Here is a 72089-nt window from a genome sequence, read left to right as displayed (position 1 = left end):
CTCTTGTTGACCTCCATCAAAGCTGGTTCAACACTGTCTTTCACATAATCTTCCAGAGCATGCTTCTCTTCTTCGACTGTCTGCTTCACTTACAAAAGTCCTCTGCCTCCTGCTTTTCTGGGCAAATATAGCCTGTCAACATCACTACGCGGGTGCAACGCATAGTGTATGGTCATCAGTTTTCTTGTTTTCCTATCCAGGCTGTCCAGCTCTGCCTGTGTCCAGTCACGATCCCAGCAGTATATCTGATGACGGGTATGGCCCAAGTATTTATAGCCTTGATGGTGTTACCGCCATTCAGTTTGCTTTTTATAAGTTTCCTGACCCTTTGAGTGTATTCTTTGCTGACCACATTTTTCACTTGCTCATGCTTGATGTTGTCCAGCTGCAGTATGCCCAGGTATTTGTAGGCTTCGGGTTGCTGGCACTTGATGGTTGTTGTTGTTACTGTTGTTATTGTTGTTATTATTATTATTATCTTTATTCATTAAACATGAAATTCAGTCAACTGAACATTCAAAAATGCATCACAAATACCATTGACTGGTGCTAATGGTTGATACTGGTTGCTGCCAGCCCGTATTATTATTATTATTATTATTATTATTATTATTATTATTATTATTATTATTATTATTGGATTACATTTGATTACAGATTAAATTGTATAGAATGACCAGAAGTGAAGATTATATTGTATATATTATTAGAATAATGGCTATAATTAAGGTGTACAACGGTGTGTGTATTTAAAAGAGATTTAATACAGACAGCACACTGTCGTTGCAGAAATGGAAATGTGATATATAACAAAAGAAAATGTATAATAAAAAATAATACCAAAAAAAACCAACTATGGCCATATTCTGGGTGTAACAGTCTTTGTTCCCGGAGGGCGGGGGGGGGGGGAACGGGGACGAAACCACTGAAGATCATCTTAGATTTTAAGACTGAGGGATTGCCCTATTGTAAATTTGTGACCAGAAACCTGCAGACTAGGAATTCTATTTAGAGTACTTGGGAATTTCCAGTAAGTATTGCATACCAGAAAATTTGGGAAACTAACACATGGCTACAGGACTGGAAACGCTCAGTGTTCATTCCACTGCTGAAAAAGGCTGACTCTAAAAATCACTCCAATTATCACATAATTCTCCCATACTTCACATCAGCGAGATTCTGCTTAAAATTATACCACAACGTCTAGCACCAACCATAGAAAAGGAATTACAAGATGTCCTTCTGCAGGGTCATAGCACCAGGGACCATATTGCAAATCTGTGCTAGATTGCAGAAAAATCACTTGAATATCAAAGATCATTTACATATGCTTCATCGACTACAAGAAAGCCTTCGATTGTGCTGATCATGAGAAGCTATGGAGTACCTTACAAGACCTGGGGTTACCAACATATCTGGTCAAGATGGTGAAATCACTGTACACAAATCAGGAGACCACTGTGCGAACACCATATGGAGACATCGAATGTTTAAAATGAACGCAAAGTTGCATTCTTTTTTCTTTCTTATTCAACCTGTATGCCAAAATGATCATGAGGAAGCTAGATCTTGAAGAATCAGTGTAAAGTTTGGAGGAAGAAACATCAACAATCTTCGATATGCTGATGATACTACTCATCTCTCAGAAACCAAAGAAGTCCTGGAACATCTGATCATGAAAATCAAAGAAGAAAGTGAAATTTTTGGTCTGTTTCTGAACATCAAAAAGACCAAGTTCATTAGAACAGCAAAGAATGGAAACATCAGAATAGAAATTGACGATGAAGAGATAGAATGCATAGAAAAATTCACTTTTCTAGGTTCACAGATTACTCAAAGTGGTGAATGCAGCACAGAAATAAAACATCGGATTGCACTGGGTCGCACAGCAAAAAGGAACATGAATCTAATATGAAAAAGCAAAGATCATCAGCCTGGCAACCAAATGTCATTTAGTCCGCTGTATTGTATTCCCGTAGTTACCTATGATTGTGAAAATTGGACCTTAAATAAGCAAGACAGGAAGAAAATCGACTCATTTGATTTGTGGTGCTGGAGAAGGATCCTGTGTGTTCCTTGGACAACAAAGGTGACTAACAATGAAGTACTGGAGTGCACAACACCAAATATGTCACTAGGAGGAAAAGTCACAAAACTGCATCTCATTTACTTTGGTCATATTGAATGGGAGAATTCACTGGAGAAAGCAATTATATTTGGAAGCGTTAGTGGTAAAAGGAAACCAGGCCACCAAAGAACACGAAAGCTGGATACTATCAAAGCTAACACCAGCCAGAGTAGCAGTGCAAGATTGGAATATGTGGAGAGACCTGGCCCATAAAATCATCAAGAGTCAGACTCGACTGAATGGACAACATCATCATCAAGTAGAAAGATTGGGATCAAATTTAAATAATAAATTAAAATAATCTCCTTCAGCCACAAAAAACTAATTTCAAAATTTAATTTTTAACAAAAAACATAAACTGATTTTCTCTACTATGGCCCTTTACACTGCATATCCAATATGTAAACCATGCCTATTAATTTACTGCTCGACAGATAAATCTCTGTATTTATTGATTCAAATTCATGTAGGATTAAAAAATCATTATCTCTTTCACTATCCCTGACAGGTGAAAAATCAGCATGCATCAAATATGGAAAAAATTGTGGACAAGCATAGAGAGAGAAATCTGCTTTCATTCCACAAAATAAATGTTCTTCAGCTACATCTAATTCATCACAAAAGATCTGTTAGATATGAATCAATGAGTGTGTGTTTGTATGTATACGAGTGTGTATATATACATAACACACATACAAACATACTAGGATATGTAAATGAATGCTGCAAAGAATATAACATTACCATACAGGAGGAACATTATGGAAACACACTACATGAGCAAATGAATGAAAACAAGGCAAAAAAGGGGCCTGGTGGCTCAGCAGACTAAAAGCATTGTGATTAACACCAGCTGTCTGCAATTACTGTAAGTTTGAATCTCACCAGGCTCAAGGTTGACTCAGCCTTCCATCCTTTCTAAGGTAGGTAAAATGAGGACCCAGTTTGTGGGGGCAATAAGCTGACTTTGTATAAATATACAAAAGTATGAAGGCTATTGCTTAACGCATTGTAAGCCGCCCTGAGTCTCCGGAGAAGGGCGGCATATAAATCAATTTTTTTTAAAAAAATTGAGATTTGTATATGTATTTCTAATTAACAATAGCAATAGCAATAGCACTTAGACTTATATACCGCTTAACAGGGCTTTTCAGACCTCTCTAAGTGGTTTACAGAGTCAACATATTGACCTCAACAAGCTGGGTCTTCATTTTATTGACCTTGGAAGGATGGAAGGCTGAGTCAACCTTGAGCTGCTCAGAATTGAATTCCTGGAGTGAGCAGTGAGTTAGCCCTGCAGTATTGCATTGTAACCACTGTGCCACCACAGCTCTATGACCTGCTTAGTTTAAATAATTATTTATTCTTTATATGACAGTTAATTTTACAATTTCTCTAGCAATAAAAAAATTGAACTTTGAATTTTCATGTGCCCAGTGGATTATAAATCAATACTATCCCACCCAGTACTCTGAATTTATTCAACTTCTAAATATGTTTTAGTCTACCCCTTTTCATGTTTACCTACTAAAATAAGTGTATGTTCATACACAACTGAGCATTCGTAATTTCTTTTAAACCTGTGAGAGAGCTTATAAAAGAAGGCCTACATTCAGCCTTTGGATTCCGCAAATCAGGCTGGAAAAATTCCTTTATGAACCAATGGAGATCCATTGAAGTTGGATGTTCCTATTGGAATAAGCTGCAATGTTAGTTGTTCAATTTTGATTTACTGTTATTTCTAAATTTACTCAGTTATGGCTTCTTCCAACTATGATTCATCAAATAATGGTTTAGTATAATATGTGAACCCATTCATAATTTAAGACAGTTAAGTGAGTTTTTAGCTTGCTAGTTCTTTTTTATTGTTCCTTACATCAGAAACAGGACTTTTTTTGGTTATGTTTTATCACTACAGACCATGAGAGAGAAAGCCTACATCATGATATACTTAAGGGCATTTCATCACTCTTCCTTATTCTTCCTGGGGACATTTATGTTTATTGTCCAGACTGTAATTAAAGTTGTGCACAATGTGTTGGTTTGGATGTCATGACAAGCAAATGTTGAGCAAAAGTGAAAGCAAATACTTCTGAATCTCTGGCTGATATACCCTAGAGAAGAAAATAGAAAGATATAAGCAATCTGCTCACCACATTGATTAATTTAATCTGTGGAGTTTGCATAGAAAGAGATAACTCAAGACCCTGTTGTTCCGCCAGGCTGGGCTATCAACATAACAATTTTAAATTGGCTTTTAAATTTCTGAGGTTTTAAAATTTAGCCAAATTCATTTAGTAATTTTAAACTATTTTAACTGATGTTGTTTTGTGTTTTTAATAGGCTGTACACCGCCCTGAGTCCTTCGGGAGAAGGGCGGTATAGAAATAAAATTATTATTATTATTATTATTATTATTATTATTATTATTATTATTATTATTATTATTATTATTATTAGAACCAAATTTTCATCACAGCACTATGAGATTTGAATTATTTTTTAATATGAAACACTAAGGGAAAAAGTAGGGTCAAGACATGAAAATCTCTCTTTTCTGTTCCTTTCTTATATATCTTCCTCCATGTCGGAAGTATCTCAGACAAATTCCTTCAAGAAAATGAGAAACAGGGTTTGGTTCCCTATTTGTAACATCTACACTCTTTCTATAAATAAGTGCAGATTTGAGCTCTTCTTCCAAGAAACATAACAAACATTCTTAAATAAACTGGGTAGAATTTTTTTTCACCAAGCTCTTCTTTATCAATACAACACTGAAAATATTTGCAGCTGAATTCTGCTAAATACTTCACAGGTGTTTAGGTGCAGAGAGTAACATATCATTCTCAGACTGGATATAATTCTCCAAAATGACCCACAGTTATCAATTATCAATTATGTGTTTCCTTAGGGTTGCCATTGGATTAACTTTTCCCCCTCAATAATAGTTCTAATCAAAGCAGAAAACTACAAACTAGCAAGAATTTAAAACAGAAAGCCATGCTTCCTTTCCATCTCCAGCAACGGTTGTTCCATGCCTCTTAGCTTAGAATGCACATCTTTTCTATTAGGCTAGTGTTGCTCCCCATAGGTCCATAGTTTTTCTGAGATTCTGTCATTCAAAGGGAACTTGTTATATCCCTGCAGCCTGTAAGGTGCTCTTGCTCAAGGCTGTCCTCAGTTTCTCCACAGGACTAATTCACTAAGCTCCACTCTTACTAAATTCAGTGTTCTTGAAGTTGCTCAAATGAAATGTTTGAGACCCACTCTTGCCATCTCAAAATGTGTTAAGAATGTCATTTCAATGTTTTGAGATTGGTTTAGTTTTTGTGGAAGCTACAGCTTGGTTTTTACTTATGAATTTTTGGTTAAAATAAATTTTCCATCCCATAGGTCTGGTCTCTAAAGTGGTTCTTAGCGACCACTTTAAATCACCATGGCCTAAGAAAGCTATTGATGAAATCCATTTATTATATTTTTCAATGGGGAGCCTGTGCTCCTTAGGCTTTGAAAATGTCAGATGCACTCTCAGGCAATGGATCTAAGACAGGGATGTCAAACTCAAGGCCAGGGGCCGGATCCAGCACACGGGGTGCTTAAATATGGCCCATGGGGCTGCCCTGGAAACAGCAAAGGACCAGCCCGTGGTGTCTCTGCCAGCAAAAATGGAGCTCAGGTGGGCCATGTGCACTTGTTAATGTCAGGATTCCAAGTAATAGATCCATTGCAAGCAAAACTCCGAGGCAGGTGAATTCCTCAAAGAATAACTTTATTGGAAATATCAAATTGGCACATATCTGTGTTGTGGCCCGCCAGCTGCCAGTGAAGCTGGTGGCAGACTCAGACGATGAGGAGGTTGGGGAGGAACTTGGGCCAGTTCTGGAGTCTGGGGAAGGCTCTGATGGATGCTCTGTGTCAGACACAGCAATAGAGCCAGGGCCATCTGACATTTCCCAGCCACCAGAGAGGCAGCTGCCTTTGGAGGCTGAGATGAGTGAGGAGGAAGAACAGCTGGGGCCTGTTTCAGATGAACCAGGGGTGAAATGCTCCCAGTTCAGACCGGATTGCCCGATCTGGTAGCAATAGCGGTAGGTGGTTCAGAGAACCGATAGCAAAATCCCTTCCCTCCCCCATGCCCACCTGAGTCGCGCAATTATCAGAGGCTTTTTTTTATTATTTTTAAAAGCATTTTTTCTACAACCTCTTCGGCCAAAAAAATTTTAAAAGAAAAAAAAGCCTCTGATGATCAGGCAATTCAACTGGGATCATCAGAGGCTTTTAAAAGAAAAAAAGTCTCTGACAATCGGGCAACTCAGCTGGGATTGTCAGAGGCTTTTAAAAGCATTTTTTTTACAACCTCTTCAGTCAAAGAGGTTGTAGAAAAAATGTTTTTAAAAGGTTCTGACGATCCCACCTGAGTTGCATGATCATCAGAATCTTTTAAAAGCATTTTTTACAACCTCTTTGGCAGAAGAGGTTGTAGAAAAAATGGTTTTAAAAGTAAAAAAAAAAAAGTTGGCCATGCCCACTCAGTCACATTACCCCCCACCAAGCCACGCCCACAGAACCAGTAGTAACAAATTTTACATTTGACCACTGAGATGCACGTATGTGCAGAGCAGTTAGCAGAGGTGAACAATGGAGGACAAGGAGTCAACTCGGGAAACAAAGCACCCGTGGACACTGAATTGCCTCTCCCTGGCTGGAGAATAAATAGAAGGAAAGGGGAGTAGTTGTTGTAGGAGACAACAGTTCGTATTTCTGAAGATTTTGCTCATTGTGTTTCGTACATCAAAGACTACTTGTCAGAACTTAATTTGAAGCCTTTCAGCTGGGAGCTCACAACCTTGCAATTATCACAAGGAATTGATACAGTGGTGGGTTCCTCCTGGTTCGGTCCGGTTCGGCTGAGCCAGTAGCAGTGACGATATGATATCACCGAACCAGTTCTCCCCCCCCGCCCTCCCACCCCCCCACACCTCCACCCACGTTATTCTTACCTTTTATTTGGTCCCACCCCCAATCTATTGCTGCCTCCTGAGTCCCAGCTGATGCCTAGAGGGAAAAAAAACTGTTTAAACTCTTGCCGCGGGGCTTCAAAGGGCCGTCCTACAGCTGATCAGTGTTAAAAGCAAACAAATGAGTCAGGTCGTAAGTGCGAGGACTTGGTCGTAAGTGCGGGGACCTTCCAGAAATGACTCTGACCAGCTAGCCACGCCCACCTAGTCACATGACCTCCAAGCCACACCCACAAAATAAGTCACGCCCACAGAACCGGTAGTAAAAAAATTTAGAACCCACCCCTGAATTGATATGATCTGTTGCTGCATTTAACTCCTTGCAGGACTCTTGCTTGGACTTTTCGGTGGGTGAATGCCATTAATTTACAAGAGGTAAATAAAGAGGGGGTTTTCATGACAAGGAATCTGTTTCTTGCTTCTGCTAAGGCTGCCAGTCACAGACCAATCTGGTGAAAACCAACTCTGAAGGGCCCTTTGGTTTTTACCTAATTAAAAGTAAAAGTTTTTCCCTCAATCCCAAACAATCAGTCACATGGCCCAATTAATGCAGCATCTGATGGTCTGGTGACACCACTCCTCCTTCCTCTGGCAGGTGTGAGAACGTCCTTGGTTCCCAAGAGAAAGTATTTTATTTTGACTACACATCTCCAGCTATCTCTAATCCCCCCCTCACTATTACTCGGTCCAGTGTGGCAACACTGAAGCTTCAAGACGGCTTCAGCCAAGGGTTGACAATTAAATTAGTAACACAGTTGTTAAATGAATCTGGATTTCCCTTTGACTTTGCTTGTGAGGTTGCAAAAGGTGATCACAGGACCCTGGGACACTGCGACTGTCAAAAATATGAACCAGTTGCCAAGCTTATGAATTTTGATCTCATGACCATTGGAATGATCACAGGTGTGAAAAATGGTAATAAGTCACTTTTTTTCAATGAGGTTGTAACTTCGAACGGTCACTAAATGAACTGTTGTAAGTCGAGGACTACCTGCATTTGTGGTGGAAGATTCTGATTAATTTCCTTGCTTGTATTTTATTTTATTCTACTACTTTTGTACTTTTATCTCTCTATTGTTATATTCTATTTTTCATTCTTATTCCTTGTAATATTTATACATTTATACCAGGGGTGGGTTCTACTTACCTTTATTACCGGTTTGTAATGGGGCCGCGCTTGCATGCTCGCTTCGCTCACGCAAAAGCTTCTGCACATGCGCAGAAACATTCTGATGACATCGGGCTCAGTGGGTGGAGCCTCCCTCCGGTTTTACTACCGGTTCTATAGAACCATTCTGAACCAGGGACAACCCACCACTGATTTATACATAGATTCAACTGATATATATTTATATTTATATTCACTTTCTTTTTAGATTTTAGATCATTTTTCCTGGCTATTTGATTTCTGTAAGAAGAGTTTTGTTAATTTGTTAAGGGGGGGGAACCTGTTGTAACTTAAAGATTATCCAATTTATTATGGTCTTCATGTATTTTTATTTCATTCATAAAGAAAACAAGAAAAAGTGTCCACAACTTTTATTTCCTAAGCTTTTAGTAAAGAGAGAAAAAGATTTAGTTTCCACTCATAAAATGAGAATATGTTTACTGTTATATGCTTAGTGATGCCTGCAAAAACATAAAAGCAGAAAATTGCATTTTGTATTGTCTTAACCTTGATAGGAAAGTAGGACTAGTTCATTCTTTCCTCTCTGTGTGAACATTTGTGGCCCGTATTGACTTTCAATATGCCTATGATCAAAATGTGAAGCGAACTGTATACAGATCCAGCCAGCAATAGTATCTATTACAACATCACTTTTTCCAGACTACTATAAACATGAAAGGTTATTTTTATCCTTGAGGAAGATTCCGCTTTTATTGGAAGAAAGACTTGCTTCCAATCAAGCCAAATTGACATACAAGCTGGAGGTTTCATGTCTACCCCTTTAAATATCATAATCATCCTAATATATTACATTAATCCCGTTCCTTTTGCAAAAACCAATTTCATTAGAAGACATTACTGTATTGTCGTGCCTAGCTAATAAACGCTTCAGGATTAGCCATTTTTATATGTCAGGGAAGAAAGATTTCTCTTCCCCAATTCTACAGTCTCAGCCAAGCTTTTCCTCGGCATTTATTCTAAGTAATTCTCAAAAAGCAAAACAACGCAAAGGTACCCGCCATCATATCTTATGTCCTTTTTTCTTTGGTCCTTAGAAAGATTTTTCAAGTATTTTACAATCTAAAAATAAAGTCTTACTTGACAAGTTTTAACATTCCCTTTCTCTCCATTTCTGTCCTATGGGAATTATAGCTTCTTCCAATTTGTCATCTCATCATTCTAATTCTGTACTATAGAAAGGGCAACTGTTAGTAGTTGAGCTACAACAGGGAAGTGTGCCAGCACACGCACTAGACTCGAGGCATTTTCAGGATGTCAATTCAGCTGCCTGGAGTGCTATTAGCCTTCATTAGCCAAAGATGGAAATATTGCAAATGCATGCAGTAAAATGTTTCAGAGTGGCTACCACAGGAGCCAGTCAAAAGTCAGAAGTATGTAAAATTAAAGGTAATCTGATTCTGTCTAGTAATAAAGAATGCAAATATATTTTCTTCTCTCTTGAACCTGAAAAAAATATTCCGAAATCAAGGTCAGGAAAGGTTAGCATTATACAAGCATCATTTCTTCTGAATGAACAGAAGATGTCAGATGTTCCTTAAGCAAAATATTGTGTTACCATGCTTACCCAATGACTTAAGTAACAAGATTAAAGAAGAAAGACATTACTAATGGAAAATTTCTTTCCAAATGAGGAATGGCCACGCAGATGTAAATTTCAATATAAGAAATAATTTCTTATGAGGATTAATAGATAACCTGCCAAACAGAAGTCATAGAATCACCCTTAGCCTTGCTTCTAAATCTTATCTTTGAAGGTGAGCTTCTGAGGATAATCTAGAGCCGTGATGGCAAACCTATGGCATGCGTGCCACAGGTGGCATGTGGAGCCCTCTCTGCAGGCACGTGAGCCATTGCCCAGCTCAGCTCCATTCCGCATGTGCTTGTGCCTCCCATTGGCCAGCTGATTTTCACGTCTCTGCCGTGCATGCACGGGGGTGGGGCGCATGTGGGAGACATGCATGCATGCCCAGGAAGTCTGCTATGCCCAAAATGGGATGGGGGGATCACGCGGGCATGCATGGGGGTTGGAAGAGTGGGGGGGGTCACATGGGCTTGTGTGAGGAGCAGGAGGAGTGGGAGGGTCGTGCGCGCATGCCACACTTTCAACATGTGACAACAAAAAGGTTAGCCATCACTGATCTAGAGATTCCAATTTCCAAAGAATCAGTTTGGTTAATGCTTCAAATTGTTACTAGATACCAAACTGTACATTTATCCTTTTTATATACTGAGCAAATCATATGCAAAGACAATACAGTATATTAATTAAAAAGTTGCTCATGTTTTTTATATGTACATCCCAGCTATACTCTAAGGTTCTTACTTACATAGGCTAAAGGATGGGAATTCCCCATATATGAGAAATCAGGATGGTTCTGATAGCACTTTTTCCAACACACATTTTATAAAGAGGCATAAGCTTTTGTGACCTGCATTATACTTCATCAGATCATCAATGAAGTTTGTAAGTGAGTTACAGTTCACGAGAGTTTATGCCTCTTTATAAAATGTTCTAGTTAGAAAGGTGATACCAAACTTCTGATTTTTTTGACTGAGGCACTATGAATCAATACAGGTCTACTTCAACAATAAGTTCTCAGAAGGAGTTATGGGATAGAAATGCCAATAATTAATAATTGCTGCAACATTCCTTTCCCAGTCATTTTGATAACATTTATTGTTATTGTTATCAAAAGTCTACTCCTTTCAACTCATTCAACACTGTATTCTTCTTATATGAAAAACTTGGGGTAATACTACATTTCACAAACCCATATCTAGTTTTTGTTCTTCTCTGATATTTGGAATTATCAAGTTTTAGAGAATCCTTGAAAAAAGCATTTGATTTAGACAGAGTTCAAATTTCCTCATGAATCTGATCATCTGATAATTAATTGCTAAATTTCCAATGCCAAAAGCCATATTTTAGTGCACATTCTTATACTGAACCGAGTTTCAAAAAATGCTAGAAAGAAAGTAGAATTGAATTTGTTAAATAGAATTGAATGTGTTAAATCTTACATTAGTAATAAATAATTATTCAAGGATTTAGAATTATTCATATTTGAAGCCTTTTGTTTTAGCTTTATATCAGGCATATAAATTTGTTTTTATATGCAAAAGATAACAAAAACACTATTTTTGAAATAGCAATTTTAATTTCCCAATCTGAATAAAATTATGGAATAAGATAGGAAGATATACAGTATATCTAATCTGTGAAGCTAAATTTCATAGATACAGCTATGAAGTTATTTTTGGCAACTGTGAAGGTTCCCTCCTATTTTCCAATATGTTTTCAGCTTCACAGGCTAACTCTTGGAATTTCCTAGTGTTCTCCCATTCAAACACCAACCAAATCTGAATCTGTTTAGCTTTTAAAGATCAGCAAAGGTTAGATAGATGCTGTCAGAGACAATCACCAATAAAAGAGACTTCTGTTTTCCATTATAAATTAATATTTTAAACTTCTTTTAGTATTTCTTTGGAATGTACATTATTGTCAGAAGTGGCAGATTAAGATATTTCTCATAAAATGTACTGTTTTCATTTCATATTTTTTTTAAACTTTCAAAGCTTTCAAGATTATCTCCATCCCTAGTAGACAGCTAAAAAGTATATTTCTTCCTTTCAAAATTTCACCAAAATTATTTTCCTATTTGAAAGAATCAAAAGCAAATTCTATTTCATCTAACTGAATGAGAAAAGCATGTAGAAGATGAAAGGTTATGCAGGACTCATTAGGAACAGTTTGATTTGATTAAGCTTGTTAAAAGTTTAATAATTATTATTATAAAAGCCCCTGGTTTATGTCTTCCATTAAAATCTATGACCCTTCACTGAAGCCTTATTGGCTAACAGTTTCTGAAAGTTAAACCGCTCTGATTGTATTTATTTTGCTCTTTATTTTTATTTCTATGCTACTGTATGTTATTTAAGACGGATCCGAAAAAATGTTAAATTCACCTGTTTCTTGGTCTTTGCTGCTGTCATTGTCTCTGCTTTTATGGAAATATTGGTTCACCATACTTATCCTGAAAATTTCCTGTTTCCAGTTTTATAGAAAAGAACCCTAATCCAGACATTACATTCATCAACTAATTAGGTTTTTTTTAAAAAAAAAAAAATAATAATAATTTCTGGCTCATCAGGTGTGTGTATAGGCATGAAGTTCCTTTTTCCCTACTTAAGTCCATAGAAATGATTTTCCGTTTCAGGCCATATGCAACCTGCATATGTGTATAGGTGGAGGGAAGTTACAAATGACAAGCTAAGTGAATGATTTGGAAAAGGACGCTTTATTCAATATCAAAAGAAAGTGGCTGAAGTTTTAAAATTTAAAAGGGAAATACAAATGATAAAAAATTCTAGTAATTGAAAGTGGCACAAGATTCTTAATTTCTTCTTCAGAAGTCCAACACAGGTTCCCATTTGGATACAGCTACAATGAAAGAAAAAAGAATTGTTCTGAAATAATTTAGGACTGGGTCGTTTTATTGAATCCCTTTCAAATATTAAATACATATTGTTGTTGTTAGTTGCGAACTTGTGTCCGACCCATTGCAACCCCATGGACAACTTTCCTGTCCCCAGAGACCATTTAAGTTCATGCCGACTGCTTCAGTGACTCCATCCAGCCACCTCATTCTCTGCCAGCCCCTTTTTCTTTTGCCCTCAATCGTTCCCAGCATTAGGCTCTTCTCCAGTGAGTCCTTCCTTCTCATTAAGTGGCCAGAGTATTTGAGTTTCATCTTCAGGATCTGGCCTTCTAAAGAGCAGTCAGGATTGATCTCCTCTAGGACTGACTGGTTTGATCACCTTGCAGTCCAAGGGACTCGCAGGAGTCTTCTCCAGCACCATAGTTCAAAGGCCTCAATTCTTTGACACTCATCCTTCCTTATGGTCCAACTTTCACAGCGCTTTTGTTGGCAGGATGATGTCTCTGCTTTTTAGTATGCTGTCTAACTTTGCCATAGCTTTCCTCCCCAGGAGCAAACGTCTTTTAATTTCTTGGCTGTAAATACATACTAGGACATTTCATAAAAGAGTAAACAGTAATAACATTTCCTGTATAACTTTTTCTCTATCAGGAGTGATTGTTGAAGCAGTGGGGGATTGAGAGTATGAAAAATAAAATATCCCTAAAATTTGAAGTACGATATTCATTTAACACACATCCTCTAAAGATAGTTGTAGGAACATAGCGCTTCTCCCTCTCTGACTATTAGTCTATGATGGAAAAGCAGCCATTCAATACATCTATAAATTCATAACTTAGTTATATATTAATTCTTGCTGAGCACTGGGACACAATCTTGCCATATTTGTTAACAAAGAGCCTTTACCATTTCAACTTCTTTTTCCCTACAATCTTAAAATCTTCAATAGTATTCTATCTATTAGAGCAGTGGTCCCCAACCCCCGGTCCGTGGACCGGTGCCGGGCCATGGAGTACCTGGCACCGGGCTGCGCAGCGGCCAGGGGACATGAACGCTGCAGCGCAAAGGCTCCTGGGCCGTGCGCAATGGGCCGTGCGCAAAAGCTCCTGGGCCGTGCCCCCACCCCTGTGCGCGCTCAGCGAGCCGCGGCGATAAAAAGGTTGGGGACCACTGTATTAGAGCAGTGGTGGTGCAGTGGTTAGAATGCAGTACTGCAGGCTACTTCTGCTGATTGCCAGCTGCCATCAGTTCAGCAGTTCAATTCTCACTGGCTCAAAGTTGACTCAGCCTTCCATACTTTCGAGATCAGTAAAATGAGGATTCAGATTGTTAGTAAAATGATGGTGAAATGTCAGTAAAATGACCCAAATTATATGCTGACTCTGTAAACCGCTTAGAGAGGGCTATAAAGCAGAATATAAATCAGTGCTATTGCTATCTTTGCTTGGTTCTTTCAAATATGGTCTATTGAGGATTGTATTTCACTTTTTAATGGAGTCAGTTCCTGAATATATTTTCTTTCTACAAATATTTCTAATATTATATAATTCCATTTATAAAGAAAACATAGTAGTGTAGTGTAGTGTAGTGTAGTGTAGTGTAGTGTAGTGTAGTGTAGTGTAGTGTAGTGTAGTATAGTATAGTATTTTTAACAATTTTCTCTCCTCTGTGATTGTTATATATTCCTACAATTTTTTTGTGATTTCTCTGAACATCTTAGAAATCAAAAGAGATCATCCTTTTCCTTTTATAATGTATTCATATATTTTTAATTGAGATAGATATCATAACTTTTTGCTGGACATTAAAATATGCATTCATTCATAGTATATCTTTCTATTGCTCTATCTTTGGCTATCATGAAAGCTACTTGAATATTTTTCTCCTTGAAATATTGGCAATATTTTTATGCTTTTATACATCATGTCATCTATCTCTTCTCAGAGGCTGTCAGATTCACTTTGACATAAATTAAGCATACTAAATCTGTTGCTTGCATTGATCTTATATTCTGACTGTATGTTCTCCAAATTATATTTTATTGGCATACCTACACTCTTAACTACATATTTTACACCTATAATTCATACAAACATCTACACTGTAAGATGATACTGTTTGTAAATGATATGGAGTCAATGATATAACCATGTTTGTGCCTGACACCAATGACCTAGCTTACCACAAACTCAAACATGCTGTGCACAGAAGGTATTTTTTAAAAATCATAACTATTAAATGAATGCAAGATGTATTAAGATTAACTGGGATTTATCAGATACTCCTATTTCATTCAATGTCAGACTTTTGTTAACACAGCAACGCACACCCAATCATATGTATATATAATTTCCAAATTTAAAGAAGTATTTGTGAAATTGTAGCCATTTTTACTAGCTAATGTCAGAAGCAAGTTTCTAAAGAGACTCTTAGCTTGTTCCAGCAGGACTTTTCTAATATGCATAATCCAACTCCTGTGAAGATGAAACTGATTCAGCCGAACATCTAATTTATGTGTTTGGCAATAGGAGCTCATTTACCTCCTCCTGTGGTGTTTTCCCGACAAACCTGGCATGCAACAGGTACTCCAACCTAAAAACAATTTCAGGCAGCATAAAATGGGGGGGGGGAGGCAGAGAAGCTACTATCATCAGTAAGGAACAAAGCAAGAAAGTGAAGTAAACAAATCTCAAGTTTCCCATAGAGACATAAAATCTGGGCAGAGAACAAAGGAAAGCAGAGGTAATTAACTTTCTGAAAAGTAGATCAAGATAGTAGAGTATGATCTGGACACTAAAAACAACCATTTTTGCTGGTGTTTTTTTGAGTAGAAGCATTCCTTTTTACAAGAATCGTAATGCTGGACCTAAATTGTACTATACTAGCATTTTTCTGATGTCTCAGTTACCTCATATATGCTCTATATTAATTTTTATAATATCTCCTGAAAGTATACCCTGTTTCCCCCAAAATAAGACATCCCCTGATAATAAGCCCAATCGGGCTTTTGAGCGCATGGCAATAAGGCCAAGCGCTTATTTCAGGGTTCAAAAAAATATAAGACAGGTCTTATTTTCGGGGAAACAAAATAAGTAGTACATTCATCTATAACTATCATACTATCCCCATTTAAGGTAAGGAGACATTAACAAGTTGGAAAATTAGATAATTATATTATTTTAAAAAAAGAAACAACCAAATCCAATTTACACCAATAACATTCACTCTATTAGTCCATCACTTTATAGTTTTGCAAGCCATTGTTTATTTTACAATGTCCATTCACTGCATCATGATTGCCTTTTCTTCTTTAAACTTCTCATTTCTCCTTTTCTGAAGAACTTATCAACTCACTTCAACCACACCTTTCTTGTTTCTCTTCCTTTTTGTTCTTGCTTTATAGTTTTGTATCCTTAATTAGCATTTGTTATGTTGGGTGCAAAACTCTTAATATACTAACAAACTATCTTTAAAGAGCTTTCACCCTGTTGCCATCTTGAATCATCCCCAATTCTTTTCCTTCCATTTCTCCACCTTTTTCTTAACTCACTCATTCATCCATCATCATGTATTTGTTTCATTGTTTAATCCCTTCATTCTAAATTCCCAAATCATCTTGACATACTTCTTCCATACTAATTTGTATTCACATTCATTCACTATTCAGTCATTTTTACCCTATCTCTCTACCTGTATACCCACATCTGTTGGCACAGAATTCAACTCATTTTGATGTTTCTCTTGCCATACTTAATTCTTGCTTCCATGGGCAGAAACCTGTTGTCATATACCATGATTTTTACTTCTTTGACAAATATTCATTCCTTTCAATAGATACTTTCTACCAGAAATTGCATATTTTAAACCTGACATATTGCATTTGAGGAGTTTTGGAAGATAACCCAATGCCAAAAGCAAGAACTTTTTTTTCTTTTTATATCGAGGTGTATTTTTCCAATTTATTGATCTTCCCATGTGTATCTTATGAGCCATGGTGGCACAGTGGTTAGAATTATGTACTGCAGGCTACTTCTGTTGATTGCCAGCAGTTCAATTCTCACCGGCTCAAGGTTGACTCAGCCTTCCATCCTTCCGAGGCCGGTAAAATGAGGAGCCAGATTGTTAGGGGCAATATGCTGATTCTGTAAACCACTTAGAGAGGGCTGCAATGCACCATGAAGATCTAAAGTCTAAGTGCTATTACTATTGCTATTATGTTTTCTTCAAAGAGCTCATCGCTTAGCTTTCCAAATAAAAATCTTACTATATATTAGACTTATTAGGTTATTTTATTTCATTTTTTCAAATGTCAGGTTTCTGGAAGCAGACTGGATTTAAAACATTTAATCATTAAAGCAACAGTCTCTAAATCCCCGTTTGTAAAATGAATTTAAACAATGATTAAAATACCAATGCAAGAATTCTGGTGAGCAGTCTACGTTCAAATGAAAGACCTATAGATTATAGGCAGACAAAATAGTGAGGAGGTTTTGCTTCTTTCTTGCATGCTTTCTATGTAAAGGGGGAAAAGTGCGACTCTTGTGAAAGGGGGCAACTTCGCATGCTCCTTGTTTTAATAACAGCTATTCAAATTTGTATGAATCTGAGAACCGGATTTTTTAAAACAACGTCATGCTGCCGTTAGCTGTACTACTTTCTAGATGACTCATAAAACCATTAAAACAGCAAGATCAAGCATCACATTTGCAGCACGACAGATCAAACAATAACACTGCCTGGCAGATAAAAGTAAATCCGACTGATTTTCTTAAGAAGTGAAAAAATAAAAACAATCCTGTTTAGTGTGAAAAAGCCCCTGACAATCACACCAGGTAAGCCTCCCTATAGACAAGCATTCTGAATTCATGCTGCGCTGGAAACAGCTTTGCTGGAAGCAGCTAGGAGGAACGTCAGAAGATCATCTTTGCAGGTAACCCAAGTTCACATGGGAGAAGGCACACTTCAAGTACTCTATCCAAAGCTGTTTAAGAATTTAAAGCACTTTAATTTGATTCATGAACAGTCGGCGAAGCTATTTTAAACCAAAAGTTTTTCAAACCGTGTCAGCAATCCAGCTGCATTTTGTATTGACAAAGTGCATACCTGACGACTGCACTGACTGCATTTTTTATTAGTTGTCAAAGACAATCCATTGCGCAATACCTGGCTTCCCACATCGCACTAAGCTATAATGTGATTTATGCGGTTTTTGCTTGATGCACTGTGTAAACGCGTCCGCTCTGTTTCTAAACTACAATTTATGGCTTAGAAAGTTCTAGAAGCTCAGCCAATTGTGGTTTATTTGCTAAGTTGTGGTTAAGTAAGCAGGTCATAGCACAATGCAAAAAGTCAATTTTCATGTATGCTGTCAGATTTGCTGTAATATGGGGTGCTTGCACATATTTGAAAAGATTATGGAATATATATAAGCTTCAGGATTGTTTGTGAAATGCCATACAGTGCCTCGGAGTTAAATTCCAAATTATGATTTGGCATTCATTCAGCTGTGCCCTTTCTTCTTTTCTTTCCATAATTTTATTCCTTCTCTTTCACAACAAACCAAAGCTTGCAGTTTTATTTAAATTGCAAACCATAATGACAGAATTCTGGAACAAAGAATCACAAAAACACTTCAAAAGAAGGATATGTAGGTGGATACAAAGAAAGGAACAAGCTTGAGACTGCTTAGTATAAATAATCCTAAATCTTGCATAAATTTGACTGTTTATCTGTCCTGGCAGAATAAAATCCTGCCCACCCCCACCCCCAAAAAAAGAACTTTACAAAAACAGAACTGAAAAAACAGTGTTTTGTTTTGTTTTTTCAATCAAAAAGATCTTGGAATTTATGTTTTTAAAAATATAGAGGTTACTTTCCAGTAAGTTTATATAGATCTACAGACAACTATAAGGTTGATTTGTGATGATATAGGATTTATATACTGTTATGTTGGCTGCAACTTCAATATCTATGTGCAAGAAGGAAGAGAGAAAATATCTCATCTGAAGCGCCATGGGCATATTCCCCATGCAGTAGCTGATGTACAATAACACTGATTAACCCTTTATTATGCCAACATTATTTGTTCACTTCAGTAATGATTTTGTTCAAAGCCTAGCCTGTGGGCTTTATTAAGGCTGAAGCTAATGAAAACTGATGTTGCTAAATTGGACCTACATAAACCAGAATTTGTTCATCAGTTTAATATATTACTGTACTTAGATTATTTGGAGGAGGGGATAAAAAGCAAAACCAAACATCTATTCAAATTCCACGTATCCTGTAATTTGTGTCAGTCTTACATTTATTTATTTCATCAGTTTTAGCCTTAGTTGCCAAAGCAAGAAAAGAAGGATTGAAAACACAAATATAATTATATAAGAAACAGATAGAGCAGCCCATTTTACAAAACAGTTTCTGAGCGGCCTACAAATCACTCTGTCCCAGAACCTGTCAAAGGACTCAGATCTTCATGGCCTTATGTTGAAACTTTTAGTGTGAATTAACCTTATTGCATCAACCATTGCTCTTGATCTGAAAGACCAATGGAAATGAATCCAAGAACCTGGCAGTCTAGCTAGAGAAAATGCTATTTTTCACTAAAGCTCCCAAAGTTCTGGAGGTCTTATGTGTATAAAAGGCCAGTTCTGAATTGTAGGAAGTTAGCACCCACCCCTTTCCTGGAAGCATGACATATTTTAGGAAATATTAAAAAGGCAGAATATTATATTTCCCTGGATGAGAAATGGAGAAACATGTTTTAAAGACAAAGCAGCTTCCTGCCTCCTCCCCCCCACACCTTTGTTGATGGGCCAGAGGCAGAAACTCAATCTTTTGTCAAAGGACCATAATCTGCAAAACAATAGGACCCATCTAGGACAGAAACTCACCACAAGGCACCTGGGAAGATTACATCAGCCAGCAAGGCTAGCTAAGACCCCACCCCCTGGGAGTCTGACAACCAATCAGGATACTCTTTCGGGGCCCCAGGAAGTTCAAAGCCAGAGAGAGCATAAAACCCAGGGACTCGCTGTATCTCGCCCTTTTCTGTTCTGGAACTCAAACCATGTGATCCTGTCCACTATTAAACCATCTTTCCAAGCAGTCTCCATGTTTCCAGTGTCTTTTTCCCCACTTGGAGCTGAACCCAGAAGGATATTTCTTCCTACAGAATCAAATCAAAAAGAGAAACAGATAATTCCATATCCAGGAAGATATCCAAGATATCTCCCAGTTGTAGCTGCTTTGACACTTTTAGATGGCAACCATATAGACTTGGAGACAAGCCTCAGACTTATCAATGGGGCTGTTTTGAACAGGCAAAGGTAGGATTGCCCTAATTTGAATTTATTTCTGCCACAACAGGGTCAGTACAATCATATATATTTTTCCGCTGCTTCTTTTGTATCCTTGGTCTCACTCCTCAATGAATGCCCTGAGTGTACTCAAAGAAGCAACCAGGAATTCTGAGGTACAAAATGCACATTTTTATTCATTGAATACAATCAAGAATAGCTTTACTCACATTGCAATCAAGATTCCCTCCATTACATGGACAACAAATTAAGGCTGAGATATTTATAAATACTAATGATTATTTAACTAACAAATTGCTGATTAATTAGTTAAATGTGTGTGCTGTGCTTTGAAACTGTGAAGTGCTATGGAGGTGCTAAATATTTATACTGTATATAAGGGAATGTGTGATTAAACTGTGAAAGCTGAAACTGAAGGAGGAAGGGACTTGTGGCAGAACAAATGGATAAGATCTTCTCATCGGCTAGCCAGCTCTTTCAATTGCTCACTTGCAATTGTATTTATATTGCATGATTGGTTATGCAATAACAAGTTTTAAGAAAACCAGTTGTTCTTAGCCTGGTATAACAGGTGTAAAAAAGGAGATGCAGTCCTTAGTCAGTAACTGTCATTTTTCTGGATAGGACTAAACTGGATGGACTCACATTTTAAATGGGAATTGTTTAAGTGACTTTGCCAAAGGCTCTCTAAATTACATAGATTGCACTCTGGTTGGAATCTGTGGGTTAAATCTTCAGCTGCTGCAGGGCATTAAACTAACTTTTAGTCTCTAGGGTGTTAGTGGAATGGTTTGGGCTTAGTGTAACTTACAACCCAAAGGCTGTTCTATATTTTACCTTTCTTCACTAGCTTTACTGTGTGGTGTTCCACATCCAGAATGACTATGTAGTTCATGGTGGACCATTATGTTTCTTCCCCACACCAATTCTATATATAGAATAACTGGGTATTGAATTTTCAGCTATGCAGGAGATTTCACCAGGGCATGTTTGTGGTTTGTGTTCTTTTTTTCAAAACAATAAATCACAGAATTTCAAGAAAGGAGATATAGTAAACCATACTATATGTCAGGCCTTTGGTATAATGAAATTGATCACAGAGGGCCACAAACTGCCTTATCCTGTCTTGTCCCTGCTTTATCCCAATATCCCATAAAATAGGCATAGGGAGAATATGGTGGTGGAAGAGACATAGCAGATATATTAGTGGTAACATAAGGGTTATACTTTAAGATAGTCAAGTCCAGAACAAGAACATGATTGATCAAAACAAAAATGACATTTAAAGTTACATAAATACAATTAAATTTTACATTCATTAAATGCAATTAATATTCTTTCCCATATGTTTAGTAACTTCTTCTATCTATTGTATTAAATATGATAATAAGGTAGCTTATTAAAGAGTTCTGCACCCTGCATCTAAGGTCTAACCCTCTTCATGGTCGGAAGTTGAGTTGCTTGATGGCCCCAATTCCCAAATCACTTGTCTATTTTATTAAATCCACTTTGTTTATTCTACATCGTATCTCCATGTAAGGCCATGTTAAACTACAGCAGGTAGAGCAATACAATTCATAGCAGAAATATAACTCAGATTATATCCCGTGTTTCCCCGAAAATAAGCCCTCCCCTGAAATTAAGCCCTCCCCTGAAAATAAACCCTCCCCCAAAAATAAGCCCTCCCCAAAAATATGTAACCGCATGTGCAGCTGGTCCCCGCCATTTCTTCTGATTAGGGTTAGGGAGACAGAGCTGGAAATCAGGTAAGACAGCAAGAGGAGCCCCATCTTGCTCCATGTGCCCCAAAATAATAAGACCTCCCCGATAATAAGGCCAAGCGCTTGTTTCAGGGTTCAAAAAAATATAAGACAGGGTCTTATTTTCAGGGAAACACGGTAATTGTGCATAAAAAGCTCCTATGAGTGCATGTCCAGAAACATCCCTCTATTTATTCCAAGATTCTTTAATCTTTTGTGTATATTTGTTGTTTTTAACAGTCGCTTGGTTGATCGTCGTTGTGAGCCACCCTGAGTCCTTGGAGATAGAGCGGCATACAAATTTTATAAATAAATAAATAAATAAATTTAGTTTATAAACAATTTGGAACTTTTTGCAGAAAGGGCAATGAGAAAGAATATCCTAGTATATTTTGGTATTTGAAGTGGTTAGAAGAATTTATATTCTTCATTCAAGAGATAGTAAAACTAATACATTTAAATTAAATCCAGTCTTTTCATCATTTCGGTATCTTCCTCAGAATCCCACTTACTTCAATGGAAAAAAGAATTACATGGATAATTATTTCAATTTAATAATGTTCTGCTACCAAACCTCTGAAGAATCTTTAGAAGGCTGTCCTAGTTCATTTAGGACAGTGATGGCTAACCTTTTCCAGACCGAGTGCCCAAAGCGTGAGCGTGAACCCCCAAAATGCAAGGGGCCTTCGGCCCCTTCGCATGTCCCCCACACATGCGTGCAGCCCTGCCATATGTGCCCTGCCCCCACAGGCCCCCATCCCCTGCATGCGCCCCATCCCTGCATGCGCCCCACTACCCCACACATGCACATGCGGCCCTGCACATGCACCCCACCCCCCATGCATGTGCGACAGAGACCCAAAGACCAGATGGCCAGCGGGAGGCGCATGTGCGGCGAAACCAAGTTGGGGTGACAGCTCTTGTGCCCACAGAGAGGGCTCTGCATGCCACCTCTGGCACACGTGCCATAGGTTCGCCACCACGGATTTAGGAGATACAAATTCAGTGCTGTCACATGCTATCTTCTCACCAGCATTACTTTGATGGTTTTCTGCAGGAATTTTTATTTTGGCCATTCGTGTGTCTGTACAAGGAAAACCAACATATGATTCTCAGGTATCTGTACGTACGCAAAACACATGTATTTCACTCTCCACCAGTCAGAATGTAGGTTGGGTGCTAGGCTTTGCCTATCTCCATAATGTATTTCCTACAAATAAGTTTATAACACAAAACATTCTTCATTAAACTGTGCTAAAGCTAGATTTTTACTCTCACAAATGCTACACATACAGAATGCTTCAGCACAAATCAGCTCCTTCAGTAGCACTGCAACCTCATTCGGAGTCTTACAATGATTGTTCCTGAATGCATATTGATAAAGACTAACTCAAACTTGAAAGCATTCTATACAAACTTATTTTACCCCATTCAGAATCTGACAGTCTTCAGACACTGCTTCAGGCTTTCCACAATAGCTCTAGCTCAAGAAGGGGGTGGGGATAGTTGAGATCATCAGTGTACTTACAACATTTCACCCATAACAAGTGGATGACCACTCCCAGAGGCTGCACACAGATGTTTAATTGGATGTGAATTGCATTTCCCCCCATATGTTACAATGGATTTAATCTTCCATATCTGGTAAATACCTGAGGCAGCCTTCCTTAGCTTTTATGTGTAATATTTCAAATTCTTTCTCATTCAGCAGGTTCCCAAGGTTTATGGAATTCAGATTCAATACAACTGGACAACACAAATGGGGAAACTGGTGCAGAGAGAGAGCTTGTTGTAATCTTATTTATCCTATCTGATGCGTTTTAAATTCTGAAGAAAAACGTTAAGACATTCACTTCTTGATGTATGTTCCTATATTATCTTGAAATTGTCATTCCATCTATGCAAGGAGGGGACAGCATTCAATAATATGTTCTAAATGTGTATTTTTGGATATTTCAATTGAATGTAGCCTAGGAACTAAGGATACCATCTATTAGAGTTTTTGAAATGACTGAAATATACAAACATGTTACTTGTTGTCTTTCAGAAGTAATGTTTAAAATCTTTTTACCAAGTTATTTTTCCATTAAGTTTTTCTATAATAATAATATGAAACATTAACTTGGGGGCAATTAAAGAAGATATCTACCAGTTCTCATCCCATGCCATTAATGATGGTTGGGATTATTTGATATAAAAGGTCTTGCAATATTCTGAGCTTTTATAGTACCCTTTAGAGAGATTTTCTTCTCTCAATTTATTAACAGATTAAATATAATTAATAGAATAGGGAGAGATGAAGATGAATTTGTGCAAACTCCAGGAGACAGGGGAGGACAGGGGATCCTGACATGTGTGGTCCATGGGATTACAAAGAGTTGGATGTGATTTAGCGACTGAACAACAAATTCTTGCCTTGCTCATTGAATAAGGATTTGAGTTTAGAAGCATGTGTAACGTTGGTTTTGATGTTTATTATTGAAAATATGGGCAATTAACATTCTTTAGATGACAACATTTTAATGTGTAGAAAATTTGTTTGGCCAAAAAAATTAAAGAGGCATTAAAAAGCTTTAATTTTTTCCTTAACATTGCACAGATGCTTACCTCAAATTATTGCTGTTGCTGCTTTTATTTATTTTTCAAAAGAAATATGTATATAATTTAAGATCTTGCCTTCATTCTAAGATATTAATGGAGGCACAGATGGCTCAGTAGGGAGAAGGGCTTAAGACTAGCTGGCACATCAGTCACACAGAAGACGATAGCTGTGGCGGCGCAGTGGTTAGAATGCACTATTGGAAACTACTTCTGCTGCCTGCAATTTGGCAGTTCAGTTCTCACCGGCTCAAGGTTGACTCAGACTTCCATCCTTCTGAAGTGGGTAAAATGAGGACCCAGATTGTTGGGAGCAATATGCTGACTCTGTAAACCGCTTAGAGAAGGCTGTAAAGCACTGTGAAGAGTATATAAGTGCTATTGCTATTGCTATTGCTATAGTCAAGGGTGGGCTTCAAAAATTTTAGCAAGGGGTTCTCTGCCCAGTTGCTGGGTGGGGGTGGCCATGGTGGGTGTAGCCTAGTTGGCCTCCTGCACTATAGCAGGGAGGCGTTTTTGCCGTCCCCAGGCTCTGGAGGCTTCTCTCGAGACTCCGGCAGGGCAAAAACAGCCTCCCCAGGCTCTGGAGGCTCTCCGGAGGCCAGAAATGGGCCGGTTTCCAGCCTTCCTGAACTTCCGGTAGGCCAGCTTTTCACCCTCTCCAGCCTCCGCATGTGCCCTGCACTTACCTGCATCCAAAACGGGCCACGTGGGGACTTCTGGGAGGGGTGGGGTGGGGTGAGCAGGGCCAGCCAGGGGTGGGATTTGGGGGTTCTCCAAACTGCACAGAATCTTAGCTAGAGGTTCTCCCAAACCCCTGCAAACCCCCAGCAGCCCACCCCTGGCTATAGTCTAGCTTTAGTTATAATACTTAGCATTACCAGATATCTGAATAGGCAATGGAAAACATGGATAATTGGAAAGGAAGACAAATAGGGAGAAAAGGAGAATACACTAATGGTTTAACTTTATTGACATATGTGATAAAAATCACAGTGAAAAACTACTCCCACCCTCAATATATGGCTAATATGTATATGTAATTATTTTTCCAGCATAAAAAAACTGTTTTTCAATGACAGGAATATGTTAGAGCCCATTAGAAGGCAAAGATCTTGTCAATTTCAAGCAGCAGGACAAGGGGGCTGGAGGGTAATACTGTAATAAACTAAGGTCGCAAACTGAAGCTTGTTAACATTTGTTAGTACTTACTAGGGAAGCACTATACTGCACTGCAGAGAAAAGCTTGTCATATACTCAAAAAGCAGACAATATTTGATTTTACAGATATGGCTGCCAGATGGAGGATCTGTTCTCCTTTTGCCAGACACCTGGTAACTGTAGCCACACTGTCATCTCCATAATGAATTATTCAATATACATTGTAGAACAGAATTCTGACACTGAAGAAGGAAATTCCTGTCAAATTCTTCTTCCTACTTCCCTATTAGTTTTAATGATTCCCTCCTTTTGATCTTAAAAACCTCAAAACCTGTTGTGGTTGGCCTAAAAGGTTGAAATTATGGACCTAAAAATTTCAGAGTCTTTTACCATATTCCCAACTGGGTAAAAAGTTAAAAAGATGTAAATTATTTTGTTTGCAACGAAGATAACATTTTTAAAGAGGAAAACAAAGGAAGAAGGAATAGACCAAGAATACTATATTTCCTCATCTGTAAATAACACACACCCAAACTTCTTAGTATGATTACTCAGCTACATAAATATTGTTTTTCACATTACTTTTTAAAGTATTTGATAAATCTAATCTCATGTTAATATCTCTGTGGGCAAAGAGTATACTTTCCTTCCTTTGTAATTTTGCTGTATTTTTTTTTAAATCACCGTATACAAATAGACACACTTTTTTCCCTCCTAAAAGAGGCTGAAAATTTGGGTGTGTCTTATACTCCAGAATGTAGCTTTTTCGAAGCTTTTTTCCCAGCCCTAATGAGGCACTAGCGATCTTCTGGGCTTTGTCTGCTCCCTCCGATTCTCAGCTGTTCTTTAGAAGCTTTTTTTCAGTGAAGCTTTTGCCTGCTCCCTCCAACTCTCAGCTGTGAAGTTTTTTTTCAGCCCTAATGAGGGCTAGCAAGTGAAGCAATCTCCGTGGTTTGCCTGCATTTCCCATTGCTTTTCTCTCCAAAGATCAGTTGTGCTTTAGAAGCTGTTTTTTATCCCCAACGTTCAAAACCAGCGAACTAATGTGCTGAAGCTGACCAACTAAGGCTGCTAGCCAGATGAATACCTGTAGGCAGATTTTTTTTCTCCTATTTTCCTCCCCAAAAACTAAGCTGCATTTTATACTCCAAAAAATACGGTGATTTCAGATTTTTTAATCTGATATCTTAGTATACACATCATCATCATCATTTTAGCCATTGTCTATCCATTGCAGGATGAAAGCGTCTTCCGCATGTTTCCAATCTATACGGGTCCTGAGCTTTCTTTTGCCAATTGGGCAAGCAATACTTGCTGAATTATTCATATATAATATGTATACACATATAATAAATTATATATAATTTTACAAATGACATAACTAACATGAAGAAGGAAGGAAGGAAGGAAGGAAGGAAGGAAGGAAGGAAGGAAGGAAGGAAGGAAGGAGGGAGGGAGGGAGGGAGGGAGGGAGGGAGGGAGGGAGGGAGAGAGGGAGGGAGGGTGGGAGGGAAGGAAGGAAGGAAGGAAGGAAGGAAGGAAGGAAGGAAGGAAGGAAGGAAGGAAGGAAGGGAGGAAGATAGAAGAAGTTGATGATTTCCCTTGCAGAAAATATAATTCCAGTTTCAAAATTGTTTCTTACCCTATATTTACAAAAGAAAGGCCCCTTTTTTCTAGTCTATTTGTTTTCCAGTCATCAAAACTACAAATCATAAGTACATTTTTTCCATTTTATAGAAAACATCTATAAGGGCTTCCCAGCTAAAAGCTAATCAAAATGATTAATTTAGTCATTTCTGCAAATTCCATCATCTTCACCAACAATTCCTCCACTGGATTAATGTCAAACTTTTCCATTTTTGAGCATACAGTCTTTTGCAAGGGCTTATTATTTCTTCATATAGTTTAATTTAACCATCATTGTCTCAAATCATCTTCATAATACAGGCATCAAATTCATACAGACGTATGTCAGTTTTGCTATGTTAATATTAATATTTTCTCTGATAGTGTTTACTAGGGATTCAGTTGAAAAACAAATAATGGGGAATGGATCCCCTCTACATAAACTAAAGTTTATTCTTACAAGTGTTTTTACTGTTTAATCCACGTATTATTTGTAAATATTTGTAAATATTATTTCTAAACATTTACTTCTAAATTCTTATTGTCAACATTGATTGAATTAAGAAGTCATACAAAAAAGGCTGTTGTGACTCATCAAATGCTTTACATTAATGCCGTTAAGCCCCCTGGAACATCCTGCGCCCAAAAGGTGAAATCCATAACCACTCTTTTGGCCTTCTGAAAAGCCTTGAAGACCCAGCTGTGCCAACCAGCCTGAGGCCTCATTGAGGATGTGGTACTTTGAAGATGGCTAATAATGGAATATATAACACCTTACCTTTTCCCTGTGCACCACCTTGCTCCCTTCCTCTCCATCCTGGTTAGTTTTATTTTGACTGAATCTTAAATTTATGATTATTTATTGTTTTAATGATTCATAGTGTATTACTACTTCTGCCTGCAGTTCGCAGTTCGATTCTCACTGGCTCAAGATCAACCTTCCATCCTTCCAAGGTCAGTAAAATGAGGACCCTCAGACATCCATCCTTCCAAGGTTGGTAAAATAAGGACTCTCAGACTTCCATCCTTCCGAGATTGGTAAAATGAGGACCCTGATTGTTGGGGGCAATATGCTGACTCCGTAAACTGCTTAGAGAGGGCTGTAAAGCACTGTGAAGCGGTATATAAGTCTAAGTATTATTGCTATTTTAATTGTCTGTAAGCTGGCTAGAGTTACCTCTGGTGAGATGGGTGGATACACAGTAAGTAAGTAAGTAAGTAAGTAAGTAAGTAAGTAAGTACGTACGTACGTACGTACGTACGTACATACATACATACATACATACATAGAAAACTGTGTGTAGGAAGGCTATGTGTAGCAGGATAGGCAGTCCTGCATGACAACAGTATGGAATGCCAAATGAGAAAAATCCAATGATATCTTTACATTAGAGTTCCTCCTAAAAAAGGATGAAACTAATAGGCATGTTTTATCATTTGTACTATTCTTCCAGAACATTTTAATATAAAACCATTTTCATTGCAATTATGAATAGCATATATTATAAACCAGTTTGAGACAAAGTTAGGACAGCAACGAAACTATGAATTCAAGGGACTTAAAGCTTCTCCCTCAAGTCTACTGCTCAATTTTTTAAAACCTTTATTTGATTGTAGGACCATTGCCATTTTTAGGTCTTACTAAAATTACTGGTATTGATTTGTATCAGACTTAATCATCATAATTCAAAGTTATTGTTGTTTTATTCCTGTGCTATTTTGAAAGTTAAGCTGCTGTGATGATTTGCAAAGGTGAGATATTTTATTTGTTTGGTATTTTAGATGCAGCCAATGAAAATGCTAGTGGAGCATTGCTGACAAATCATGGCATGTACTACACAGGAAGATAAGCATCAACTGTTTATCCGGGTGCTGTGGATATACTAATTAAAATCAAGAATAGGTAAAAGGCAATACTTTTACAGGATTATAGCAACCCAAGATATAACAAAGCAAGGTTAATCAAACCTTTAGCTTCCTTTCACCTGGGCAGACCTTTTCTGCTTCCTTCTTAATGAGTAACACTTCCCCAGAAAGATCTCCATAGTGGATGACTGACATTTGTCTTGTCAAGGTAATCAAGGGTTAGGATCATGACGAATATTACATTGCTTTACTTTAAGGAAGTAATATTGTTTTCATGTACCATAATTACGGGAAATGTTATCGAAAATAATACATATTATGGATATTTATTTAAATGGTTCTCAAACATTTACATCAACATCTTACTAATGTCTGTTGGTTTTGGTGCATTTTTATGTGAATAGTGCAACATAATTTGATGGGTAATATACTTTTATTAGATTTTTGAGGACCAATTGAGCTTGAACATTTTATGAACAGTGATATTACTTGGATTAAATGGAAACAAAAATAGCAGCAAGCAAGTGCTCAATAAATAATAGGCTTTTGGTTTTCACTACTCATTAACTCTGTTCTACTTTCCAAGAGTGGGGTTGTAAGAAATGTGACAACTCTCATTAAAACGGGTACTTATTTTTCTCTTACTATACATGTTTAGATGAACATTGAAGATATCTTATATATTTTTTGTTTGAGACTGTTTTCTTTTCATTGTGGGTTCCAAATATATAAATATTTAAATCTGTACCAAGGCCAGTAGTGAAATATAGTATAATCTTATTTCTTATAACAGAGTTGGAAAGAATCTTAATCTTCTAGTCCAACCTCCTGCTCAGGCAGGAAAGCCTATACCATTTCAGACAAATAGTTGTCCTTAAAAACTTCCAGTATTGGAGCATCCACAACTTCTGCAGGCAAGTTGTTCCACTGATTAATTGTTCCAACTGTGGGGAAATTTCTCCTTAGTTCTAGGTTGCTTCTCTCCTTGATTAGTTTCCACTGCTTTTGATCCTGCCTTCAGGTGCTTTGGAGAATAGGTTGACTCCCTCTTCTTTGGGGCAACCCCTTACGTATTGGAACACTGCTATCATGTAAATCTTTTGTAATTGAAGATGTTAATCCAGGTGAAATGATGTCATTCACAAACTTAATTACTATAAATGAGTGACTAGTTTGGTTTGCCAGTTCTAGTCATCTGGAAAACTGAATATGCGTTTTAGAATTCATATGAATGTTTTGATGAAGGAAACAGTCATTTATTCAGTCATTCACTGAATCAATTCAGGTTGAATTAACATCCATTTCAAGAGACTAGAAAGTAATTGGACGTTTGAGTAATTAGAAATGTTCAACTGTCAATTTGGTTCCAGACTTAATTCATTTCAAAAGCAGTCCCAATATCATGGGTGTGTAATCTGAGGCCCCAAGCCATGTGACTCATCACAACCTTAGATCTGGCTCCAAGAGCTCTTCAAAAATTATCATTGAAAGGTAATAATTAATGTGAGATAAGTAAATGGGATATTTAGTAAATAAAAGAACAATGACACTACCTGTATATATACTATCTGTTATGGACAGATATTTACATAAATAAGGAAGAATGTTATTAAATGCTCTCATTTCCTTTCCACTTAGGCAAATTTCTGCTTATTGGGTAACATACATTTACTATTTTTAAAGACTTGATATTTGTCTAAACCAGGTACTGCTACACACCTGTTAAAATGTTGGTTGTAAATGTAATCTTGTAATATTCAACCCAGTTTTCTCATTTAATACCCCTCTCTACCAGTGGTGGTATTCAAAAATTTTTACTATGGGTTCTGTGGGCGTGGCTTGGTGGGCATGGCATGGCTTGGTGGGTGTGGCAGGGGAAGGATACTGTAAAATCTCCATTTCCTCCCAATCAGCTGGGACTCAGGAGGCAGAGAATAGATGGGGCGGGGCCAGTCAGAGGTGGTATTTACTGGTTCTCTGAACTACTCAAAATTTCTGCTACCGGTTTTCCAGAACTGGTCAGAACCTGCTGAATACCACCTCTGCTCTCTACCCTACTCTTTCCTTTTATGTAATTGTGTAGGCTTTTTAACTAAAATGAGAAGTGACTGTCCCAAAGCCAAATTTGTCTCTTAAAAATTTAATAGGAATTCCAGTATATTCCTTACTTTATCACAGATACTTCAAGCTTTCTGGATATTTTCTAGGTAATCCTCAGGATGAATATCTGTATTTTGAATGTCATGTGTACAGGTCTTCATGATGCTATAAGGATCAAGTAAGCATGTTAATCATCATACATGCCTGCAGAACATAAGTTACCTCTTACACATTTCACGAAATTTAAATGGAAACTCTCATATTCTTCATATTGTGTACTTGAATCCTGTTCAAGGATTCCTGTAGAATCCTTGTCTATTTTTTATAATAATTCTCCTGTAGTATTGGAAGTTACTTGCTATTCTTAGAACAGACTAGCATCTTTTATTATGCAAAACTGTAATGATAATCCTGCTACAAATACATATCTTTGTTTAACCCCATTTTAACAATCTGGCAAATTAAGAGTTTTAATAATAGCAGCTGGTATCACAAAATTTTAAGTCAGGTATTTAATAATTCTGTAGATATCACAAGCACTGAAAATAGATAGTTATAATTATATGTTCACATATAATTCGTAAGACTACATTATAATCAATAGCATCAATATAAATATTTTATATTTATATTACAATATTTTACCATTGTAAAACATTAACCAAAATGTCTAATTTGATAATTCTTTAGAAGGAACAGTTAGTGACATCAGGAAAGCTGGGCTTTTACCTCCTTATCTTTTTAAATTCTTTAAGATAGTTAACGTTACAGCTCTAGAACACTGGAATTTTGACACATGCTCACACGTTTCTTAATAGAAATAATGTAACTGAATCAATTGTGACTTAATTGAAGAAATGAAAAAAGAATAAACACTTTGTAAAATACAATAAACATTTGAAAGCCATTTTCCCCAAAGTTTTCCCCTTATTATTATTCACGAGATATAAAGCAATACAAAGATGGTATTTTCTGAAAAGTACACCTGTAGTGTAATTCTCTACAAATGATTTAAAACTGCCCAATTAAAACATGATTTTACTCCACAAGAGTGAGGAATCTAAAGCCTCTAGAATCTACATTCTATCGAATAACAACTGCCAGCAGTTCCAATAATGTAGCCTGAAGGGAGGGATGCTTGGAATTGTAGTTCAGCAATTTTGGAAGGGTCATAATTTCCCCACCCATCATACACAGAATATTGAACCATCTGCCCAATATATTATGATCACTTAATACCATAGATTCAACATGTATTTTTAGAGCCCCACTTGAAGGTGCCAAGAACTGAACCTACAATTTTTCAGGCTAAGCATAAAGCAAAATTGATTCCATGTAGAACTTTTTAAAGATAAGCTTTATGATTTGTTTTTACTCCATTCTCTATATAACATTCTGTTTTATACTGTTATAACATTCGGTTTCAGAGTTATTGGTATTGTATTACCATGATCAATTTGAAAAGTAAGTTGAAGCTTTTCGTTTTATACCATAAGGATGCTCTATTAAACCATATGTATTTGTGAACAAATCCAATTGAAGTGAACATGATTGCTTCTGTATGTATGCATATATTTATTTATTTGTTTGTTTATTTGTTTTAATTTGTATACCGCCCTTTTCCAGCAGGACTCAGGGCGGTGAACAGCCAGAATAAAACAGAATATACAAAATTTAAAAACAGTTTTAAAATAATTAAATATTTTTGGCCACAATTTAAAACAAGAGCCTGAAGATGACAGGGTTGTGAGCCTGTCAAAACGTTGCTATTAGAAAAAACTTTTAAGGTACTGGTAGGATTTTAGCTAAGGTTTTAAAGGACCTTGCAGAGTGCTCTGCAAGGATTTTTAGAAGATTTTAAGCTAGGATTTTAACCAGAATTTTAAACATTTTAACTTATTTATTTAACATGACGCGGGAAAACACCCGAGATTTTAATTTTTTGCATATACACACCTGCGAAAACTTAACACACACACACACACACACATATATATAATTTCGGCCTTATAAGGCCGAAATAGATCTATCTTAGTCTCCCAATGGGCAGCAAAGGGTCTGCTGGCTGCCAGAAGAAAAAAAAAGCCAGAAACTAGTGAATTGTGATTTCACTGAACTAGGGCTGCATAATATCTTGGTTTACGTAGGTAGAACCTGGCTAAAGAGAAATATATACATACATACATACATACATATATACATATATATATATATATATATATATATATATATATATGTTCATTCATATTCAGAAGCAATATATTCATATATATATTCAATTACATATCGCTGTTTTACATTCATTGCCCAACATGCTGCTAAATTCATGAACACAATAAAAAAGAAAAACAAATGGAACAATATATTCCTCTTTACTGTAATAATCAGCCCAATAATAAATTGGATAGGATGATACCTGGTGCCTATATAGATGTTCCCACTGCGCTGGAGCACAAAACTTTTTTACCGTTAATAATAAAAATGCCAGAAACTCTAATAAACCTTTCAAAACTCTGCAAATGCATGTGATTTAAGATCTAAAATGGCCTTTATTCCTTCCTGAAGTGTCACAGAGGGATTGCCTCCAATTCCTTTATTGCTATTATAGAAATTCAATTCATCCTGAGCAGAAAGAGAGCAGAATTTGAGGAAACAAACAAACATCAGCTTAAATCTGAAACATCAGTGAAACATAAACAAGTATTTGCTACATCTAGCTGCCAGCTCACCCAGGAACACCATTCATTATGGAAAAATATAATTTGGCATGTAGTGGTTAGGCAGCATCTGTAATGTAAAACACTTCACCTTTCCAATCTTGTTTTCCATAAATCTTATTTCCATTGCATAGCTCATTGCTTTCATCCATATGAAATCATTTATTATTATTTCCATGTCATAATTATTTTGCACCAAAGAAAACAGGGGCAATTTCTATACAATATTGTCATCTTTTCGAAAGAAACTGACAATGCTGATCTCCATTTCTGTAGAGATATGAAATACCGTCGAGGGCTTATGTACTCCACTGACCTCTACTGGATAAAAATTCGGCTGCTGACTCAAGCCCATGACTCATCATCTTTTCAAAGAAGCCTCCTACAAGGATGACAAGAACATTTCAGTGAAGTTGTAGGAGCTCTGTATTATAGAATATTTTTAAACCACTTAAAGAGTGCCGTAAAGCACTATGGAATAGTATATAAGTCTAAATGCTCTTGCTATATATCAATCCTTACAGTTGACATCTGCACTGTTACTTATTATCTAGTGGGTTTTGTGAGATAAAGTTAGCGTTCGCTTCCAAGCCCAAGAGCCTAAGAATATTCTGATCTGGACCGCGTCACAATTTTATTGGTAAACAGTGGAGAAGGATTATAGGTTGAGCTATAGCACTTAAGGGTCTTCCGTTGGACTGTGTTCAATTTACCATAAGGGTTATGGCTCTCCAAACTCAGTTGCTTATGGGCAAATAAGACCTCATGGCTGTGCTCAAAAGTGAAGAAATCTCTTATGGCTATTATTTGCACATCATTAAAAGGCTGTCAGAAATAAATTCAAGTGGCAAATGCTCAAAAACCCAGCAGTATCAGAATATCTATACAGTAGCATTCTTCCATTTAACCACGAGAGGAAACTTAAAAATTCTTGTAGCACAACCTGCAAAACGTTCTTCTTTTCAAGGGCAGACAAGCTATTCATCTTTAAGATGTTCCCATATCTAACTACATAGAAATGCAACTATTTATGCAAATAGGGAAATAAAAGAATGCTTTTCCTTAATAGGAAATATCTATTAAAAACATCATTGCTGCCCTATAATAAAAGATCTATAGATGAATGTCAGCTTTCCTTAATTATTGCTCCATTTCTAGTGATTATGCATGCTTTGTTGCCATAAAATACAGAATCTAGTAACATTTTAACAAACAATGAATTGGCCTTCAATTGTTTGGGTGCACATTGCTTTATAATCCAAGCATGAATAGCCTCAGTCCTAATGCAGAGGGTTTCTCCATTACAAGAGGATGGAATTGATAATAAACAACAGCATTTTCCATTTTCTAAGGAAAGCAGCCATTAATTACAGGCATGCTATTTGTTTAGTTAACATTTATTAATCATCTGTCACGATATGAGTGCCTGAGCACCAAGAACAACGTCTTCTCTGGTTCTTTTTAATTTCTACCCATAGGCATCTAAGGCTCCTCTGCCTACTCAAATGAACGGGAATCACCGACTCATTTCTACCTAACCCGCATAAAAGTCCCGCAGCCTTTGCTCGCTTTCCCTGCTAGCCTCCCAGTTTGAGTGGAGCAGCTGAGTGATGGAGCATCACGGGAACTGAAGGCTTGCATTTCTCTCGCCATCCCCTTTTCTGTAAGCAAGCTCAGGACTGCATTTCCCAAGAGGACTTGCTATAAGAACGAGATCACCTGATGTTTCCCCAGCGCCGAACAAAATGGCGGCCCCCATAATGCGGCGCTACCGCGCTTGGCTTCGAGCTGGCAAAGTTAGCTTTGCGACTGACACCGTACTTAGAGATTGGAAGAGGCCGGTATCCACCAGCGTTCTCTGCTGGAATTCAAAGGGGATTACAACGAAAGAGAACCGGTATGACTATCGATATTCCGATTTGTCGCTCTTGGCTGATTTAAACAAAAAACAAAAAAACTTTCCTCGCGTTTCACGTTTCCGCTCTTCTAGTGGCTTGCTGGTACGGATTGAAACGCGAAAGCAATCTCACTAGATTTCAAATGTCCTTCTATGTAGAATACTGATTAATTTTAGTATTAGTGTATTGGATGAAAATATAATAAACTAAAGCGCTAAAGGATAAGGAAAAGAAGGCAATTTTTCTCAAATTTGAAATAGAAGATGCAGTTAAAGTATAGAATCCAAACTGTTATCTTTACCTGCTGGCAGATCTTAATGTCATGCTGCTTTGCTGCATAAATTCGTGGGCTGCTTCACAACTAGCACTTTTCCCTTGCAGAATGGAGAACGAAAAACATTTACTACGGATAACAGCGATGCATTTATAAATTGTTTGCATTATTGTATGAGACTGTAACACACCATCTTTTAAGAAGATTTGTATTAAAAAACATTAAATGATGGTATTAATATTCATATATCAAGGTTTTTTCTTTCTCTATAGCAACAGTTTTAAAACTCAATGTGATTTTAAAAACTACAAGATCACACAGCAAACATTTATACAGGATGGGAAGCCCCATTTACCGTACAATGATAATGCAAAGAGAAAAAAATCTGTTCTAAATTGTTTTCTAAATTAGCACTGACCTAAAATACATGCTTCGATGTGCTTCTAAATAAATATCTTCTGTATTATCTGGTCTTAAGTACATTTTGAACACATGTATGGACAGATATTATGTAGCAATAGATGGAAACTAATCAAGGAGAGAAGTAACCTAGAACTAAGGAGAAATTTTCCGACAGAACAATTAATCAGTGGAACAACTTGCCTGCAGAAGTGAATGCTCCAATAATGGAAGTTTTTAAGATATTGGACAACCATTTGTCTAAAATGGTATAGTTTTTCCTGCCTGAGCAGGAAATCCTAATCCTGCCTGGGTTGGATTAGAAGGCCTCTAAGGTCCCTTCCAACTTTGTTATTCTGTATTCTGTAAAATGATCAGGAACTTACATAAATACTGAACAATTCTGAAAATGTCCACTTTTATTAATAAATATGATTAAATCGGGTTTTTTTTAGAAACCTTTCAGTTTTTAATTTATTTAAGCTGTTCAGAATTTGAGTTTCTTTTAATGTCCTGTCATTTTGTTCCACTATTAATTGTGCTTGATTTTCTTTCCCCTTTCCCAAGTGCTTTAAAATTTTAATTTTGTTTATCTAACTACTGATTACACATGTTGGCTTTCTTTTTTAAGTGATGTTTCCTGGGCAGCAGTTGTTGGCTTGGAAATCCATGCTCAGATCTCATCCAACTCGAAGCTTTTTTCTGGTTCCCAAGTTCAGTTTGCAGCTCCACCTAATTCTCTAGTATCATTCTTGGATGCTTCTCTTCCTGGCACTCTACCGGTAGGTTTTTTCAGTCCTGAGTAGAAATATCATGATCAACCTATCTTTGTCTAAGGAAAGAAACAAACTTTAATAAGCTCAAAGCAATGTGGAGTATATAAAATATAAAATGCAGTTTTATTGAAACATGGTTACAAACACCTATCAGATCCCAAGGCAGAACATAAAATGCATCAAAGAAATGTAAAATAACAGATATAAAGACCTCAAATCAGATTCTGTCCCACAAATTGAAGTGAACAGCCCATTTGTACTTAAGGTAAAGCTATACAGGTACCAACTGCTTCTGGAATTCCATAGAGATAATTCCATGGTATCAGCTAAGCTCCACTGGAAATTGTGCTATGTGTTGAAGCAAGAATGTTAACAAGGTAAGAGTAGCTTGGCTACCACCAAATAGAACATTGACAATTTAAGAATAACAGAATAAAATAGTTGGAAGGGACCTTAGGGGTCTTCTAGTCCAATCCCCTACTCAAGCAGGAAACCCTCTATGATTTTAGACAAATGGTTGTCCAGACTCTTAGGTTTACCTTCTATTTTTTTAATTTATTGTCTGATTTATTGAAAATAAGAGGCCTCACGCAGGACCTATAATGAAGATTTGAGTGTATATTTATATTTCTTCTCTCATGTTATGTGTTGTGTTATATATGATGTTCCTGTTGCTATTGGCATAGATTCAATGGAGTAACACATAGGGTGGTGTAATATGTAGGCTGGAATGTTAAATTTGTTCAGAGTTATTAAGGATTTGTATTATGTCCTTTATGGGGTCGGCTCTCTTGTTTCTGTTGTTCCAAAGAGCCTACCTATTGATAAGTAAGTAAATTACTGCTGTTTTTAAAATCTTTTGTTATGGATATATTAGGGTTTGTGATACCAGTTGCATCATGAACGCTAATTTAATGTGGTGTTCTATTTTAATATGTAAGCCCATAGCTTGAAAAAGAAATCAGTTTACTGGATAAATGAAGACAGGTAATATCACTGTGTGAATGTGTGTGTTTTAGAGTTTTGCTAATACTGAAGAGGTTGAAAGGGCCAAGGCCATGATTCTACTATTTTGATGGATTACTGGACTTCATTGAGAGTTTTCATCTTGTTTTTTTTTTTTTTGTCCTGTTAATATTAAACTTTAGTAAGTATTTAGAACTACGTTTTGGTCTCTTATGGACTCTTCTGCAGTATAATATGACTTTGTTTTTGTTTTGTTTTGTTTTGTTTTTTTATTTTTTGCTGTTGCAAAAGTTTGTCTTGTTCATGCAAAATACAGTAAAACAGCAATACCTGTTTTTTCAGCTATATGCATTAATATTCATATAAAAATAATCTGTAATCTGAAAGGTAATAAATATTTTTGCCTGGTATTTTTTTCCATAATATTTGTATTTTAGACCGGTCACTTTTAAATCTTACATACGTAAATAGGGCATATAATTAATTTAGAATTGGTTATAACTGGAACAGACTATCCTTAGAGTTGATAAATAAGCCAGCATTCTACTCACAAAACCCAAATAGGCACAGAAGTCAGACAAAGACTAAAATGCCAGTTTATCTTTGTTGGACCAGTATGATCAAAGTCCTCATTTTTCATCAAACATATTCTATAAAGTCCATTTTTCTGTAGGTTGGCTGACAGTGAGTCCACTGTTTCCTTTAAGGTTGTTTTTATTTTTAAAATAATCTTGGCTACCGTGTTTCTCCAAAAATAAGATCCTGTTTTATATTTTTTTGAACCCTGAACTAAGCACTTGGCCTTATTTTCGGGGAGGTCTTATTATTTTGGGGCACATGGAGCAAGACGGGCTCCTCTTGCCGTCTTACCTGTTTTCCAGCTCTGTCTCCTTAACCCGAGGAAATGGCAAGGACCAGCTGTGCATGAGGTTAAATGTTTTCAGGGAGGGCTTATTTTCGGGGGGGGGGTATTTTAGCGCATGCGCTCAAAAGCCCGATTGGGTTTATTATCAGGGGATGTCTTATTTTCAGGAAAACAGGGTATTATCTTGATAGTTTGTGAAATAGTAACCGTCAGGATGGACTGCTACTTCCAAACACGCTTTTGATGATACAGAAATAAATAAATAAATAAATAAATAAATAAATAAATAAATAAATAAGAACCTATTTCTGTTTTCTTATGTATCTTATAGCCACAATATTTAAGCCCTCAACTCATGGAATCCTTCCGTTATTTTGAATTATATTTTATTTTTATAACATAAACTACTTTAGAATGTTTCATAGAAGTCCTTTGTGGATAGAGTGTTTCATATTGACCTTATAACAAAATATACTCACATTTTGTGAATATAGCTGCTAGTTTCAGCTATGGGTTTAGCTTGCATGTACTGTGTACCCTGACAGTCTGAGAACTGACGCAATGTAGTGTTTGCTATATCTCTGACAAGTTCTTTCCACGAAATGAGAAGAGCAGATTCCTATCTGCACATACTGGCTGTGTGCAGATAACCTGGCTTCAGTGCATTTTAAGAGGACTTTTTTTTTTTTTTACAATTGCTCAGTAGTGGATTATTTTGACCCAAACTGGCTTTTTAAATCATAAATCCTCCTGATTTACTTGATAACCTGTGAGGGGGAAAAATGGATCTGGTGATTTGCAATTTCAGCTATAGCTTTTTGTCTGTACAAAGACAAAGGTCTCTTTCTTTTTATTTATTCTTTTATTGCTTTTAAAATAATGACAGAGAATTAGGGAGGGGGAAAACTACACAGTGCTTGGTAGATATGTCCAAACTGTTTTGTATTATTTACTATAGTAGGCAAGGCTGAAAAATATTTTTTGAATGCAGTGGAGGACTTTGCCAGATAACTTTTAATAGTGAAATGTTTGTATTAAGGTATAACTTGGTTCATGGACCCAATGGGGGAGTACGACAGTGAAGGTGGTTACTAGATTGGTAGCAAACACACATACACATGGATTCCCTGCTTTAGTAATAATCTCAAATTACTGCGTGATCATTGTTTATTTTATTGTTTCCTTATTTTGTTACTGTTACATTTACATTTCTTTTCATTTCTCTGTTTTTATTGTTGTAAGCTGCCTAGAGTAGCCCCACAGCAAGATGGGCAGCAAAGAAATTTAATAAGCAAGCAAGCAAATAACTTAATAGCTCTTTCTCTACCTAGCTATTTCCTGATTACTGTTTCAGTTGTCTAGAGCAATGGTTCTAGTCCGTGGATCCCTGGGGGGCTGCGATGTCATCACAGGGGTTCTGCAAAAGCTTGAAGAAATATTACGATTTAAATCTTGAGTTAAGTTTTGGGGGTCCTTGGTCACAAAAGGTATTTAAAAGGGGTCCGTGGTGAAGAAAAGATTGAGGACCATTGGTTTAGAACAGGGGTCAGCAACCTGTGGCTCTGGAGCCGCATGTGGCTCTTTCACCCCTCTGCTGCAGCTCCCTGTCACTCAAAATATGTGTCACAACCGCCAATGTGTGACACCCGCTGGCACACAATTTATTGAGCTTTTCGACCCCCGGTAGGCCAATCATGGATAAATCCAAGAAAAGAAAAGTTTCAGAAGAAAGCAGAACGTTTAATGGTACGTGGGTAGATTCATTTGCTTTCACTGCTGACGAGACTGGCTTACCAGTATGCTTAATATGTGGTGAGAAATTGGATATATGCAGTGTTATCTTCATTTTAGATATCAAAAGGGTTTTGTGGCTCCTGGTGTTTTCTTTTCTGTGGGAAACGGTTCCAAATGGCTCTTTGAGTGTTTAACGTTGCCGACCCCTGGTTTACAACATATTAGAATTGTTACATAGCAAAACATTTAAATCCATGTATCCATGTTAATTTAGGCCAGTGTTTTGTTAGAGGTTAAAACTCAGCTCTGTGTCATCTTCCAATGAATGTAGTTAAGAGCACTAAAACAAAAGCACCAAATGTAAACGTACAGTGTGCAATATTAAAAACCATTGTGCTCTGCACATAAATTTTTTTGAACAAGTTTTCCCTTATTACCCTTTGTACTTCCCATTTGCAAGGAAATCGTGGGTTGTTTTTTTTAAAGCAATCAAAAAGGAAACGCACACTGTTTAAAAAGATATGAATCAAGTTGTGTGTTGTGTGTCTCTCTAGGTTCTCAACAGACGATGTGTGGAAGCAGCAGTGTCAACAGGCCTTGCACTGAACTGCACCATAAACAAGAAGTCCTTGTTTGACAGAAAACACTATTTCTATGCAGATCTGCCTGTGAGTATATATCACGCTTTGTCCTTGACAAATCGGAAGAGGAACATGCCTAAAGAACAGATTGGGGGGAGGGGGGGGCAGGCCAACAAAAGAGAAGCTTTGTTTTTTTTCAGCCACTGCTTACCCGTCCAAGCTGGATGCAGCCCTGAATTCAGATGAATGGGCAGCTGTAGCCAGGAGCTTGCAGATTGACGATGATTGTTCTGATGGCTGTGCCTCGTGTTTTCAGGGCTTTGGGAGTAATTGAACTGGGGAAGGTACTGCTAGGACCAGCCTTCCTTTATTCTCATTAATGGCCTGTTAGGATTAAGACAAACGGTACAAATCTTTTTAAATGAATGTTTTACAGACGCATATTGGTGCTCCAGTGACTTCACAAGCACTTATTGTCATTACGTCTGAGAATTTCAAACACAGTGTTTTGTTTTTAATTTGTTCAGATACCTAAAGAAAATAAAGGCAAACTAAAACAGTAATATTCACCGTATGACACTAGATATTATGTTTAAGTCAGACTTGTTTGAGATTGGGCTTGACGTGTTACATTTAACAAATTGAAGCTGCCCAGTCCATCAGAAAGACAGGATACATCATTATAATATTTAAATAAGGATTTTGCAGAGGTTCTTATTGGCAAACAGCTCCCATTGTCCTCCCCACAACAGATGAGAAAGGATGCCCTAGGCTCACAGTGTATCTTTAAAAACACCATGAGATGGAGTGATGATATATGATGTGTGATAGGTTGGCAAATATCACTGAGGTTTAAATGACTATCTTCAGTCAGATTAGTGTTCTTCCGACAGATGTTCCTTTTTAATTTTTTATTATATTTCAAAAACATTGCAATTTCTTTTAAAATCCTCAGTGGTCTATAGTAATGTAGATAAACTAAAGAGCAGTATAATTATAATAGCATTACAATATATAGTATACCATATACAATATATACAATTATATAATTTAAAATGGAAATTCAGCAAAAAGTAGTGTGAAGAAAAACGGGGGGGGGGGGCGCGAAACTAAATCATCTAAAGAAAAGAATGTAATTCCCTTCTTAACATCATTTGAAACTGATCACTCAGGAAGGAATGAAACAACTGTAAATTTTTATTACTGATGGTATTGAAGCAATATAAAGATAGATGCACTCCCTTACCTGACAGAGGTAACTTACATGGTTACATTACCAAATGTGATTTTCCTCCTGATCCTAAGCCACAGGCTTGAATTCCAACCAGATGACCCATTTCACCAAAGCTGCTTTGTAATTGCTGCATCATCACCTTCTCTAAGAAGGAGAGATGGCAGATGGCCCAATAGTTGTCCACAGTATTAGCTATGACTTCTTTAGAAGAGGAAGCACCCATCTCTTAAGTAGTGGTGGTGTTATTCTTTCGTCAAAGGGAATTCACAACTGACACAAACAAGTCTACATTCCCCATTGCAGCAGCTGATACTAAAAAGACTTGAGGCAAGTGCACAGGTCAGATCCCACAAGTGACAGAACTCATCAGGAAACCAGGTATTGTGAGTGGGAAAATTATAAAAGCATTTCACCATTGTAGTGTGAGCTCTGTCCCTTTTGTACAATTATCATGAAGTTGCAGGTACATATGAAAGGGGTGGATCTTGTGTCACAATGTGGTGTCACTGCTTTGTGGAATTGCATTAAATCTTGCAGGGAATCTCTCCCCAACATAAGGTGCATGTTGCTGTTGGGAGGACAGGATTTTTGTAACATTTATTTATTAAATTAATATGCTATCTTGTATCTGATTCCTTATATGGCATCCTTCAGAAGGCCTCAAATAGCTGCTTTGACATTTGACAGGATAGCTTCAGTAGGCACAACTATAGGTATGCCTTTGAGATTCCTACTTTGTCTGGATGGGGTCCCTTGGTTTCTGAAGATGCCAGCCCAACTGCGAATGAAACAGCAGTTTCATTCAGCATCTGAAAACTAGATCGCATCCTAAGCTACTCACTAGCTTGACCGCAAAAGCTCATCATTGGTCAATTGATGCCAGCGGTGAAAACCCCCAGTAAAATGAAGCTGTGCCTACCACACTTTAGGTGGTATTCGGTCTAGTTCAAGCAGCGAGTAGGAAGGTAGGAAGTAGCTTTTTTTTTTTTTTTTTGCCAATTAGTCCTCTCATCCAAATCTCTCTCTCCCTCCAGTTATTCTTTCCATGTAGTTTTTTTGATAGACTGAAGGCATTTAACGTAACATTTATGTATAATAAATTACATTGGAAGGCTAAATGTGAATGTTTGAGCAGTAATAGAAAATGAAATTTGGTTATTCACTGTCACTTTTATTTGTCTTTTAATCTTTTCAGTAAGAAGTACCTTGAGGGAAGGGGTGTTCAGAATGGAAAAAGTACTTTCACTCTCTCCCACATTGTTAATAAACCATTTCTTACATAATATCTATGGAAGTATCCATGTATCCTGTTTTTCCCATACCATAAGAAAGCGTGGGTTTTCAAGAAGGATGAGTCTGTATGTTAAAAGGCAAAGATGATCAGCTTTCATTTGAAGTGAGCTATCTGTTAACATTCTAAATGCAGGCTGGATATCAGATCACTCAGCACAGAATTCCCATTGCGGTGAATGGCTGCTTACAATACTTTATGCAAGCCGATAAAAATCCAAATGAAATGGTAAGCAAGACTGTGAGGATCAAGCAAATACAGTTGGAGCAAGACAGTGGAAAGAGTCTTCATGATGATTTTAGAAACCAAACACTCATTGACCTCAACAGAGCAGGTATGTTTGAAACATATTTATGTGTGTAACTGTTGCAAGAAGTATTTATGTGTTTTCAACTGAGTGCATATTCTCAAATTAAAATAACTGGATTTGATGCCAAGTTAAAGTTTCAAAGATCAAAGTTTCAAAGAAAGACTTGACTGTATCATCTATACTTAAGATGTCTAAAGAAACTCATGACTGTGTCACCGTTCACTTATATCTTGTAAAAAAAAAAATTGGAAGCATGACCTCCCATTTCATTTTCTATTTATACACAAACACAGATGCTTTTCTGGGAGCCTGAAGTTCCAGGCTGGAAAATAATGGAACCCAGATGGAAAAATATTTTAGCCGTTTAAATTTAATTGAATAATTAAATGACCAAATAGAAATTTGGTAGCATTTTCCAAATGAAGGCAGTTTCTTTGATCAGGCTGTCTTGGAATACATATGGGTATCATCAGGTGGGAAAATCATATATCATCAAGATGTTTGAGCACAAAAATCTTCACTTTTCTTCCTACACAGAGATCTATTTGCTGTATCAGGTGTCCAGGGATCAGAAGATTTGCCAGAGACAGGATTTTTCCCATAGATCTGTCTGTTGATGCTACATTTCAAAGCCAGAAACCACGTTCCTCTGTTTGCTACCAAATTTGCAAAAAGACAGTCTTTTACAGCTAGTTATGAGCATCCCATATTTCTCTTGGGGGACTTTACATATAGTTTCTTTTTTTAATATTAGTGAGATGTGAATTTACATAAGACAGAATGGCAGTTCTACTGTTGTATGAATGTTGACAGTGATTAAATAATAAATGATCCTGAATTGCCTTGCATAAAAGCTAGAGCAGCTTCAAATAGGCTCAACATTTATGGCTGAACTGATATAATGAAATGAAAAAGCTGCTGTTTTTATCCTTACTCTGCCTCTGGTAGGGATCGGCCTCATGGAGCTTGTCATGGAACCAGATATGTGTTGTGGAGAAGAGGCGGCAGCAGCGGTGAGAGAACTTCAGCTCATCCTGCAGGCTCTCGGGAGCAGCCAGGCAAACATGGCAGGTAGGGAACCTGCAGGCCGTGGTGAAATCTAATTTTTTTTACTACTGGTTTTGTAGATGCGGCTTGGTGGATGTGGTGTGGCTTGGTGGGAGTGGTTTGGTGGGCATGGCAGGGGAAGGATAATGCCAAATACCCATTGCCACCCCACTCTGGGGCCAGCCAGAGGTGGTATTTGCCGGTTCTCCAAACTGCTCAAACTGCTACTTTGGAGAACAACTGCTACTTGTTCTCCAGAATCTGTCAGAACCTGCTGGATTTCACCCCTGCCTGCAGGGCATATCTTTCCTCACCTGTGATTTTTCTACAAGAAAGGCACTTTCACAGCAGTTTTCTTTGCCATTCAACTACTAATCATTTAGCATTGTTGGGCTGCCTTTTGTTGTAGTTTTTTTCTCTCCTTCGTAAGATTTCTGATGCTGTGTATGGTACTCCTACCTTAGGTATCTTGGAGACATCAGTGCTTCTGACTCAGCTCAGCTATTTCTAGACTGCTAGCCTTTTGAAATTGTGCACGATAAACCTAAGTGGGAACAGAATGATTGATGGCTCCTGGGTGGATTTTTCTTTTGCTTCCTCATTAGCTGTCCCAAATGCAAATTCTTTGGGACAATACTAACTGTAACCTGACTAAATAATTTCTAGTTTTATACTGCTAGTTGCAAGAGATCCTGGGAATGTTGCAAAATGGAAATATTTTAGATTCAGCTTCAAGTAAATGTCTGACAGCAAGTTTGTTCATATTTTTTATTGAATACTTTATGTAATAGTACAGGGGTGTCAAACTCAAGGCCCACGGGCTTGATCTGCCTGTGGGGTGCTTAGATCTGGCCCATGGGACTGGCCTGGAAATAGCAAAGGACCGGCCCTCGGTGCCTCTACTACCGAAAACAGGCCACTGGAGGGCCACAGGTGGCCCTCCTGTGCCCCATTTTGACTGTCCATCCCGTCTCCTGCCCCTCCCGGCCAGCCTCCAGAGGACAGCTACAATGCTGGTCCGGCCCTCCAATCCAGTTTGACACCCCTGTAATAGTATCTTACAGCAGATAAGAAAAGTGGGAAAAGCCTTCCCCTCTTACACCATCATTATTGGTACAGAATTATTGAGGAGATTTTTATATTGCTTTATCAGTTTGACTTCTAGATTTTTACAGGCTTGATGAGGAAGTACTGTATCTGCAAAAGTACTACAGTATCTGCAAAAACAAAGTAGTATACACCTGAAAACAATTTTCTGCCTCAAATAGTTGTTTTACTGTCTGATTGCTCTATCAGTTTATTTGGAAATCTATATTAGTTTTTGGCTGTTTGAAAGGGTTTTCAGTTGTATTCGTTGCAAAGATTATAAGTCCTTGAAGGGGAAAAAATGGGTTTTTCTCACCTGTCCTTGAGCTATAAATTTTCAAGGACACTTGAGTAAATCTCTTTGGACTGCTGTTGCCTTTGTGATAGAATTCTACCAAGCCTTCAGATGATAGTTTCATACAATCAAAATCCTCGACAAAGTCTTTTTCTAGCTTAGTTGTTTCACTTTTTGTCTTCTGGATATTTGTTCAGAACTGTGTTGGTATTATAATTGTGTTGGATCAAATTATGTGTATTAATAAACTTACAACAAAAATTAAATATACGTCCAAGGTAAACATGTAATATAAGTTTTACAGTAATATTTGCAGCAATGTGTCGATGAAGATACAGAGGTGAAAAATTTAGTAACTCTCCAGATAGCAATCAGGTCACTTATAACATAGACCGTAATCAAGCTCACTGCCTGGAACTCTTAGAATAGAATAAATCAGTGGGACAATGAATTCTTTTAAAATGGGCAATAAAACATTATATGAGTCAATTTGAACAATTCCTGTCCTGTACAGGGTAATAGGCTGTGTAAAATAAGCATGCTATAAAATCTGACATTGTCACAGGGGGCAACTTGTCCAACTTTGCCAAAGAAAAGCCCCATTGATTTTTCATAGTGGATATATTAGTAAGATAGGAAGCTGGTTACAGTTTATTGGATTGTTGATTAGGAGAGAATCTTCAGAGCAACATCTGAGAAAAATAGGTACAATATAGCTCAGTGCTTACACAGCAATTTTCATAATTTTCCCCTTCATGTAGTTTTGCCAGGAGTTTGCATCTATAAAACCTTTTTTAAAAAAAACCATAGCTACACAAATCGTATACTGCTGTCAAGCAAAATTAATTTTGTTTCAAAAGTCACAAAGTTTTTTCTCAACTGACTGTGGAGTCTTAAAAACTATGTAAAGGCTGGTTTGTGCATAAATGCTGAACCTGTTGGGAGCATTCTCCATCAGTGCCTTAAGGTGTGTACAAATGCCACACAGAGAGAGATGCACATATTCTTGTTTGAAAAAAGCCTCGAGGAAAGCTTCTGGAGTGTGTTTCATTTGAAAAAAAAAGTGTAGTAATCTCTTTAAAGTATCCATAGAATTTTAGACTAGATGTAAAAGTGCAGTTTGTGGTCCTTGAGTTGTTTCTGAACTACGGCTCTCTGATTAAATTGTCCAGTGATGATGTAGTTTGGGATTGTAGTTTAGCAATAGCTGGAGGGTCATAGGTTCCTCTGGAGAGCCTAAGGAAATACAAGCCTTAGATAACCATCATATAATCATCTAGGGCAATTTTGCATGTATATTTTTTTTGCAAGCGCTATGGGTTTATTCAACTACTGATATTATTTTCAGAGGGCCAGTTGAGAGTAGATGCAAATGTATCTGTACATCACCCTGGCCAACTTTATGGAGTAAGGACCGAAGTGAAGAATATCAACAGTGCTCGGTTTCTTGCAAAGGCAATAGGTAAATAAAACTTTTCTTCCTAACTGAAACCCTAGAAATTTGAAATTTAATACCCAACAAAATCTGTTTGTAGAGTTAGGCAGTTAATACTGATACAAATCTATTAAGTCTTTAAACTGCATATGTAATTTCCCATCTCTGCCTTGTTAATGTAGAACAGGGGTGTCAAACTGGATTTGTTCAAGGGCTGGATCAGCATTGTAGTTCTCCGGCCGGCTGGGGGGAAGGGAGGAAACAGGAGGGATGCCTCCTGCAGCACCCTGCTGGGCAAAACGGGACAGGGTGCTGCAGGAGGCTGTCCAGACCAAAAACGGGGCATGCACACACCCCGTGACCCATTTTTGCTAGCAGAGGCACTGGTGGGCAGTCCTTTGCTATTTCCAGGTTGGCCCCGCGGGCCAGGTTTAAGCACCCCGCGAGCTGGATCTGGCCTGAGGGCCTTGAGTTTGACACCCCTGATGTAGAATGTAAAGTTAATTTACATTATAGGTATAGTCCTTGACTTACGACCGGTTGTTTAAAACACTTCTGACCGTCATAAAACATTGTGCTGTCCCCCTCTGCACAGTCACATGATGACAATCTGGGTGACTGGCAACTTGGTCACACTTACACTGGTTGCCAACACACACACCCCGATCACGTGATCGCCATTTGCAATCTTCTCTGCCAACTTTCCCAGAAAGTTGAGTGTGGAAACCAGCAAGGAAGGTTGCAAGTTGCTGCCTCCTGCCAAAAGATTTCATCTCTCTTCTGTTCATGAGGGGGGGAGGGGAAATCGCTTATCAGACTGTATAAACAAAGCTTGGATTTTCAGCATCTGAACATTTCCAGTCCACTGCAGGTGTTCCTTCTGTACATAGAAGGGTGGGGAACTCCTGTGGCAGGCTGCAGAAATGAAATTCAGATTACAAACGTCTGAGTTCCATTCCTGTCCTCCAGCACAGATGTTCGTTTCCACGCATGGAGGAATGCTGCTTCCTTCCTTTGCCAGGCAGTGCTCCACCCTCTTAAAGATCCATGCAGTTGCTTAATAACCAGAACTGGGAGAACCAGGATTGTAGTCATTCAGTGAAGCAGTCATGTGGGCATCTTGACTCACTTTGCTCAACAACTGAGATTCTGGTGCCAACTGGTGGTCATAAGTCAAAGGTGATCTGTACTTTTTATCCCATAAAACTATTAGGAAATGATTATTGATGTTGTCTTGAACTCCCAGTTTGAAACAGTGGAAGAATTTTGATAAATGGTTCGAGGAGAACTATATTGCTATCTTTCCTTTTGAGAAGAATGACTTGCTCTTACATCATTGCTGTAAATATACCTAAATCTGCCTAGTGATTTTATTTCTTCTTTTCTGATACACACCAAATTCACACCATAGGTGCACAATGATAATGTAAAGTCATGTTACAAAGTTGAGTTTATGATTGTTGTTTTTATTAGGAGAGCTTCTTCTGCAACAGGGAAATTTAACATCTTATTAAGATTTCTGCATCTTCTCAAGAATCAGCTGGATGATGCCACAACTTTCTATAAGCATTCTAGATTCCTAATTTCTATGCTGCCCAGAGTTGCTGTGTCAGTGAGATGGGCAGCACAGAAAACAAACAAATAAATAAAATTTCTGACGATTTTCATTGTTAGCCCCATCCCCACTGCCATTGGAAACCACTCTGGCTTTCTACCTGATTTTTCTCCTCTACATAATGAAGAAAATGTCAACTCGTAAAGCATTCCTGGCCTGCTCTCGAGTTGCCATAGGCAGGAGGGGAAAAAACTGATGGAGCAGCATGACATCCACAACCAGAAGCACATTCCACGCATACCTTTCTCAAGGCTGCATACTAGGTTACCAGAACCAACCGGAGAGGCGTGAACTGTACAGCCCGCAAAAGTGCTCTGTTGGAGAATGTGATTTATGACACACCCTGGGAGGAGGGGGGAAACGGGGTCATAGTTGGGTGTAAATTACGTGGGGCAGAGCTGACTTCACTTGGGTAGGTGCTGACATGTTGCTCCTAATAAATAACTGGATTTCTTTCGAAACTTGGCTCGAGGATCAGGATTTAATTAGGGCATCTGTTGGAACCCTGACAGCAAGTCATCTCCGCCCCACCAATGCCAAGTTTATTTTCTTTAATTACAAAGTCAGCCACATCTCCTTTCAATAATTCTGCCTGCAGTATCTTTGCATGACAAAGTTCACTGACTGGTTGCATAATCATGTTTCAACACCTGCTAGTATTTCTGACTCTGTGGGAGGAGAGAATTGTTGGAGGAAACAGCGGAACTGAGAAGCACGAATGTGTGGGAGATCTCCCAACAAGGAACACAGAAGATGCAGAACACAGAAAAGATGGGAATTCCATTCTGCTGCCTGCTGTCAGGAAGGGAGCATATAGAAAAGCCAGAAAGAAAGAAGAAATGTCAGATTCAGCCAAAGATGAGATGGAGATTCCTGAGTCCTAATTCCCTCAGTCAGAAAGAAAGAAAAAAGGATTGGATGGGGCAAGATTCAACAGAGAATAAAATAAAAAGGAAGGAAGGGGCAAACTGGTCTGTGGTCGCCCAAAACAAGCAGGAGAGAGAGAGAGAGGTGGAAGCATCTTACACATAGAGACACAGAATGGCCAAATAAAAGCCTAAGAAATAAAGATGTTTATAAGAATGTATAAGCAATCTGAATCCATTTCATGGAGGAATTAAAAGAATGGGCTTACAGTATATTCAAAATGAAATTCCCTAAATGTGCCTATGCATACATCTCACAGCATTTGGCTCTTACAATATAGCTTTGTATATCTCTCTTGCTAATAATCATCCTGATTTTAATAAGGCTTAAAAATAATTTATGTTTGGGATGATAAAAAGAGAGGTGAGTTTGCAACAGCTGATCTAGACTGCTTGTTTATTTCTTCAAGACTATGAAATACACAGGCAGATTGAAGAGCTGGAGAATGGAGGGACCATTCTAAATGAAACGAGAGCCTTTGACTTTAAGCTTGGGTAAGAGGTTTCCTTCCCTTTTAGTATTTGTGGGGATTATTTCTAATTTACCGCAGCCATAAGTACACAGAAGAAAGAAAATTACAATATCATCTGAAAGCAGAAGCATAATTATTAGCTACTCAGCACTCTTGTGCTTCTTAAAAATGTGTACCTTTTACCTGTTGATACAACCTTTGGACTTGTGATTGTCTTGGGAAACCATTTTAAAGTCCTCTATATGGTTTCACCCTATGGTAGTCTGGCTTTAGGTATATGCTGCACGTCTGGGGTTTTGCTGCTCACGTACATTGCAGGTTTTGCCACAGCATTGAAAATGAAATATTCTACTACTTAAGCTAAGATGTTTAATACTTAAATTAACATGCTATCTCAATGTTAGCTCTTTAAATTTGAGTTAGGATATACCAAGATTTTCATTTACTCAGGTCAGGATAGTATACAACCATAATTGGTTATACAAGTTTACATGGAAGGTTTTTTTATTTTATTTCATATAGCATACATTTGTCAGGGAGATCTACACTCTTTCATTACAGAATAGTCCGGGCAGGTGAGTTACTAGTTTGTTCAGTTTTGTGCTTGCACACTTCTCCACAGTGTGCCATGGGGGCATGACCTGGCTTGCACCAGCTGGCTAGCAGTGGCTCTTCTGACCAGGGTCTCTTCTGCCGAGTCTGGGCAGGTTTAGCGCCAGCTCCCATTCTCCCTGCACAGCTAGCCTTTCCCACCATGGTGGTACCCATTTATCTATTATCACAATAATGCTTTCAAATTGCTGGGTGGATAGGGCACGAACTAGAGGTGAGTGATGGGAACTCATCCCATCCCACAGTGCTACCAGGGCTCAAACTGCTAGTGTTGACTATTTCTGGTCAGCAGGTCAGCATCCTTAAGCCACTCCATCACCATGCCTTTATGGAAGAATTGTAAATGAATATGTTGTACTAACTTGATGGTTTGTGTCTTCTTCCATCTGGAGACAGAAGAAGATAGAAACCCCACCAAGTAAGCACAACATATTCATTTACAATTAGTTGCTGTGACCTTTAAAGAGTCAACTCATGCCTTTAAGGATTATATGGCAAAAGAAAACCATCCACTGGCAGATCTAGGTCACATGATATTAAACATTGTGATAAGAATAGGTGAAAGCTCTTAACATGAGGTAGAATCACTTAAGTAACTATCAGGTTTGCTAAATCCAGTTCTTATGATTGCCTCTTTTCTGCTTCTATAGATGCACTGTGCCAATGAGGGACAAAGAAGGAAAACAGGATTATCGGTAATTTCATTTAAGTTTTGTTGCATTCAGGAAAATATATGTGGTGAGATTGATGCGTTATGATTTCCCCACCCATTCAATTCCTTTCTTCACCTTAAATACCTTCTGAAGATTGAAGGTTTGAAGAAAAGGGTCAGATTTGAACATAGGCAGAAGCTTCCTGCTTTCAGGTATTCTTCTACTCAATTTTCTGAAGTCCCACTTTATTTTCCAGGCATAACTTTCTAAGCACTTTATAGATGTCTATGGAAGTTCTCAGTCATCCAGGTCATGGTTGTCCCAAAGGTGCTTTTTTTCAAGAGGCAACTGGACTTTCTGGCTTCTTCAGCTCTGACTTCCATTTCCCACCATCCAGTCAGAGCTGAAGAAGCTTCTTGGATGAGAAGCAAAACGTTGTCAAAGAAAAACCAGAAAGTCCAGTTGCCTCTTGAAAAAAAGCACCTTTGGGACAAGCGCATTACAGGATAGGAGAGAAATAGCATGAGAAGTTGAATTTCTCCATCTTTTCCATGTCATAATTCTGTGAACCAAACCTAGTTATAAGTATGACTACTACAATTACTGCTGTTATTTCATTGCTTGTGCATGGTCAAAGACCAAAACAACATAATACGATCCTACAAAACCAAAATGGGAAATAACAACAAAAATCAAGCACAACAAAGATATCCTAACATTTCCCCATTAAATTTCCTTTCCTTTGTATAACTAAAGCAAATTCATGCTGCATATAATGCTGTAACTAATTCTCTAAATCTCCTTCCTTTTTCTCAATCTGTTTCTCAAAAATTTGGATGCATTTTTTTTTTTTAATGGAGAAAATGTTTGTATTGAATATCACTTTTTTGGGGGGGGGGCAATGCTTTTCTTTATTTAAAGTTGCTTTTGAAATCAATGCCTGAAGCATAAATACAGCTTCTGTAAAGAATATATCCAATCACTTGCAGAGAGCTGTAAACCTTGAATTAAGTTTGCAAATCCATCATTTGGTTATACAAGGTTGGAACTAGGGTTTAATCATTATATTTTCTTGATGTCTTGAATCAGTGTCCTTTTCAATAAAGCCTTTGTCCTTTGATGCTGTCATTCACTTTACTTAGCAGGGCAGCCCACCAAAGATAGCAATTGTATTCTTAGCACAACTTCTCTTTTCCATTAAATCTTCATAGAGATTCATAATAGGGGGGGGGGGGGTTCACCCCACATGAAATGTTCTTAGCAACTTCATCTCACTCTTCACCAAAGTATGGTACCAATTGAATAACCAATCCCATTTGGCATGAGATGAGTAGCAGCATCTATATTTTATTGCTTTTCTGAAGAATTTAAAATGGTGTCCATTTATTCCTGGCTCTGAATGGCAGCCATTTAAAAGCTAATGGTTTTCAGAAGGCAGTTATACCTTATAAATTGGGGTTTATTGTTTCTGCTGAGAGGATTCTTCTCAGCCTTGACTTCCTTGTGTGTGTGGTTGGTTGTATTGTCAGTTTGTTCTTATATAGAGCCTCAACCATGTGCATTTGTATATAGCAAAGTTAATTTTTTAAAAAAATCAAAATAAATGATTTGTTGTTGTTGTTTTCCTCAAGGTTCATGCCCGAGCCAAATCTTCCTCCATTGATTCTTTATGACACTAAATCCTTGCCCGCTAATATAAGTGACCAACAAGTGACAAATATTGATTGGATTCAGGAGACACTTCCAGACCTTCCCAGTGTCAAGAGAGCAAAGTTTGTTGAACGTTACGGGATTCAGACTCAACACAGTTTTATCTTACAGGTAACTCTATTAATCAAATCATCAAGTAAATTAAAGAGTGTAAGTGTTTCAGTGCTTCATAAAACATTTTTAAATCTCATAATGTAAACCTGTCTCTGATAGGCTTCAGACTTCTTTTGAAATCTTATATCAGTGATGGCGAACATTTTTGGCACCAAGTGCCCAAACCAGAACGCGCATACATACCGGCCAGCTGGTCTTTGGGTTTCCGGCAGGCGCATGTATGCTGGCCAGCTGCTCTTCGCGCACGCTGGAGCACCAGAAACCTGAAGACAAGCTGTCCAGCGCACACTTGCCTGTTTTTTTTCGGGCTGTTTTCAGGGCCATTTTCAAGCACTCTGGCACCCACAAAGACCAGCTGGTGACGGCGTGCATGCCCATAGAGAGGGCTCTGCGTGCCACCTCTGGCACACGTGCCATAGGTTCACCATCACAGTCTTATATCATTGTAAATTGAATACAGATACCAACCACTTGAAGCCAGGATTAATATATTAATATTTCTGGTACAAAAAATAGTTCTTGTCATCCATTCTCTCTAAATGTAGATATAAGAACGTCCCCACCCCCAATTATCTTGATACATCGAGACACCCAGATAATCTAAATTCATCTGACTTGTGTGCTTTTCTAAACTTCATTAAAAAAGTACAGACGTCAGTACTTATATATATATTTCCCCTTTGCTTATTACATTTAATGTTGCATTCATGCTTTGATGGATTTCAAAGCATATATTATTAAATTTCCACTAGATCACCCTAATTGCAATCACCACTTGCTACAACAGGTCTTTCTTCCCCATCATGTCCCATGTTGTTTATAACATTTTAAACATCAGCATAATTAGAGAAGTTAAGAAGTCCTTGAAATTAGGGCAGTACATAAATACTTGTGTTAATTAATTACATACTATATCCAGTAAGTCTATAATAAAAACAACAAAACGGTGGTGTAAACATAAGTGGTGTGCTGAAAATATGCAAGAAATGACATACTGAGTACCGTATATGTAGTCTTCAACTTATGACAACAATTGGGACCAGAATTTCTGTTGCTAAGTAAGGCAGTTATTAAATGAATCATGCCCAATTTTATGACCCTTTTTGCCATGATTATAAGCATATCATTGCAGTTGTTAAGTGAATCATATAATCATTAAGCAAATCTTGCTTCCCCAATTGACTTGGCTTGTTGGAAACTGGCTGGGAAGGACACTGAACCCATCATAAATACATCCTAGTTGCCAAGCATCCAAATTTTGACCATGTGATCACGGGGATGCTGCTACGGTCGTATTTTTGAGGACTGTTTGTAAGTCACTTTTTTCAGTGCCATTGTAACTTTGAATGATCAGTATACTTGTCAGGAACTAATTAAAGGTAGGTAAGTAGGTAGGAAAGGAAGGAAGGAAGGAAGGAAGGAAGGAAGGAAGGAAGGAAGGAAGGAAGGAAGGAAGGAAGGAAGGAAGATATGAGACAGAGAGAGAGAATGTGTGTGTGTATATATTTGTCCAGGGAATTATATGACCAGAGTAGATAGGCAAAATATCATGTGTCCATACCAACATAAATTTAGTGCATAATTTTCTTGACAGTGAAAAAAGATTTATATTTTGCCAGTTTACTGAACATAGCATTTTTAAATAAAAACTCATGTTTGAGAAGTATCCACAAGTTTCTACTTGCATCAGCACACCTTCTATAAATGTAAAAGAAAACCTGATTTGTACTAAACCATTAAAGAATCCCAAAACTTTTGTGATTTGTCTTTAAAAATGTAGTAAATCCATTTATAAATTTGGCCTTTATTTTGGTCACTGACTCATACCAATCTACAATTTTATTGCTAAAATTATAAATACCAAAGAAAAGTAGTTATTAAATGGCATAAATAAAATAAAAGTACATGCTAATAGTGAGATGATAGGGAGAAGACACACAAAGGAAAACAGAACTAAAATACTTAGGAAATATTTACTCAATAAGTTATATTCATTCACACTTAATACATTGAAAGCATAATGTTAACATCCCAAAACATTAGAATACCACATTGATAAATTATTATATTTATAAAATCTTAATGAAAACAATACTTAAAACTAAAATACTGTGTTTCCCTGAAAATAAGACTCTGTCTTATATTTTTTTTTTTTGAACCCTGAAATAAGCACTTGGCTTTATTGCATGTGCTCAAAAGCCCGATTGGGCTTATTATCAGGGGCTGTCTTATTTTGGGGGAAACAGGATAGTAGTCCAATGCACTAGAATTCTAAAAATTTGAAATTCTAAAATATTTAAAGTCAGAACTTGTTCAATAATGAGATATTTTATTTGAGTTCTTTATTAAAATTTTAAGAAGATGCCGTTTTAGGCTTCCATGAATTCAATATGATATGGTATATATGAGACCCTTAAATGTTTTTGTAACTAAATATGAAGTTCTAAAATGATCTCTATATTTGGCATGTTGTCAGACAGAATTCTGATAATTTTCTGGTAATTTTTGAAACCTTGCTGAAAAAGTTTCAAATGAATACTATCTGAGATATTCAGAATTTTTCACAGCAAGGGGTCTAGCAAAGTTATATGGCTATCCATGTACATGTAGCAATGCCAGAAGATATGAGTGTTTCTAATCCCTGTCCCCACATCAGAATATTTTATTATGAAGAATCTTGTAATATCTACCCTTAAGGATTGCTTTGTCTTGGAACTCCTAAGCATATCAAAATGAGAAAGAGTAAAAACTTTATGATACTTCAGAAAATGAGGGGGAAGTGTACGCTAAACGATGCTTGCAGGAATTCTATATTGGTCAACTGTCTGCACACATGAATTAGTCTTTATTTCTTGTATAGTCATATCCCGTTCCCAATATCAGTGGGGTCTTGTGACAGGAAATTAAGTTTTAACCAGACATTACATATGGTAATTTCACCCAGGTCCTATTATCAACCTTGAAATTAATATATGTATATATATTTCTGTACTCTTTTGTTATTATAAATATTTGCATGCGACTTCATGTTTTTTTATAACAGATATAACCTCCAGCAAAGCTAATCGGCACATTATGTACTTTGTTTTTCTCTCTAGACAGATACAAGTGCATATTTTAAATCATAATGTATAACATTTAGAACATGGGGGTTTAATACTGAAATATAGTACAGTTAGTCTTTAACTTATGACAACAATTGAGCCCAAAATTTCTGTTGTTAAGTGAGACATTTGTTAAGTGTGTTTTGCCCGATTTTACGACCTTCCTTGCCACAGTTGTTAAGTGAATCATTGAAGTTGATAAGTTAGTAACCTGGTTGTTAAGTGAACCTGACTTCCCTATTTACTTTGCTTGTCAGAAGGCCGCAAAAGGGGACCTTGGGGCACTGCAACGGTCATAAATATGAACCAGTTGCCAAGCATCTGAAGTTGATCACATGATCATGGGGATGCTCAAAGGTTGTAACTTTGAAAAATAGTCATAAGTCACTTTTTTCAGTGCCGTGATAACTTTGAATGGCCACTTAGTGAACTTTTGTAAGTCGAGGACTATCTGTACAGGTTGCACTTGTTTGCGACTATTGCTGGGAGCACGAGGATGGTAGTATACAGTGGTGAAATCTAAAATTTGTTACTACCAGTTCTATGGGCGTGGCTTTGTGTGTGTGGGGGGTAATGTGACTGGGTAGGCGTGGCCAATTTTTTTTTTTTTAACTTTTAAAACCATTTTTTCTACAACCTCTTCGGCGAAGAGGTTGTAAAAAATGCTTTCAAAAGTCTCTGAGGGTTTTTAACTCAGCTTGGATACTCAGAGCCATTTAAAAGAAAAAAAGCCTCTAATGATCACGCGGCTCAGCTGGGCATGGGGGGGACAGGGATTTTTGCTACTGGTTCTCCGGATCGGACGATCCGGTCCGAACCGGGAGCATTTCACCCCTGGTAGTATATCTATCCTGGCCTCCTTGATCTGTCAGCATTTTCTGGTATCATTGCTTATGGTATTGTCCTGAAACAGCTTCAAGAGTTAGAAGGTGGGGGAGGAAATCAGTATTGAAAAAGTTCTCCTTTTCTCAGTTCCAGTTATAATTGGGGTTAAGACCAGGGGTGCTATTCAGCAGGTTCTGACAGGTTCTGGAGAACCGGTAGCGGAAATTTTGAGTAGTTCGGAGAACTGGCAAATACCACCTCTGGCTGGCCCCAGAGTGGGGAGGGATTGGAGATTTTGCAGTATCCTTCCCCTGGAGTGTGGTAGGAATGGAGATTTTGCACTATTCTTCCCCTGCAACGCCCACCAAGCTACACCCACCAAGCCATGCCACGCCCACCAAGTCACGCCCACAGAACCGGTAGTAAAAAAATGTGAATTCCACCACTAGGTAGGACTGATCTAACACTAAATCCCTACTTTGTGTGGTTTCTCAGAGCCCTAAATTCCAGTCGCTTCAGGAAGTTAAATATCATTACTATGCTGATGATATTTAGGTATACATCTCTACCCTGTGTCAATTAAATGATGTCCTCATACTGCTTTTCCCATGTTTGGAGGCTGTGGAGATCTTGATACAGTAGCCATATAGTTTTTTCTTGTGGCTCTTTCCCTCAGAATGTACCAGAGTGTACCAGAACTTACTGTATGTTTTTCAGAGAAAGGAAATTTCACTGGGCAGGAAACAATATTGGTTGATTAGCCGCTGTTGTACTTCCCTGTTTCTAAATTTTAGTCAGCTACTTGTAGAAATCTGCATCAGGGAAGCCATAGAATTGTAATCAATTCTATACCTGTGGTAATCATCTCCATTTAGAAGTGAATTAATGATACTATTATATAGATAATATCAGTATGACTGGCCAAGAAACTGATCTGTTCTAAATCAAGCAACTTCATTGAAGATTCATGCCATGGCTTTTTTGGAACTATATAGTTACTTGAACTGCTGGGAATTGACAAAGGATTGACTATATCACACATCTGATGAGTTCAAATCTGAAGATATGGTTTGTTTATGGGAAAGTTGATTTGGTTGCTATGTTTAAATACATTTTCTTTCTTAACAGAATGAAGATGGCTTAATGGATTTTTTTGAAAGCGTTGTGAATGCCACAGAAATGAATCCCCAAAAAGTGATTGGCTGGGTTATAAATAATTTCCTCAGTTACCTAAAATTTTATAACATGACTGTAAAAGAAAGGTGAGGTTTTAGATTTTTCATTTTGGTCAAACAGTTCTTCTATGCCAATAATTACTTTTTCAAACTAATAGCATCTTCTGCTGACATATGGGCATATGAATAAAGGATTCTGTGATTCTGCTTCTATCACAGCAGAGTGCATGGTTCAGTTTTTCATCTGAATATTTGTTTTGTTAGAGCAGACTTATCCCAAACATTTGCTAAGGGAGAGAAGATCCACCCCTAGGGAAGTAAAGTCTCCCATTATCAAGATAGGAAGAAAAGAAAGGAACAAAATGTAAAATAAGGAATATCCATAAGAGTCTGTCCCAATTTGATGCTTTTCAGATGAGATGAGAAGAGCCCATTTCCCAATATCTGCAGACAGCATGGCTGCTTGCCAACATGAGAGTTATAACTTGAACATCTGAAAAATATTGTTTTATGAACAGCTATTTACATGCACTTATATTAGAATGCACATATCAATTACCAATGTATTATTTCCAATGAGATACACCACCAAACTTATTGACAATGCTGACCTGTAACTCTGCATGATGAAAGTTGGATTAAGGCATGTATAATAAAAATTTAATGTGTAATATAAGCAAAGTACTATGAATCTGAACTTGTATTTCTGAGACTTTCTATGGTCATGGATTTGCAGGACTAACTGTGACCTTTTGTATGAAAACGGTCATCTGAAAAGGACACCTTTCGTAAGACAACAAAATGGAATGGAAAACGTAGAATAATAACAATGTACATCCATTCAAATAAAATACTTCTGTGTGCCAGCTTATAGTAGTAGAGTATGTCAATTTATATGACTACTTTTGATGTGAATGGGGGTAGAATTTTCACAAATAAATGGTCAGACAAAAAAAGAATACAGAAATAAATTGGCAGTTGAATGAATATTCTTGGAGAGAAGAAAAAGGTAGGAGGAGGCAAATACATTCATTAGCCTTTTGGTATTTTACTTTTGGAAACTGCCACATCCCCTTTCCAGCAGCAAGGAAACAATAGCAACAATATTTTTTGTGTATGTGATACGAAACATTTTATGATATTTATTAATCAAGAAGGTTGTATCATGTCTAATTTGTTTTATATGCTTTATGGTTTAGTCCAGTCACTCCTGTTCTTTTGGCTGAACTACTGGACCTGGTATCAAGTAGAAAAATTTCATCTTCAGCAGCGAAACAGGTATTTCTTTGGAATATTATTTTCCCATAGGGCTTCTTTATGTCAAGGTATATTTCAATCAGATGTATAATTTATAATTCTGATTCAATTTAAACAACCCAAAAGGATAGATTTCTGCTATTTCCACAAACCTCATATGTGTGTTAAGATACTAGGAATGGACAAGCAGTGTGGGTTGCTGGTATGAGAAGTATTTCCATATTATGACCCTGACTTAAATCCAGTCTTAAATTTTATTTGAACAATGGACATATGGTCTAGCTTCAAGTCCAAATGAGATGTGACAAGACTACTCTTGATTTCAAAAATTTCTTTTGGAGATTGGAAGGGTAAAGATCAACTGACCTTCTTAATTGTTCTTCACCAGTAAGTTGCCTGTCAATTATCTACCTTTCACCTATTGTCTTCAGATGATCAAAAGTGAAAATTTGCAACAACGTGATGGTATTAAATTAGCAGTCAAAAAGTAATGAAGACATTTGTGTCCACTTCTACCTTGGGTTACTCCTTGATTAAAGAATGCAGCTTCTGTGGAGTCTTCAAGTTTAAAAAAAATGGAGCAAACTCTACATCGGGTGTCAAACTCACATCGTCATGGCGTCACATGACGTATCGGGACTTTTTCCCCATTTGCTAAACTGGGTGTGGGCATGGCCAGCGCGTGATGCGTCTGGTCTACAGGCCGGGAGTTTAACAGAGCTCTACATACTCATCACATAGAATTTTGGTTCCATCTAAGAGAAAGAGTGTTTTTTAATTGATGTTATAAACATGTATTTGGCCTTATCAGTTAATTTGAGAATATGATTAACAAGGTTAATTTATTTGAATATGTTTCATTGGCTATTTTCAGTTCCATATCTTTTAGTGTATATTGCAGTACATAATACAATGTGTACAAACAATAGTTGCCTAAATGTTCTTTCACTAAGATGTCCTATGATTTATTTTATTTAACTAAATTGATTTTTTTTAGTATGACTGAAAATGGTTAATGAAGCTAGTGCAAATAAGATTTACCAAGAGTTAAACCACTCAATTCCTTATGATTAGCAAGATATAATTTTAAAGTGTTATTAAGAAGTGTCTTAAGAAGTGTCTGTTTAAATTTGAATGTTCTAATAGATATAGCTCTTCATGCTTTTATGGAAAAGTGTGTGTGCATGTGTATATATATGCACACAGTTTTGGCCATTTATTTTTGCTAGAGCAATGTGTTCATTTTCTTTGCCAAAAGTAGCTTCTCGTACTATTAAGAATATAGTCTCTTTGAGAACAGAGTCCTATGCAGATGGGGTGAACAATTACCCAAAAGTAAAAATGCAAAACTATAAATATACCCATACAGCAACAAAGTACTACTGTAAACAGAATAATTACATAATATAGAATTTCTTAGCCTGAAATGCCAAACTTTCAAAGGCAAGAAATGCTCCTTCATTAGATAAAATAAATGGGTACATCTTAGCTGAAAGTAAATATCCTGAATTGTTTTATTAATCTGGAGTGTTGATCCACTATATTGTTCATCAGAATGAAAACCATCTATTCTCTAAGGGATATTACTATTTAGCTCATTTTAAAATTCAGAAAGGAAAAGTTTGGAATTAACTGTAACTTAGTTTTCAGTTTCTATGACCTATCGGTTCAGCACTCTTTTTTTAGATCCATTTTTATTGACTGTATTTTTTTCCTTAAGCTATTCAGGTTTTTGTCAGTATGGCAGCCCACTTAATCAATTCAGTAAAAAGATACTAGATAATGGTTCCTTACTAAATGTGATTTTCTAAAGAATAAATAGATAAGGAGATAAGGTAAGACAGGGAAGCATAGCTAAACATATTCTCCAGAAAGTAAAAATATATGGCCCATGGCTACCTTTAACCATTCTTCAAATAATAATGTACTTGGTAGTGATATCTTGGTGTGCAGATAGGACTTGATTTTTATGAATATTTCTGAAAGTCATAGTGTGGATGGCAATTGTGATATGTTTAGCTTTGTTTTATTTCTGTAAAAACTACCTACCCTGGGCAACTTCTCCTACCAGCTCATATGGTTCAATCTGTATCTATTCCTTGTGAGCTGCTCTGCCTATGCTTTCAAAGTCACACATGGCCTCCAAAGCCAAACTAATTTTTAATGTAAAAAAATTATAAAAATCCTGGGATATTTGAAAAGCAATCATACTGAATATTTAAACTGTTTAATTTAAAATTAATTCAATTTCCTAAATGTCATTAAATGAAAATCAGTGCCCAATATAATAGTGCTGACTGTAATTATACTACTGGGAAGTTGCTCAGCTCTTTTATCTTCCAAAACAAATGGGAAGACCTCTTACAATGAAGCAAGGCAGTGTCCTATATAGTAAAGGATTAAATGTCGATTTTAATGAGCACAAGATCATTATCTTCAAATATTTCAGTCTCTGAAACATCTTTTCTCTGGTACAGCCCTGATTCTTAAGGCATCTATTATCTTTGCACTACAGTCTGGTTGTACTGTACTTATATTTCTTAGGAGTACAAACATTTTGATCTTAATACTTTATTTAAATCAATAAATTTGCTGACCATTTTACCACTTTGTTTTGCCTTTAGGACATACTATTCCTTCCCAAACAAATGCAAATTTTGTACAGTGGCTTTACATTGTTAGTAGGCTGTTGTCATCCACAGCAGGACTAGTGCAGCTTAATAGAGAACAGAATCAGCTACAGATCATTGCATTAAATGTACATCTATTATTAACCTATTGAAGATACATTACTAAATTCTGGGACAGTATTCTTGCCTGTAATAAGAAAACTGTACTGTACTATTATTCTTAAGTATAACACAGTAAAACTGTTAATTCAGTTGTCTAATTTTGTTAAGGAATTGCTAATTATGTGTGGAATTGCTGCATTTGAAACATTTTTAGCATATATAAATTAATAGTACAGAATTTCCAGCATGACAATCATTTTGCATGAGCTGATTGCAATAATCCAAGCATTGTATTATTTTTTCACGGGAAAATTGAGAAGAAACAGCTGTTTTAAAAGGGCACCTTCTGTGTCACAGCGTGTTATGTTTGAAACAGAAGCACAACATAGAAAATGTTCAAATCATGTTTCTCTTTTAAGTAGTTGTTTCTAGAGATTGTTACAAAGTGTTGTAGCTTGACTACAAAGATGGAGAGCATCATAACATTAGGAAATAATTATTGCAGACTGATACATTGTTGCATACAGTTGTGCTTTATAGAATGAATAAATTGGTTATAGGTGCTATAGATTTTGCAGTACACGTAGTCCTCATTTAGTGACTGCCTAGTTTACCCACTGTTCAGAGTTATGGCAGTAATGAAAATGTAACTGTGACCAATTCTTGCCTTTTTAGGTCTGTAAAGCAAAGGACAGGTGACGTAACTTAGTAAGCACAGTTGCAGTTTCATTTAGTGACTGCTTCACTTAACAATGGAGGTGCCATTCGAAATTGTGGTCCCTAAACAAGGACTACCTGTATAATCTTCTACAGCTTTGTAATATATAGTTTGGTTTAATTATATAACTCTATTCTATTTTCTTGCACTGATCAGAAACTTTCTCCCATGACTGTTTAGCCAACAATTCTTTTTTTTAATATAACGTTTTATTATATTTTATAAAAACAAACAAATATTTAGTACATCTGTGTTATCTTCAGCCGTTCTTCTTCTTCTTCTTCCAGAAAAGGAAATTTCTTTTATCTTGCTCTTCATACAAACCATTTTAACATCTCCTTACTAAGACAACATTCTGCCTATCAAATTTTTAAATATAATCATAAAACTTTTATCTTTTATATCTCTTTTCCAACCAATGATAAAAACAGTTCCATATCCTATAATACTGTATCTCTTCCCTATCTTTAATCATCAAAGTCAATCTATTCATTTCTGCACAATCCATAATTTTTTTTATCACCCCCTCTTCCAAAGGTATTTTCTCTGTTTTCCAATTTTAAGCATAAACAATTCTTGCAGCTGTTATTACATGTATAATCAAATAAGTATTTTCCTTACTAATCTTTTCTGGAAGAATACCCAACAGAAACAGCTCTGGTTTAAGTTCAATACGTAACTGTATCATCTCTTCCAACCATGTTTTAATTTTATTCCAATATTTTTTTTGCTTCTGGACATGTTCAGCACATATGATAATAAGATCCTGGTAGCTGATGACATTTCCAACATTTAGCTGATTTGTCTTTAAACATTTTTGCTAACCTCTCTGGTGGCATATGCCATCTATAAAACATTTTATATTGATTTTCCTTATATGCGGTGGACATCATTTATTTATTAATTTATGATTTTATTGTACTTGTTTCTTAACTTGTGTTCGTCGCCCTGAGTCCTTTGGGAGAATGGCGGCATATAAATACATTTAATAAATAAATAAATAAATAAATAAATAAATAAATAAATAAATAAATAAATAAATAAATAATTCCTTTCCCACATTTTAATTTAATTTAATTTTAATTTAATTTAATTTGATTTATATGCAGCCCTTCTCCGGAGACTCAGGGCGGCTTACAATGCGTTAAGCAATAGCCTTCATACTTTTGTATATTTATACAAAGTCAGTTTATTGCCCCCACAAACTGGGTCCTCAATTTACCTACCTTAGAAAGGATGGAAGGCTGAGTCAACCTTGAGCCTGGTGAGATTTGAACTTGCAGTAATTGCAGGCAGCTGGTGTTAATCACAATGCTATTAGTCTGCTGAGCCACCAGGCCCTGTTGCCATTTTTCAAATTCAATAGAGTAACCAAAATTTCTTCCCCAATCTATCATTGTTTCTTTTACTTGCTCCTCTTCCAGATCAATAAACAGCAAAAAATTATAAAGTTTTTTTTTTATTCTCTTTCTGTTCCTCTGAGTATCCTATCCAACTCAGTTTTTTCCAAATAGAAACCAGGTAACTTGGCATCTTTTTCGTATCTTATTCTTATCTGCATATACATGTACCAATCTATCTCAATCCCTTGCTCTTCCAATTCTCTTTTCTCTTTCAATTCCCCCTTATCCGTTAATAACTCCTTATATCTAATAATATTTCCAAACTTAAAAATATTTGGGTGAATTAAGGCTTCCATAGTTGATATAGCCAACAATTCTGCGGGAATGAATTTTGCTATTTCATTTGATTGTGACATATACAAATGTCTCATCTGTGGTATCCTCCCCAGTCCAAGCTTCACAATGTATTCATAATGATGAACAGAGAACCCAAATAATTCTCTAAGTGCAAATATGCCCTAAAAGTTAAAAGGTTCAACTCACTATATTCAAACCGTGATGCGGACTATATTCATACACATTGGTTAGCATGTAATGTAGAAAATGGTTCTTTTATTTCATTTAACCTCCTTTTCTAAGTAATTGGATAATCCTAAATTTTTATAGAACTAACTGATGAATTGATACTATTCTCTTTAATATTATCAAGAATAGGAGGGAGGTGGAGGCAAATGATTGAATTGTAGAAAACCCAAACTAAGGAGTGTTTTCTTATATAAAGCCTCAGAACATTTGTGAGCTAAAGGAAAAGTCCATTCAAGCCAGGAAATACGTTTTAAGTGATGGCAGGAATTATTACGAATGCAGTTTTTGTTTTTGGTCCCTACAACCCAGTGTTGATTGCTGGTGACCGCCTGGACTGGACACATCCCTGCAGTCTTCTTAATAAGATTTCAGAAGTAGTTTACCATTGCCTTCTTCCTAGGGCTGAAAGAGACTGACTGGCTCAAAACTTCATGGCAGGATTAATGGTCACAATCTTCCAGTTTCTAGCCTGTTGCCTTAACAACTACAACAAACTGACTGTCACTGAATGCTATTAAAATTTAGGAAAACCTTTAAAACAGCTCAGGACGATAAAAATGTTTCCTAATTCTAAAGTAGAGGTACTGCTGCTGCTATTAGCTGTGTTTTAGCATGACTGAAAAGATGAAACAGGAGTTGCATGATCTTTCAAGAGGGCCCTAAGCAAAACTAAAACAATCAAAACAATTTGGAATGAAAATAATAAATAGGACACAACTATAAAATTGATAGTCTGCACAGAAGTCTCCTTATTTGAAGAAGTAGAATAGCATTTGAATTAAGTGGAAAACCAAACCATGAATTTTCTACCTGTCTAGACTGGTATCTCTTTTGAGTAACAAGGGGAATTTTGAAGCCTTAACAGCTTGCCTTTTTTACCTTCTTTGCCTTCTCAATTTGATCTTGCCTTCTGAAAGACAAGAGGCATTTTTCAACCATCAATTTTCTTTTATCTTGATGCTGCAGGTGTTGGAAGAGATGTGGAAGAGGGATGAGAAGTCTCCAGCTCTGATTGTAAAAGAAAAGAAACTCAATCTAATCCTGGATTGGAATGAACTTGAGAGCATCTGTCAGACTGTGATGAGAGACCATCAGAAAGAGGTGATATTGATCACAGACCAGGGAAATTGGGAAGAAAGAGGTTTTGACACTTTAGGGTGGGTAATGGAGATACGAAATGTAAACTGCCTTTACCATTCAGATTACTATGTTGTTTGGCAACTCTTGAGAGAGAAAAAAAATGGAACAAATTGCTTTGACACATGAAATGGCCACAAAAGACAGAAACTGACCTAACAACCAAGACCTGCTTGCTGGGGATGGCTCAGATTACATGACTTGAATGCTTTTTGGACAGCAAAGAGGCATTTCACTTTTGTATAAACGGTGTAAAAACAATCCTGTTTGTTCCTGAACATATAGCTCAATGCTGATTTTTCTGAAGCCTTTAAAACAGGGGTGAAATGCTATCGGTTCACTCCCGTTCGGTCAAACCGGTAGTTTAAAAAGCTACTGGTTTGGGCAAACTGGTAATTAGCTACCGGTTCTGTTGAACCAGCAGTTTAAAAAGCTACTGGTTCGGGTGAACCAGTAGTTTAAAAAAGCTACCAACTGGTATTTCCGATTAGCTGTGGGGTGGGATTTAACTTTGCTAAAGCAGGATTTCCTGCTTTCTAGCAAAGCTAAATCACAGCTGATTCCCCCCCCCCCCCGGCTGTTCTACTTACCTTTCCAAGCCTCCTTTTGGCATGCAGTGCGCAAACGTGGCCAGCGAACTAGTAGCAGGCCAGTTTGGATTTCACCATTGCTTTAAAATAAAAGTTATTCAAAGATGTAGTTATATAATAATGTTCAGTACAATCAATCATAACCCATTATGTATGAAACTTCTCTATTTAGGTGGCAGAGATAAAGAGCGGCAACCTGAAGGTTCTGAATTCCATAATTGGACATGTCCAAAGAACCACAAGAGGACGATCAGATCCTGTAACTGTGAAACAAATTCTAGAGAAGCTGCTATCATAGAGGACTAAAAATTATGTGTCTGATCTACTGTTCTTAACATTCTCAATAGCATCAAACCATTGTGTAAGTTTTAATGCAATGCTGAGACCAATTTATCGTTTTTAGCCATTTTTCTGGGAGGGGGAGCATGTTAGGTCCTCTTATGTTCCTATAAATTCAGAATATAAACTCTACAAAGAAGAAAAAAGACTGCAGTGTGCATGAGTTTTCTGAAACCTGCTTTTCTAATATTGTGGTATATAGCAAAAATTATACATTTTTGATATCTGGATATTAACTATAGCCTTCTAATGCAGCTTCTTATAAATAATCAAATCATTTCTAGTCTTGCTTCAAAGAATTAAACAGAATTAGCAGGTGAAGCAGATAGAATCATTTTCTAAACTAACGTAATAATGGATCTTCTAGCTCCAGTCATTATTATTTCTTACAGACTCAATTCTTTACTGACTTAAGCCTTGTGGCACATCCCTAAACACTGGTGGGGTTCCCACACTATTCCAAAATTTTAAGTTTTTAAAGTTTATTTATTTTTATTTATTCTATCTTACCTTTATTATTTTTGTAAATAATCTAAGATGCTGAACATATATTCCTTCCTATGTTCCCCCCAACAATTCAAAGTCAAAAATAAACTGAGCGTCAACAGAAAGTCTTCATTTCCCATAGATAGAGATCGTCTTCTGAACCTTTGTGTTGCCATCTGGTGGTCAGCCAGGAGAGGAATTATTTAGGACTCTTAAGATAATAGACTCAGACCAAATGAAATAGCAAAAAATAAAATAAAAACAATTATTGAATAATAAGAGCGCAATAAAGAAAGAAAGGCATACCAATTTGTATCTCGTCAACTTACCAAAAATGAAAAAAGGACGTGGAGCTGTCAGTTGCACAGAACTTTTTTTCCCCAGGACTTGATTCACCATTGATGTTTAAACTGTTTGTGGGATTTTACCACCTTTTTATACTTAAGAGATAGAAAGTAGAAACAGTAACACAAAAAGAAAACAGACCATCTGTAAAATGCTTTCTAACAAAATAGATACTCTCACAACTTTGTCAAAAAAATAATACAGTATTCTACTACATGCTCAGGGATGCAGTGGCTAAGACGCTAAGTTTGTCGATCGAAAGGTCAGCAGTTCAGTGGTTCGAATCCCTAGTGCCGCGTAACGGGGTGAGCTCCCATTACTTGTCCCAGCTTCTGCCAACCTAGCAGTTTGAAAGCACATAAAAAATGCAAGTAGAAAAATAGAGACCATCTTTGGTGGGAAGGTAACAGCGTTCCGTGCGCCTTTAGCGTTTAGTCATGCCAGCCACATGACCACAGAGATGTCTTCGGACAGCGCTGGCTCTTTGGCTTTGAAACGGAGATGAGCACCGCCCCCTAGAGTTGGGAATGACTAGCCCATATGTGCAAGGGGAACCTTTACCTTACTACATACATAAAGGCTATTTACTGTTTTGCAAGATGATAATCAAGAGAGATGTACAAAAGAATACATGCACAAAACAAACAAGATTCAGGTAACCTGTGCTTGAAAGCCAAATACACATTTTGGTCTGGATGCAGAATGAAATCAAGCTATTGTTGCGTTGGGTTGGTCAACAAATTGATTTGGTTGTTGCAGGCGGAAGTGAGTTTTTGTTTGCTTTTGAAGTCGGATAAATAGAGAAAAACCAAACCGAGGTGCTTTCTTGATTATGGTTTGGGCCTATAATGCTAGTGGTGATGTATGCAATCAGTGAAAGATTAAAAGTTAGAGGCTAATCCTTTGCATGACTGTTTTAACTTTATGGGGGAGCCATGCTCTTTCTTCCCGTCAGCCAAATGGACAGCAACAGCAGTGCCTGATAAGGAGCCAGAGAGAGATTGGGGATGGTGAGCCCTGGGGAGCTCCTAAAATGACAGTAAGGGACAGTAAGAAAAAAACAGTGCACAGATGTAGAAGGCAGTAATCTAAATCTGTCCCTGCTCAATTTGTATAAGATATCTCTGGATCCTTCCAGGTGGGACGACACAAAACTTGACACTTTTTCATTTTGCTTAACTTAAGTAGTATGATGCATTCAAAACAGTTTCTCAGAACTTGTGAGATGTGGTTATTTGCAGTTGGAAACAATTTCCGTTTAAACCTAATCCAGCAATAATTCTAGGAACAACACTTACCGTATAAATCAGAGGGGTGCCATTAAAAAATACTACATTTAAAATATCCCATTTCATATTAAGCAATGTGAAAACATATTCTATGACCAGTTTTTTATTTAAAAAAAAAAAAAATCAAGCAACCATGTTGCATGATTTCTGAACCTATGCATAATGAACTTGTTTTTTCCATAGTGCTGCTTTTGCATAACACCCTGTGCAAAAGCATTGTTGTAATATTTTGAATTTATTAACACCATAATTGTATATTGTTATCGATAAAAACTTACCTCAAAGTGTGTGGTGCTCATCTTCATAAAGAAACATAATATATATAAAAATATAGACATTCAATTTAAATAGAGGCAAATAAATACCCATACCCAGAAAAAATTGCTGGAAGTACCCTGGGCTCCAACTGGATAAATGGAATTTAGTAAAATAGTTTATTTAAATAGTTAAGGAATGCTGTTAACGCAATACTACTGAAAAAGTATTTCAGAGATTGCTTACTTCTTAAATGCCTTTTTTGGTATAGTACCCATCACTGAATTATCCCAAATAGCTTACTTATGCAAGCAATCCAGAGCCACATTAACCAAGATGCAATTTTCCCTTTCCCTGAGATGGCATTTATATCAGAATAATTACAACACTACAGCTTGAATTAGTGCTATAATCATGGCTGGGTAATTACAGCAGTACACTGCAGCACTCGATTTCAGAGCCTTCTGAAAGATTTGTGGGCTTTTGATGTGTGAAATGCAGCCCAGAATAGTTTTCTTAGGTCTTATATTCACAGAGGTATATTGTCTGCTCACAGCATTTTTGTGACTGTAATATTTACTTTCCAATGTTTATAATTTCATTGTTTTCTACTTTTAAAAATTTCTCTAGTAACTTGTAACAGTAGCTCTATATAGTAAAAGGAAAATATAAATTGCTGTTGTCTCTTTGTTTATGGAGTCTTAGCTCCCTCACTCTCCAAACTCAAAGCAGCCTCCATACAAATCAAAATGGTTTCTCCATGCGATTATTAGAGGGCCTCACACCCGTCTCAATGGCACCTAAATGACATAAAGGTCACAGAATCACAGAATCACACAACAGAATCACAGTGAGTGTGGTGTGGAAAATATTTAATCAGCGTTGCCCCATCACACAAGCTATGGTTTGAATTCAACTAGAGGTAGTCCTCAACTTACAACCATTTATTTAGTGGCCATTCAAAGCCACAATGATACTGAAAAAAGCTACCTACAAACGTGTTTTACACAACCATTGCAGCATCCCCATGGTCACATGATCAAAATCCAGCTGCATGGCAGCTGGCATGTATTTATGACAGTTGCACTGCCCCGAGATCATGTGACTACCATTTGTAATTTTCCCATCCGACTTCCAACAAGCAAAGTCAATGGGGAATCCAGATTCATTTAGCAACTATTGCAATGATTCGCTTAACAACTCTGGCAAAAAAATATTGTAAAATGGGGCAAAACTCATTTAGCTCACTGTTTTGCTTAGCAACAGAAATTTTGGGCTCAGTTGTGGTTGTAAATTGAGGACTACCTGTAACATGGTAAAATTCTCATGTCCTACATACACTATATAACCACTAAGCAAATTTACTCTTCACCCTGCCATTTTAAGGCTTATGAAAAATGCAAATGGAGAAAACATGTTTGTTTCTTGGGAAACTCCTATTACAAGTATATTGTAGTGCCACTGCTGTAGTAGCTTACTTTTATTCAAAAGGAGATTAAAAACAATAGACTGGTTTCACAAAGGTGATTTTTTTTTTTTAGTGTTTCAGAAGGAAAATGTAGCAGCCCTTCTATCGGTCAGACTTTGGGGAACAAGGAAGGATGGCGATCTCTTTTCTTCTTCTCTTTTAGACTTCCCTTGTTGCTTTCTCTCCATTCCTAAACCATATCCGTTCCCAATCACCAATGTTCTTTTTC

At 37.1% G+C, this 72089-nt stretch overlaps 1 protein-coding gene across 1 annotated transcript; it reads left to right on the top strand.

Annotated features, from left to right (window-relative positions):
* Positions 1–35663: 35663 nt before the first annotated feature.
* On the top strand, positions 35664–69300 carry GATB (glutamyl-tRNA amidotransferase subunit B). Its single transcript, XM_070948897.1, has 13 exons — positions 35664–35815; positions 37121–37271; positions 41385–41498; positions 44072–44270; positions 45195–45317; positions 48023–48136; positions 51061–51145; positions 52386–52430; positions 54020–54209; positions 59270–59403; positions 60516–60594; positions 66918–67052; positions 67851–69300. The coding sequence occupies exons 1-13, from the start codon at positions 35664–35666 to the stop codon at positions 67974–67976; spliced, it is 1647 nt and encodes a 548-aa protein (XP_070804998.1). The 3' UTR covers positions 67977–69300.
* The last annotated feature ends 2789 nt before the right edge of the window (positions 69301–72089 follow it).

This window comes from Pituophis catenifer, unplaced genomic scaffold (genome assembly GCF_029215685.1).
Source record: "Pituophis catenifer annectens isolate HBS135680 unplaced genomic scaffold, rPitCat1.0.hap2 SCAF_8, whole genome shotgun sequence".
Taxonomy (NCBI): Eukaryota; Metazoa; Chordata; class Lepidosauria; order Squamata; family Colubridae; genus Pituophis; species Pituophis catenifer.
This window is presented reverse-complemented; position numbering and strand designations above follow the sequence as displayed.

Coding starts and splice junctions, on each gene's coding strand:
- GATB (XM_070948897.1), top strand. CDS start 35,664: ATGGCGGCCCCCATAATGCGGCGCTACCGCGCTTGGCTTCGAGCTGGC. Junction 35,816..37,120: donor ATTACAACGAAAGAGAACCG/GTATGACTATCG, acceptor TTCTTTTTTAAG/TGATGTTTCCTGGGCAGCAG. Junction 44,271..45,194: donor CATTGACCTCAACAGAGCAG/GTATGTTTGAAA, acceptor TGCCTCTGGTAG/GGATCGGCCTCATGGAGCTT.